The sequence below is a fragment of the Amphiura filiformis genome, chromosome 3 (genome assembly GCF_039555335.1).
Source record: "Amphiura filiformis chromosome 3, Afil_fr2py, whole genome shotgun sequence".
In the NCBI taxonomy this organism is placed as follows: Eukaryota; Metazoa; Echinodermata; class Ophiuroidea; order Amphilepidida; family Amphiuridae; genus Amphiura; species Amphiura filiformis.
The window spans coordinates 81,199,871-81,271,959 of record NC_092630.1 but is presented as its reverse complement, the minus strand read 5'-3'; the positions used below and the strand labels follow the sequence as shown (position 1 = coordinate 81,271,959).

Here is a 72,089-nt window from a genome sequence, read left to right as displayed (position 1 = left end):
CCTCTGCATTGAATCATATCATGCTCATCACTCGCACCTGTAAGTATCTTTGAAAACAGCAGTATCTATGATTCAATCTATGATTGCAGACATACACAGGTTATGAGTGCAACCTGCTTGTAGTGCAGCGCGATATATTCAACAATTGTTTTCACCTATTGCTATGTTAGTTAATCCGATTATTACGTCATTTCGCCGTGAATAGGACACTTCAGAATTTAGAAATAATAATACACAGCCAAAACATATCTCATACCCGGTTCAGGCACGGGTATTTTCAGATAAAAGAAATACAATAATGTGATCATGCTTATATAGACTACTCAGCAGATGGAATATTTAGCCAAATGTTAAATCATTTCCATTTCCTGATAAAATCATATTCTTAGAAATGTTTGTTGGATGCTGAATGCAAGCTGTTGACAAAAAAAGAATATTCTTTCTTTATTTATTAATAGCATCCGACACACATTAACAATAATTTGATTGAATGCAGGAAATAAGCAAGATTTGACTATTTGGCTAAACTGAATTAATATTTCAGATGAATGCCCAATACACTAGTACTACAGTCAATCAAGAATACGAGGTATAAAAGGAAGGTGCATGACCTGATATATTTGGAAAATGGAATTGTTTAAAATTGACATGCATATAACATAAAATGTTGTCCCTTTTCAGCATTTCATGCTAAAAGAACACATTAATGTTTCTTGTAAATGGACTAATTCCATAGGCTGACATTTATACAGCGTGATAATCATGATAATATAGTATACAGTGTTTTTATTCTGTGTGATAAGTTGATATCAAATGAGAGATCCTATTTTTCTCATTAACATATTGAAATTAGGAGTTCCAAATCTGTGTACCAGTATTTCCGAAAATGTCATCAAAAAACTGTCGAATTAGTCACAAATGTGGTATACCACAGTTAAGACCGTTCAACACTTAACAGTTTTTGATGATTTCTTTGCAAATTGATTTGGAACACCTAATTTCAATATGTTAATGAGCAAAATATGAGCTTTCATCTGATACCTATCACCACTAGTATCATGGTTTTACCATTATCATTTACTGAGGGATAAAATCAAAACTTGACCGGCGGTCGACAGCCGGTTCTGAGCGGTCAAGTCCGGTTCCTATTGTTCTAATAATGAAACGCGGTTCAATCACCTGCGGTCGAGTTTTAATTTCATCCCTTACCCCACTACTAGTTGAGGCATTGAAGCCATGTTGTAACATTTCCATAAAAATAGATTAGTATTCCTTTTCAGTAAAATGTTAGCTTTTACTGTCTCCTTTTAATTTTGAGGCGAACAACTAAGGTAAAGCAAAGAATTGGAGTTTACTACCAGCGCCGATGTCGCCAATGCGCATCACTCTGTCGGTCGTGGTACCGCACGGTCCTTTGATGTGTGTATGGCCGTCCCGTACGGCATGTACATACTGTGTTATGAACATTGTGTATGTGTTCAACTAATATTTCCATCGTAATAATTGACAAAACTATAGCAGTTTGTCAACAGAGAACAAGCAGACAACAGAGAACAATCTGCTTGTTCTCTGTTGACAAGGGCCAGCTTTCAGTGAATGGCTCTTTTCAGAGCCATCAGTAGGCAAGGGGTGGCCTACATCTACATGTATCATTCTTAGGTACTTTGTCCTGAAGAAGCCAGAGCTATACTCTTGATGAAAGCTTGACATTTCTAAACTTGTCAGACAGCGAACCCGCTAAAAACCCACTAATTGTTATGAATTCCCATTGTAAAAGCCTATCCCACACTCTGTGTAAATGTTCATGGACTTCATGTCATGGACTTCACATATAGAACCCCCAAGAAATCTTGTTATTTCATTCTAAATGGCATGGCAGGAGGTGATTTATGAATGAAAACAAAACATAAGATTCGTTCCAGGGATTCATTTTGAATAAAGTGAAATAAAAATCTGTCTTTAGCATAGTAGGGGACTCTCTCCATGAGTCTGGCATAGGAATCAGGAAGTCATACAGTATACATTTTATATGGCATCGAATATAAAAGTGTTTTATAACTTTTAAACTTGATTATTAACCACAGTCTTATTCAATCCAACCCACATACTGCTACTGTATAGCTAATCATTGTTTTCAAAACTCCATGCAGGGTATTTTGCACATTATTTAACAATCATTCAGTCCAAGCAAAACAAAACAAACATAATCTAGTTTATTGTATTTTCAGTAAAACAGGTCTCACAATTTTCAGTGTTTTTGCAAAATAGCACTCTTTTTCACAGATGATTATAATGCTACCAAGATTGTGGTAGGGGGTTGGTGGGGAATGGTGAATTTCAGGGGAGCAAAAATCAACAACTTTGCAAAATTGCCAAATGGAAAATTTTGGGTTATACTTAGGCCCCCCCACCGTGTCAAGGCGTCACTGGAAACCATTCTTATAATATTTGAATCCTTTGGTACTTGCTAAACGATCCTAAGTCTTCATCTCTAGATCAAAATCTTCTCTAATTTAAATTGTTTTCCCCTACAAAATATTTCTGAATAACACATTCCTAGTTGCTATATTTCCAGAGGACGATTTAAGGAAGCCCCATCATGCACTGCGAAAGTGTTATCACTAGAGTTTCAACTGCCACTTTACTTTTCAAATATCATTGAACTCTGTGCAAAAGATGTTGTTTTAGAATTGTGCATGTGTCATTATTACTTGGTCGATTTCAGAACAAAAGTGATGTGTGTTTAAAGGATAATTCACACCTTCTGTAGATAACATAAAATGTGAAATCGACCAGCATCTTCACAGCATTTTTTATGTAAATATAACTGTACAAATTCAAATTTAACCATGCACTTCTATAGGCACGTTCAGACCTGAATAATTACTCGAGTTAAATTTTTTACAACCCGTGATAAAATACCACAAATATTTTCGTTAACTCGACTGATTGTCCACACTTACTTTACCGCGACCTTTTAGCTCGACCCGGCGACATAAATTTACCCCGACCATTTTGTACCTGGGTATAATTTCCGGAAGTTGTACTGCCACTTACGTTGACCCGCTGGGCTAATTCGCGCGGATTCTAAAAATAAATCTGAATCCGATTGTAAACAAATGTCGTGCGAGTATTAAAGGAGGATTTTGTGATCCTAGCATCCTCTTTTTATGACATTTTCAGTACATATCCACGAAAAAAGCCTATTCCCAAAATTTCAGTTGATTCCGATTTTGCGTTTGCGAGTTATGCACATTATGTGTATTACACTGCTCCATAGACAATGCGTTGTAATTTCGTTCTGGTGCACCAGAACGAAATTCAAATTTCACGATATCTTTGCAAAGCGAATTAATCTGCAAGAAATATTTTGTACATAAACATTATGTAGCCAGAGGTTTCCAGTGATATAAAAATCTCAACTTTTTTGAGAAAAGTGGGGGAATGAGGCTGTGGATCACGAAATGCCCCTTTAAAATGGATGTAAAATTGCTATTGTTTTTCCTGTTGCTTCATCGGCAATTGGTGTTGCAAATGATACACAGCAAAAGCTTATCGCAATAATTTCTATGACACATTCAGTTCTATCATGGTAAGGCAAAGCATAATGGGATACTCCCTTCAGCTGCTGTGAATCATGATGCTTGAACTGGTTAGGATGCGACGGGAGCAAGAAGGGAGGTCAAATCTGGCTAAAAGGTCATTGTTTACCTGGACTGTTACCTCTGGTGTGATCCACACGTGCATCTACCTCGACTGCTCAGGTCAGGTTAAGGATTTACCTCTGACTTTTTCAGAGGTAAATCGGTCTAGTCAAGCCCGTGACGCAGGATTTTTTTTTGGGGGTGCTGATTTTGAAAAAGTGGACTTTTTTTCCAAGGGGGGGGGCGATTTTGGGAAAAGTGGACTTTTCCCCAAAAATATGGACCTTTTTGGATCAATAAACCATTAAAACCTGATTTTTTTTGCTGCACGCCATAAATGCTTAAATTTTGGGACTTTTGTATACTTTTGCAAATTTGGGGAGGTGCGGTCGCACCTCCCGCACCCCCCCCTGCGTACGGGCCTGGGTCAGGTTAAGGTCGGGATAAACTGCCCCGACTCCTGTTCAGACATGCACAAACTCGACCTTTATCACGAGCTTGCCCCGACTGGGCACTTTACTCGAGGTAAATACCCCTTTTCTCGAGTTAACTACCCTACGTCTGAACATGGCTTAAGCAGTATAGCAAAGCAGTAGTGTCATGTTACTCACACTGCTCGCCTGCTGCACAGTAAACCCAGTGGGGTGGTGGGTAGTACTTAAACCATCCTCTGCTATATTTCTGAACAAAATCATTTCAAATTTGAAACACACACCCACATCCACTTCACATCATGCACAGAGCACATCTGCACTTGTGCACTCATAAATAGAAATACTAGGTAATTTATAAGAGCCTTTGTTTTGGTCTAGTCTGACAGACAGTATTACATAAAAGATATAAAAAGATGCCTCAGTGGATTAAATTGGATATGTCTAAATGACAGGCAAGCTTAGAGGCACAGACAGTCCTTCATTATAGTTTGATTAGTTGTACATTATCATATCTACTGTGAATGTATATATTATCTGCAATCGCAAAAAGTCATGTATGAACCACGCACACAATAATCATTTGGTAATCATAGATGTGGATCATAAAGGATGAGGGATAAATTACCAAACTTATAATATTGAACTTGAGCTGCGGGTTTCAGCTGTAAGGTAATTGTAATGTATAGGAACTTCAGCTTGATCTATGCAGCTATCTAATTTAAATGTAGCTCTGAATTTTGAAAGTACAGCAATTATCATTTTCATTACTGTTATAAAAGACATCTGTATGCTTCATTATTTTTGGCAACAATCTTTTCATGCACTTTATCACCTATCATGGTGGGGATTAAAATCACAGACATGCAGGCAGTGCTTTCTCTATGCAAATTGGGTGTACAAAATGAAACATTTTGTCCCGAATTGATTGATCCAATTTTGGCTCAAAATTTACACAAACTAACTAATTGTACAAAATTGCACATTCTTTTGTGCCAAATCAAATTTTGACTGGGGCTAAATCAGAATATTTGATTTCATGGGATTAAAAATTGGAAAAACCCACCAAAATATATATATATATAGTATAGCTGTGTGTTTTATTGAGATCTATTTTCTAGAATTCTCTTCCTTACAGTGGCTATTAGTAATTGGCAACAGGCCTGTAACCAGAATTGTTTTCAGGGGGGGGGCTGATTTTGAAAAAGTGGACTGGGGGGGGGGAGTGGATTTCGACCAAAAAGGGCTAAAAAGCCATTTGGCGATTGGGGCGTCCACCCCCCTGGTTACGGGCCTGATTGGCAACACAAGTTTTTTTAAATTTTCCCCCTTTGATGACAGGTCATGCTACAGAAGTTGTGCAGCTATCATCAATGGGAGCAGTTCAAATCTGAGAGTTGAATAATGAAAATTACTGTTTAAATTGTCCATTCACCCATGCCATTGGCCAGCAAACTTATGACGGCATGACCAGAGGTCAGTATCGGAAGGCATATCTCAATAAAACATTCCAATCCACCACTTTTAGCAACAAAACCCATCTTCTTATGTCAAAATTTTAAGGTGCTTAAAATGAGTTGAAGAAAATGCATTAAAATGTCTTAATGTGGTGACATCACATAATGTAAAAAGACTAGTTAACTCTGTATACTGTCTTTAACAGTGCCTTCCTTTGTTTTTCAGCATGATAAAGGTTTTCACTTCACACTTGTTATATAAAGGTCTATGACCGAAAATCTGCGTTATAATATTTGTTATGCAAATAAAATTATGTGGTTTGATACCAAATATTTTATTTGGACTTTATAACTGTTTTTAACCATTATACTCATTGTAAGTCTCTTTAACAGAATATATAAGAAAGATGGGAAAAAGACACAGAAATGTCCAAACCCAGTCTATGAGTGGGTTTGACTTGGGACCTCATTCAGTGGGTAATGTAGCTTGCAATATCATACCATCACCTTAGTTCACTGTATAAATACCAGACGTAGTTGAATAGGTTGGCATTACAGAAATACATTGGCACAGCACACATGAATTTGTATTTGCTTGCATGCGTGGCCTTTCGGTGAACCCAGCCCCAGATAACGATTCATTTTGGCAGCCTGGATTCACATTGATTACTTAACCCAATTGGATTCAAGAGGCAGGCAGTCATCCCCACCATGCACTGATGTCTGATGTCTGATATTGTCTTATAAACTGTAACAGACAATGTGTGATTATTGAACTATACGATTGATTGGATTTAAACACTGCATGCATAGGCTGCTAACAATCATTTCACATCTCATTTCTCAATCTTTGTATCATTTACAATACATTAATAGAGATAGTATATTGTCTTAATAGTTACATCGTGTAGTTTTCTTCTTTTTTACATCAGGTGCTGTTGATTGTTTTCTTCACAAATCACTTTTTTTATTCTTTCTTTATTTAAACACTTTTAAAATACTTCTTGTGCCTGAAGTTTGACCAAACTTGACCAAGACAACTCCACAGCACAGATCCTGGAAAGAAATCTTTCCAGGATCTGTGTTCTAACCCAAGCTGTTATAGAATTAGAATGTCCTACAGATAGGAATCAAAGGTGATTTTATGAACATCTTCAAAGTGTTACAAGACTAGCCAAATGAACCACTGGCACAATGGTCATTTTACAAAATTACTCTCCATGGTCATTTATTACAAATTAACTTCTATGTCCTTTAAAATGATCTCAATTAAAAGCTGGCTTAGACATTATACTTTATGTTACTTGTACTTCTCAGCTTTAATGGTCAAACATCAATGGGAATCTTAAGGATGGCATGAGCCACTGACTGATTATTATGCCCCTTGAAGCACATGAGCTCTATAGTTAATTTTTCAATCAAACATTCATGTTGAAAATCTGTAAATCTTATGTTCTGAAATTGACATGATTTTACAGTGGCTATGACAGGCATCATAACTCACAAGCCTCAACACACTTTACAGTTGGACTTCAGAAGAATTTGGAACTGGCTGCAAGATCTTTGTCATTCACTGCACCTGCCCCATTAAATGGAGAAAACGGATAATATTTTGATATTTGCTTCCACCAGCAATTGAACCAGGGTCCTCTTGCACCAGAGTCAAAGACTTTAGAAACTGGGCCATGCTATATTTCTTTTAGGATCGCAAAAATAAAAACACTGAAATTTATTTTCCTCTAAAAATAATCCAACCTTAATCCATGTAATATTTAAATTAGGTCACAGGAAGTTACAGCTCATAATATCCTGCACACATGTATGACTTTGTATGGGATACAATCCACCTGGTAAATTCATTTAGATAACACACTGTTTGGTTTGCTAATGACAAAAGCAACACCTAATTTCCTCTCAAGATCCATACCAACATTGACCATGCTCCATTGGTTCATTGGGGAGTTTGAGGTGACCAAGGCCCTAACTTGACCTTCCTGGACTATAAACATCATTATTCAATAGGCTGCTATTTTTAGTATCATGGTCTCTAATATTAGAATAGATAATTTACTGATTTGTTCATCCTACCTATAAATAATTATCATTCTTGTATGGCAATATTGGGTTTGAAGTAGTCCAAGCACAAGGATCTGTGAATTCCCTTTTCACAATAGCATTCATTGGCTGGAATTGGTTTTGTATCAACAATTGTTATTTAAAAACGAATATTGCAATAGTATAAATATATCACTCATTAAATTTGGACAATTCCATTACATTTGGCAAAATTCAAATTTTGACATTGTGCTATATTTTTAATACCACTGCATGCACATGCTCAGGCATTGCTTCATATCCCTGATTCTATGCAATCCTACAGACCAAAAACAATCCATACAGACTGACAAGGCCTAAATATTTTGCTTGTATGAAACATGTTTCTGTCATTGGTAATGGAAAGAACTTGTCCATACCATCAGACTATAGTACAAAAATATCAACCTGCTGACCAGTTTAAACCAAGGGATATGACAAACTGACACCTTGCTACATCAGATATTGCTATTTATTTATAAATGATAAATCTGTAAAAATGCATACCAGAAATAATCTCACAGGTGTGGCGTGATACACACCAAAAATACTACCCAACCAACAGAATTGGATAAATGTGAATGAATTGTATGGTATATGAAATGATATCAAAACCTTAATATTCTAATATACAGGGTGAGTCAAAAAAAGTGCAATAGAGAAAAGAATCCATTTTTATATAAGAACCGAGTTGAACATTTTAGGTTTTAAAACATTTTATATATGGTATATCCATCAGTGACCTTGTGTTAAAAAATTAAGGAATTAGCATTTACTGTTTTGTTTTTATGACACATTTTATAACGCCACCCAATTTTAATGTTTGTCCAAGAGACATCTAAAATTTGAATGTCAGCCCACTCTGTGTAAGGTAGATTTGGAACAACTGCCATTTTCTTAACCTCATTGGCATTGAAATAAAACAGAGCACCCAAAGTATGATGTATGAAGTATGATGGACTTAAAGTAATGTTAGAAAGTTTGTTTGAACAGAAAAACGAAATTAAAATCACGCAAAAATCAACCTTATTTAAGTTAAAGTCAGTTTCAGATCTGGTGCCTTTACCGTGCACTGTGTGCTCTCATTCAAAGTACATGGTATCTCGTGGACAAATAACGAAATTGGGTATCGCAGCAAAAGGACTCATAAAAATTAAACAGTAGTCGCGATTCACTTCATATTTTCGCAGAAGGTGGCCATTGAGTGTGATATTTATTGAATTTTTCAATATTGGGAAATTTCGACTTAGTTCTTGCATAAATATCGATTCTTTGCTCTATTGCAGTTTTTTTGACTCACCCTGTATAACATTTTCCCATTTCTATTTCACATAACATATAGATGAAGTTATCACATCATAGCAAAAAATTATTGAAACAACTTATTTAAAAAAATTATTTAAACTACTTGTTTAAATGACAACTGTTTAAGCAGTGAACCTGGACAACTGTTGATTAAGTTTTAAACAATGAAGGTTGTTTAAATTTTGTTTAAAATTTTAAGCAACCTTTTAAACAACCTACTTCTAAACAACTGTTGTTTAAAAGTTAAAATATCAAGGGTTGTTTAATGGTGGTTGTTTATGGCTGTTGTTTAAATAACCAGGGCTGTTTAATGGTGGTTGTTTAAAAATGCAGGGTTGTTTAATTAATGATGGTTGTTTCGATATAAACCAGGGTTGTTTAATGGTAGTTGTTTAAAATTCCCAGGGTTGTCCAAATGTAACAGATTTCCTAGCATGACATGGCAGTGAGACCTTCTCTGAGTCAAGTTCGATTCTTACTCCACATCGCAGCGCAATGCGATGCTGCGATGCTGCAAGGTTTTAAAAGCATGTTGGGTCCACATCTCCTTTTATGGTCATTCTGCCGACCTTGATTTTCCAGCAGCCAATCACAAGCGTGCACGGCTGCGATATCGCAGTGCGATGCTATAAAGTTGAACAAAATCCAACTCCATCGCGGACCGAAATTTCCACCGTGTGATGAGAATTTTTACCGCCGACCTCGTCAAAACCTGGCTCAGATTTCAGTTTATATAGCATCGCATCGCACTGCAATGTGGAGTAAGAACCGGACTTCAATCAAGTTCTCCAAACCCCCAACTCCTCAGGATACTACATACGGCATCCGCCATGATGAAAATATCAATTTGCAAAATCTCGAACAAAAGGTTCGCGAATCATTGTGACACATCGACTTCATTGTGACGTCAAGTTTAAACAATGTTGCTTAAAACATATTTAATTACTTTCTAAGCCAAAATTTGCATTTTAAACAGCACAAGTTTAAAACCAAAGCCATTTTGTTGTTTAAAATTTTAAACAACTTCGAGTTAAACAGCGCAGGTTCAAACAGCATTTTGCCATGTAGGCCTATATATTATCCATAATAAATCAAATAACAACCCTAAAAATGTGACCAGATCTGGTCTAATCAGGCTAACGTAGGCAATAATGAAGCTGAGATATAAGCAAAAAGTGATGAGAAAAAAACAAGAGAATACATAAGAAAATTGATATATAAAAGGTTCATAACTTTGCAACCAAGTATTCAACATCAGTAAGGGACGCACCATTAGACTTCAAGGGGGTGGGGAGGAAGTTTTTGAAAAAAAAACTTTCCCTACCAACACTAAAAAAAAACTTTCCTCACCAAACTGTATAAATGCATGAAAATAAAAATTTAAAAAACTTGTCGCCTTTGGCAAGCGAAAAAAAAAAATCTTGCCCGACCCCAACTTCCTCCACCCCCCCTTGAAGTCTAATGGTGCATCCTTAAGTGTATGAGCAAGTTATTAATGGTAGTAATACAATTTCCAAAATTTCTGACTTTAGCCTGAGTGGATCAGATTGGGTCAAAAATAATTGTTATACCAGTTTGGGGACACAATAATTATGTCATGTGAATTGTGAACTTGTTACTTTCTGTAAGTTAACAAACCATATCAAGCTCTGCCCTGTCCAACTGAGACTGGCAAACTGACCATGATTCCATGCTCCAATTTTCATTATATTCAAAAATTAATCCCTGGGAACTTGACCTGAAATTGGGTCACACCATGGTCACACATACTACAGGGCACAGCAGAAAAACGTATCTTCCCATGCAGCCTATGTGCGTAGATCCCGCATGGAACCTGCCATTGAAGACCTACACGAGTTGCCCATATTTTAGAGGCTGCGTACCGCACTGTAACGTGCTCACTTAGTTTTTCTTCACATTATTGATCCTCATATTAAACTGGGTACCATAACGCTTTTCAATGTAAGAGAGCACCATATTAAAGCATTATTAGACCCAAAAAAACAGTCCACGGATACCAGCTAAATATTATAACGGGTTTTTCCAATGTCGGTCTCTTCCGCAGTCAGTTTGATCTGCTCACTGTGGTTTGTGCGGTGTGAGCGGAATCAAGCCAGCAGTAGAAGAGATGGAATTACGAAGCACATGGCATGTGGCCTCGACGCTGGACAGCTAGCAGTGGAAGTTTGGCTGGAATAACCAGAGAAGATGAGAAAGAATCTTCTCTGGAATAACATACGGAATATATATACATGTATCACAGCATATCACAGTAAATGTGAAATGGAAACAGCCAATATAGTAAATCTCAATCAATTTACTAGGATTTTCTTTTAAATTCGTCATCTGTGAAACACAATACTGAGGAAGAATTGCACCAACATGTTTCATTACAAATCGTGTGTATCTTGTTTATCTAAAGTCGATATCACTGCCAGTACACGTACGTACACACACATTAACTACATGAATTATATAATATAAAGCAGGTCACCGTATCAAAATTGCCCCTCATTTATTTCAACATCCTTGCCCTATTAACACATCAAAAACAACTAAATGTCTATGCTGAAATCAACACAGATAATTCATATTACAGTCTATTCAATTCATAAAATTTTGAATCTGTGATCACCAAAACTCAGCGCCCGACTATGGGTGATGATGGTCTTAGGAAGGACGGGGACATAATTGGTACCATGTACCGTGCATAGAACCTACAGCGTTGGTCATTGTGGCGTGCTGAGGTCTGTTCGCCATCGTGGCTACAATGCAACTGAAAGAATTTTCGCAAAGCATGATGGAAGATGTGTTCGTCTGCTGTGACTACAGGGTGTGAGTCTTGTCCAGGCAGGGTTCCCCTATCCCATTACATCACAGCTGGATTGGTCAGATCATACTTCCATGGTCAGATGTTGATATCAGGCCAGATTCCACTCCACTCATTAGTGACCAGGTTGCTGTGTGGTTGCTGGGAAGGTTCTCCTAACTCAATCCATCATGTCCATGGTTAAATTTGGGTTGGTTTTGCCCATAGGGGTCAAGTTCAGGTTGTACTCACATGGTGTGGTCCTCTGTGAAAAATAAGTGATACAAGAGGCGACATTGTTTTTATAAAATGGATAAATATTACTAAATTTGTTAGTGCTTGGCACTGACATCATGAGGTGGTCTCGAAGTCTACGATTGAGTGTAGTGGCATATCTAAGGGTGAGCAAGGGTGGCAGTTGCCCCCCAAAAAATTATGCCCCCCCCCCCCCCCCCGTGAGATACTGACTTCCCTGATATTTAAGATTTTAACCCGTTTTGTATTGTTAGGCCAATTTTGACAATCAAAGTTTATTGAAAGTTGTCTTGACCACTTCCCATCCCTTGAAAAGGTCCTGGTACACCACTGCCTATGCTACAACTTGGGCCTGCTCGTATCCCTAGTTGTACTAAGGCCTTGCACTTGCCCAACTTCCCAAGTTACTTGACTTCTTTTGGCTCCTACTTTTTCTGATTAATCTGATATTTGAAACATATTTCAACATTTTGTACTAATATACTCAGATTTAAGTTAAATTGAAAAACCTGAAAGTGAAAGTGAATGTGCTTTTATAATATGTATAAATATGATAGGCTTACATAATTTCCCACCCAGTCTTCTAATGCATGCATGCATGCATGCATTATTAGTTTAAACATAATTTTCTCTCTCCCTATCTTTGTGGATATTTTGCACTGAAAATACACTTTCTATTTATTTTCATCAGAAAAAGAAACTGATGTCTGCAACATTGTTGATTGCCTGTCAGTTTTAATATCTTTTATTTAGAAGCGATATCTTTGACACTTTCAATTTCTGTTTCACCTATATTTCCACTGCACTGAATGCATATGCAATATAGATGCGATGAATTCAAGAGAAGCAGAATACAATCATTAGGAGACAATGATTTCAACTAAAGTTGTATTTTGCCCAATGTATTTGTTTGATTTGTTCGGGTTTTGACAACCCTGGATAACCCAAGAAAGCCTCTATTGAAGCTTATTTCCATTGGGGTCCATTTGAACACCGGGACGGCTTAGGAACAGTCAGGGGTTAACACCCTACTCTTTTCGAAACTGGCTGCGAGATACATGTACAGGTATGACTCTCTGCACACGGGACCGACGGCTTAACGTCCCCTCCGAAGGGCGGAGTACTTTCATGATTCATTTACCCAATTCTAAATGAACCATGGGGAGAGCGGAAGTCTGAATTTAATCTACAGATGTTGCCAATTAATTTTAGACTTTTTTTTTTCCAAGTCAACATCCCAGCAAATCGCCACCGCCGGGAATCGAACCCGGGACCTCATGCACTAAAGGCAAGTACTCTAACCATTGCGCCACGCTCATTGCACCCAAAATCGTGATCAATATCCTGCTTATTTTAAATGGCTAATTATACCCTGCAAGTGACAAGACTGAAAACAGCCTGCCATTAACTCTATTGGTTGCCCTCCCCCTAATATGCCCCACAGATTTTTTAACCGAAATGTTTTTAAAATCCTTGACATTTCCATATTATGTTATGTAACTTAAGCTTACCACGGTCTACGCATGATTGGTAATTGCCAAAATGACATCGCAAACCCGAAAGTGAATCGGGAAAAAAACTCGTAAGTCATTGACCTAAAGTTCATAGTTCGTCATTTTGGCATGCAGTGATTTTTTTGTGAATTACCATTGTAAAAAGACCTGGAATAAATGTTCCCTCTTTCGAAAATGTCACGCCCCCATGGGTGCTTAATGGAGTAAATACGGTAACAAGGGTAAAATGTCATGCCCCAAGGGTGTTTAATGGAGTAAATAAGGTAATAAGGGTAAAATGTCACAGTTTGGTCAACAAGGTCAATGCTTTCCATACAGGACACTTCTATGCAATTGAATGAAGCTTCCTCTGCACTATTATTTTCTTCCTTTTTGACAAATTTTTATGCACAAAAACTGAAAAATATCTATTGATAATTGAATTGAATTATCCTTCACTTTTAAACTATAGGTATAAATTTTAAAGCTTTCACTGGGGCCCTCAGTGCCTTTAATTATACACTGTTTAGCTGACACAATTTATACAACGGCATCCACAAACGTAAAAACAATTAAACAGTGGATCATTTTCTTTAACCATTATCCTTTATACAAGGCAATGTAGAATCCATGTCTAGCATTTAAATATCAAAGGGTGAACGGGTGTCTGGGACTCGTTGGGATTGAATACACTTGAGTATTCATTGGGTGCCACTCTACTCAACTCCAAACATCTCTTTCCCAACATAAATGTTGCTTCTAGCTACTTTATCCACAATCCCAAATCAAAGTTCAGTAACAAACACAATGCTGTGTAGGCTCTTATTTACCTAACATTCCCCAGGTTTTTCTAGGCATTTCATCATACCCATTTACATACTAACAAAATTGCATGGCACAAAATCTGGCCAGGTCCTTTCAAAGAAAATAACATGAAAATGATTCTAATTTTAGGTAGACAATATTATTGAAATCTACTTAAAATTCCTGATAATGTTGCTTTCAGACTGAACAAAGAGTTGCTAGGAAATGGCCTGTATTTGATGATGTGTGTCCCTTTTCCAAAAAATATTATTACAGACTGCATGTTAGAGCCCAAGCTAGAAAGAGAAAGAGTTCATGTTGACCTTGCTACTGTCAAGTCCATTCTGTTTAAATGTGGTATTTAAGCTGTCTGCCCCAGGTCCCTGGGAGACTTCTACTTGGACCTTTAATGATCTGAGTATGCAACTGTGTGTAAGATTTGGGAATGTGGAAAAACTACTTAGCCAGTTATGTAATACTGATACTTTTATGGGAAATGTCATTTTGTTTGCAAGGGAGTCCCTCCCAAATATGAAAAGTGCAGAGTCATTTCTATGAGTCCTATCCATCTTGGTTCAGAAACATTTATGACCCCTCCCCTTTTGCACACATACACACACATCTCAGGATATATCAGAAAATGTGGTTTTCCAGTAAGAGCTCCCAATAGGCTAGAGAATGGGGAAGATTGGTGAATTTCAACCATGCCAATATTAATAAAGACCCTTGATTTTGACAGTCTGCAGCTCCAAAAGACCCCCTTTAACCAGTATGCTGTCAGCTCACAAAGACCCGCAACCTCATATTTCTGGGGGAGCATGCCCATCAAAAATTTATGATGTGACCCCCCTCCCCTAGGTTTCAAAGAACCTGAAAGAACATCAAGTTGAAGATCATGTGATTTGCATGTATCACCTTGCACTCATTTTACTAATAAAATTACTTCATTCATGAGCATTCATAGCTCTGCTAGCAATCACAAAAGGTCTCTCAACTGTTCAATTGTCTCACATGCCCTTTGGTGTTGTATTCTTTTGACTTCTTGTTTTTGTATTTTCTTTAAACACTAATTGCTGACCACTTCTATTCAACAACAAGGTTGTGTCAATTTTGATCAAAAGTAAACTATCCTAATTCATGGTACACACAAATAAATACAATCCTTGTACTGGACACCAGCTTGTACAAAGTCCATTGCCCGATTATATCATGAAGACAGAAGTTTATTGTCCTAGTCTTGAACCATGGACTGTATGCTTGTACATCAGCTAACATCTAAAAGATAAGACTCATTGTGCAAGGATTGCCTAATGATGACCCAGTTTACCTTTGACCATCTAGCTGGGCATTGTTATCAAGTGATAGTACAATACAACACAAAGTCCACTCCCAAAATAGAAAACTTGGCTTAAAATAAATGACTTGCAATTTATGAAGGAATAAATGGGTCATTAAACATGTTATAAGAGGCTTATTTGATCTGTGGGTTATATCATGCAGGGACTACATGATGTTATGTAGGCCCAGAGAAGATGATTCTCATCTTCTCTGGTAGGCCTATATGCCCAGTGTACATGTGACTAAACATCAACCTGTGAATCTAATCTCATGATCGGCACATGGACAAATAGAATGATGTGTCTATATAGGTGGCATGATTCCTTGAAGGTATAATATGTAAAAATCTTTTTATATCATGTGTAATATACTGGAAAAATGAACTTAATGTCATCAAGAGTTTTAAACAAATTCTGATAGCTTCTATTTTTCCTGATAGCAAAGAATGGCATGTTAGTCCCTTACTAAACTTGAGCCTGATTCATACTTCGATTCAATGATGCAAATTTTTTGCTGCAAAGTATTCGCCAAGGTCTTGATGATGATTTCACTGATTGCTAAGTACCGGTACATCTTGAATTTGCAGTATTAGGGCCTATATTTAAAAGTGTTCCTCCTGTTGAAAAGTGATAAAGTAGTCAGACAATGGAAATTCCCCCCTAAAAAGTTTGTTGAAGTATTTCATTGTTATCAGGCCCGTCGGACTCGGAACCGCTGTGGCCATGGCTTTTACTTTCTACGGGACAAAATGTACCTAAAAGTAGGCATTTGGGCCTAAATTTCTTATTTAGACAACTAAAAATTGTGACAAGCAACCAAAATTTCCTGTTAGTTTATTTTTCTTATTTCAGACTTCCATGTTTGAAACTCATGACTGTTTCCTCACCCACTGAATGACATTGCTAACCAACCACTCACAAGTAGGCCTATAGTATATACAAGTCATGTTTGTCCCTCACATAATTAAATACAAGTCATGTTTGTGCAAGTGGTTTCTAAACAGTAAACAAGTTTTGGTATGCTTGGCATGGACACATGTCAACAGGTTGACACACAAACACAACTCAATGTGAAATAACAAATCATGTTATCCCAGTTTCCAAAGAGCAAAATCAACAAATACACCATCATGCAACCTAGTCTTTGTCAAAGACTACTCGCAATTGAGGGGGATGAGCCACAACATTGAGCAGATTCGTGGCGAGTAGTTAGAACTAGGACCGTTCGCAAACTGCGATGCCTTCGAATAGTGAGTGAAGCGAGCAGCAAGCGTAGCCACTATGGTTTCCAAGAATGTGTTGTTCCCAGTAGTTTCTCTCCCTATGGGTAATATAGGATACACAGTCTGTAGCACAGACTACATGCAACTAGAACATGATAACTTGTTATTTACATCACAATTACAATGTCTATACAGTTCAATTAATAGACCATAAAAAGTTTCATCAAAAAGGCACAGCACTTTTCTGAAAAGTGCAACAAAGTTTATTATCAGACCATTAATTTTGTAGATTTGAGAATTTCAAAGCTCTGAACACTCCACATATTGCTATACAAAATTTACAAATTGAGTACCAATCTATAGTCAGTGGCAGTAAAACAAAATGTCATATTTTGATCATTATCAAATATCCTGGAGACAAAAGGCATTGTGAGCAACTTGCTAGGTCAGACAAAGAAGTTTTTCTGAAAAACAAATTCATTACGGTAATAAAAGTAAAAATAAGGACGAGATTTTACAAAGTCAAATAAGGACAGGATTTTAGACAAGCAATGCTTTATATTATGAGATCACAAGTCAGGATTGACTTTGGTTGGGGTTAACTTATCCAACTTGGGTGGTGTCTGTTTGAAATGCAGGTGAGGTAACCCAATTTGAAAGGCAATTTACATTGTTGCTATGTAATCATCACTAGTGGAATGTCCTAAAACCTTGTTGAGTATATTTGCAAATTTATACCTACTCATCTGTGTGTAAAATGCAAACACACACCTACCCTTTTATGATTGGCCTTAAAATTTGCACATTGCCTTTATTGAACTGCAAGCATAGAGAGAGCTATGCTCAGATACACACCCTAACCGAGTTTGGTGCCACACTGGCACTGGTACAATGATTCCGCAAGCTTTATATATGGCTATTTTTAGCTCCAACAGTTGGTACCTTTGACACAGTTACCCGGACAGTTTGCACTAGAGTGGGACAACAAAGCATTCTCTGAAGCATCAATAATGCTTGTGTGTAGGTATGTGGAGTTCAAATCAAATAAGGAAACAAATAAACTGGGAAGGATGCAGGCTGGTTGAACCATTAATATTACTAAAAAACCTGTTACAAACAAACAAACAAACATATTTTGAAGTATTTCCTTTGCACACTAAATTAATCAGCAAAGATGAAAACAATTTGGTAAAATTTAAATCTGTAGTAAAAACAAAAAACAAAGAAATATGCAGCTAGTGATTATTATGAATATGAGTGTGTAAAACAAAAACATTGCAAATTGGTCTAGTGCTTACTAAGGCCTTTATTTGGCAAGCATTGCCTGCATACTAAGCAATATAATTTAAACATTGTAAATACGACTGACTCGTATGACTTGGGGAAAATGTTGCGATTAATTTTCTCCATTTTGTGGATTAAATAAAGCAAAGCAAAGGAACAGACACTGAAGATGACAATTTCAGTTGTGTAACGAACATGAATAACATACTTTATTCCCATTTGTGTAGTTGCAATTTCATTAATGTACAACATATTTTTAGCTACATTTTCTCATTACTGAATGGAATCAAAGGAAATGACATAATACATTAGAGATTAAACATATGAAATAATTCATTCACATGAGTGTTCCAAGCAATTCTTTCACAAACTAAAAATACATGTGTTTTGTAACAGCAAGAAACAAGAGATTCTGACCGGGCATTTAAATTACTAGCTTGAAATGGACTCAAATGGGAAAGTGAAATTTGCCAAATGATGTACTTTGATCCACTTAGGCCTTTATGATCAGGATCTAATTATGCTTGCGTGTCAGATAGCGAATTCTTGGAAGCGATACAAAATGTACATGAACCCAACAACATAACACAGGAAAAAAGTGTTTACTAAACCCTGGGAATGTTACAATAGGCTGTACTGAATAGACTTTGCTCTTAATGTAATGCTACATGTATAGCACACAGTGGCACACCCAAACATATTGAAAACACCAGCTCCTTGTATCAAAATTACATTTAGTATTTTATAGGCAGTTTTAATATAAAGAACAAGTTCTGTCTTAACTGTGTGTTTGAAAACAAAATAACGACACAATGAAGACAGGGACTTCCCCTTGGCTCAATCACTGAGCCTAGGTTATGCATATGATTGAGGAAGTATCTTTTTTTCCAGGAGTTGGTAACTTGGTATGATAGGTATATACATGTCACAATTCCCCAGAATCAGAATGTTGGCCTAGAACCAGATGGTTGGTAGTCATTTTCACTGTTGTGTTCATACAACATATGGGACTGACTGCTTTCAAAGAAACTTACGCAGTATGCAAGGCAATTGAAGTTATTCAAGTTTGCATCATCCATTCTCATACATTTTGTTCAAAAACTGCATCAAAATTTTACAATGAAACCCACTACCACTCACTAGCATGACTATTTCTGATTCAACACACAAGGTGGCTGCAAGATTTGTACCAACTGATAGGTTACGATAGATTTCATCAATATTTTGGTGACAAGTTCTCAACTTCACATACCAACTTTTTTTTTATAATTTGCAAAATAAATCTACTTGTTCAAATCATTCCAAAACTGATTTGACCGATCAGCTGATTTTACTACTGCCACACCCACTTAACTTAAATCTGGGCCCTGGGAACCAAAACAATTTATTATCCAAATCATTGAAAACTCAGACTATAATAGACATAACATTCCAGAAGATTTGAGCCAAAAAGAATAGAGTGAGAGAAGAAAGGCTGCCCGAACTTAACCAGAGTTCAGCAGTATGCATTCCTTACATTTATCTACCCTGGGAAAACTTTTGTGTGACCATCGACCCAGACAGGTTGAATTGTGAGAAAATCACTGATATCAGCTGATTTTCAAGTTGGGTTTTAGTAAATCCATGCTGACTGGTTTTCCCATAGAATGATCACATGCAACGTGTCAATGTACAGTATAAACCTGCATGGGAGTCACGGTATGATCAGCTTATAATCAAAATATGCTTCATAAGCAGATAACAACAAACAAATTCAAATCAGATTGTTTTACAATTATAGAAAATATTTAAAATTACATAAACTGGTATGTTGAACATTTTGAATGACAGAGCTCTGACACTCTCAAATACCATAGACAGTAGAGAGATTCTCTACGTATGTAAAATATTACTAGGGGAAACTGGGGGAAAGAGTTCTGACTGGGGGCATTTGCAAAAGAGCAATTAAATGTTTGTCATTTTTCAGTACAAATAATTTTGACAAAAATTAAGTTACAGATGTAAACATCAATCTCTTACACAAGACATACCCCATATGCTTAATAGTGTGTTTCATGCAGATTTGTGTTCAGGCTATATAGCTGTGTTTGTATTAGCATTGATGAACCGTAATTATAAACTGGGTCATCCATAAAGAAACGGCATCTGTCTTTGAAAAGGTCTCAGTATTAACCCTAAAGCCCGATCCTGACTCCACTTCGCAGCACGATGTGATGCTTTTAAAACATCGCAGCATCGCACGATGAAATTAAAATGTACATTTTAATTTCATCACACGCTGTTGCGATATTTTTTAAAAGCATGTGGGGTCTGTATCTCCTTTTAAGGTCATTCTACCGACTTTGATTTTCCAGCAGCCAATTAGAAGCATGCACGGCTGCGATATCGCAGTGCGGTGCGAAAAAGTTGAACATTGTTCAACTCCATCGTGGACCGAAATTTCCACCGCGCGATGAGAATTTTCACCACTGAGCTTGTAAAAACTTGTCTCAGATTACAGTTTTAATAGCATCGCATCGCACTGCGATGTGGAGTCAGGACCGGGCTTAACCCAACAGGTAGCTCCAGGTCTCACTAAAACTCACTAAAATCACTGCTCGTGATACATTCCATGTGATGCAATGACACAATCAGCCTAAGTCATATATACCCAGGGAGTCGCTGGCTGGGCCAGCGTAACACCCATCGCTACATGCCGGTGATCTTCTGTTAGGCATGCGAGGGGTCCGAGCTTCAAATCCGATAACAAAAAACTATGGGTACGGTTAGGGTTAGTTAACATATTTTTCCTAGATTTAGGCCTCCTAAACCCTGCCTTAACCCTCGTGCATGCATTCCATGTGATGCGATGATGTAATCAGCTTAAGTCATATATACCCACAGAATCACTGGCCAGGCCAACATACCCCCTGTGGCTACAGGCCAGTGATCTTCTGCGTGGCATGCGTGGGGTCCAAGGTTCGAATCCCGGTACCAAGTGACTTCTTTGTTCATTTTCTCTCGTTTTTCGTTTCTTCTTTCTCTTCCGATAGCAAAAAGAACATGGGTATGGTTAGTATAGGGTTAATTAATGTACTCATCCTGCATCACAACATCATTACTTAGTTATCAACACAGAATTATTATGTTATTTATTGCATTTTATTATTTCAATGATTGGTCTTGATGTTTTTCTTTCTTTTACTTCACAAACACATGCATTATATGAAAATGAGAATTTTTCACTATCAAAATTGTGGTTGAATTTTTTTTAAATGAAGGCACAATTAAATAGGCTTATGTTTAAAAAAAAAAAAGAATTTCACGATTTTCTAGGAAATCACAAGCAGCTTGTCTGCGAAATATGAAAGAGACAAAGGAAAGGACACTTTTCAGTTATCTGCCATCATCATGCTTTGTTGCATACAGACACAATTAATGCAAAATGCACTTTTGCATCTCAGAATATCTACCAATCCAAGGATTCTGCAAATATTTAATATTATTTCATGATAATCTATTTCTTACGCTTTCTTTATACAGGGTTACAACTTTCAGTGTCTAGCACTGCTTTCCAAGAAGGCCCTGATTTACAGGAACAATTACTATTAATACATACAAAACATACAAATTAAATATATAAGATAAAGAAATATCTAATGCATACAATTTTAAAACACAATACAGAAAATTAATAGCTAATACTCTGAAGGTATTAAATTAAAATACAAATAAAATAATCATGCAGTTACCAAAAACATAATTTTGACAAAATGTTTTTGAATTGGTAAATGGTTAAAAGATCAAATTTTAGGTGAACAGTTTGTGGTACTTAATTAAGGTCTACTGTTTTCTAATATAGGCAGCAACTAAATACCATTTATATGTTTATTGCTAAAATTATTACCAATTAGTCAACCTAATATTCATGAATGTGATTATATTCATTCATTTGTATGTCTTGAGTGCTTTGCAGTATTACACTTGTCTTTATGTTGTCCATTAACATGATTCAATTTCAATTACAAAACATGACTGGGGTTAAATGAATATGGGTCAAAATCAGTGTGCGCATATATCATGTTGTTTATTTCCCGCATCTCTATCAGAGTGACGTAAAAAAAACTGAGCTGCATTAATTTCATTAGGCCATAGATCACGATCCATGCCTAATTAGCCTGAGCCTCATCAGTAGTGCTCAAGTATAGCCAGCCTGTCTACTTAGTGCATGTGATATACCGAAACCTGCTGGAGTGGCAATTTAGAAACACAAAATTTGAATGAATTGTCATAATTGTCCTTTTGTCTCATTTTGTATATAACCCTTTATATGTATGCTTCTGATATTGCATAAATTTTAACAGGTTGGAAGCTTTTCAGATCAACCAATACCCCAGTTTTCTCTCGGTTTGTATGGAGGACAAATCTGATTAAACTGTGTTTGATTTTTCTGTCAGCCTTCCAGATGCATTTGTCTAATTATTTCAAGATAATTAAACAACTGAGCAAATTGAAAAGGTTTTCATTACCCACTTTTTTTGAGCAAATTGAGTTATTAAATGGGCAAAAAAGCCCCCCCCCCACCTTGTCACACTATCGTGACCATCATCTGAGAAGAAGATGAAGGTGATGTGGTATCCAAGGTAAAAAGGTGAGCAAATTGAGTTATTAAATGGGCAAAAAAGCCCCCCCCCCACCTTGTCACACTATCGTGACCATCATCTCAGAAGAAGATGAAGGTGAAGTGGTATCAAAGGTAAAAAGGTAAGTTCTATGAATAGTATAATAATCCTCTTTTCCTAGTAGATACTGCTAGTCCTACAACACAACCAGACCATGGAAGAAAGAAAGAAATAAGATTTTATCTCTTTCTTCCATCTCCAGACCATGACATATTGCATAAAAATTTATTGATCAATTCAAGATTGATTGATCAACCCAAACTGAATTAACCCACTTGTCCTGTATCATATAATTTCAAGAGATTGTAGGAGTAAACCTCTTATCATTCTATACAAATCCTGTCTCTTCAGATTAAAGGATCATCCCACACAGTGGATCCTCCCTAGATATCCCTCTTGTGAATATTAATATGATCATCTGTGCATTCAAGAATATTTTGATTGCTGGATTGGAGACAGTTTTATGCTGAACTAGATGAATTGCCCTCTGGAATATATAGATGGTCTATCAAGCAGATTAGGTCATATTGACACTGGGTGACAAATATGAACTTTTCAACCTGTATGAAAAGGACACTTAAAATATAACTTTTCAACCAATATATGAAAAGGACACTAAACTTTTGAGCATCAAGCTATTGGTCATCAAGTTCATCAGGTCTAGGCCCTATACATTTTATGCAAATGCATGTATGGCATTTGTTATGTATTGTATTGTTTTTACGCGGCGCAAGTGCTACGCGCTCCGATGCGCAAATTTTTACCTTTAAATTTGTTTCCATGGCAACCGATGTCTGATAACATAATTATTGAATCCTTTTTTCAAAATTATTTTACCAGGGGAACATTTTGACCAAATATGAATATAAGGCCAAGTAAAATAAAAAACATGTTTCACGTCTGGGTTTGTGGTAAAAAGGAGGAAGAGGGGCTTTTTATTTCAAAATCGGTGTAAATACCCATAATTTGAGCTGTTTTAGCGTATACAATAATGCCTGGAAAAAGGAGGCCTGTTTTTATTTCTTGTTCTGAGAGACACGCCCCTCTAACTATCACAAAACCTTATACAAATGTACAAGTGTTTCTTATATATTAGCAAGGCTATAGAAAGCATCTCTACTTCCTAAAGTTATAACTGAAATTATTTCAAAAAATAAAAATAAAATTGAAGAAACCTCAAAAAAGGAAGCAGGAGGGGATGTGAAACATGTTTATTTTTTTATTTGGTCTAATGTGATTATGTGATTAGTATTTCTTAATGTCACCCATGTATCACCTTTTTAATGTTTGTTTATTGCCTGTGATCAGGCCGCAGGGCGGTGCGGCCGCACCATCCCCCAAAAACAAAGGTGCAAAAGTATATAAAACAGGTTTTTATGCTTTTTTGGTCAAAAAAAGATCCAAATTATGGGAAGAAAGTCCACTTTTCACAAAAACCGCCCCCCCCCCTGAAAAAGGTCCACTTTTTGAAAATCCGCACCCCTAAAAAAAATCCTGCGTACGGGCCTGCTTGTGACATGTCTAAATAATGTAAATGATATCTGTGTTTCTTCTTGAAGGGGACTGCATAAAGAGCATAGTTACAAAAATGGTTAAGTTAGTAAAATAAGCTTACCCCCATTCCTTTTTGCTGAACCATGAAATGGTATCAGCCTATATGAGTGAATGTTACTAGCTTACTTACTAGCTTACTTACTAGCTTACTGACTAACCATTTGGTCTGAAATGGACATATCTCTAAATGCCACGAAGGTATGACCCCATGAGTGGTGTCATATGAAAGAGGAAAACATAAAGAATATAATAAAAATATTTCCAAACGTCAGAGGTCATCCAGGGGTCACAGGGGTCAAAAAGGTCATTTTAACCGAAAATGCTCTGATTGAGCTGAAATTTAAATGCAATGATCCTTATGACATTCTAAACATGTTTAAAACATTTAACAATTTATTTAAGGTCATTAAGGGGTCATAAAGGGGTCAAAGGTCAAGGTTTCCAAAATGCTCCAATTGAGCTGAAATTTAAATGCAATGATCCTTAGGACATTGTAAACATTTAAAAAATATTTTAAAATTCATTTAAGGTCATTAAGGGGCAATAAAGGGGTCAAAGGTCAAGTTTTTCAAAATGCTCCAATTGAGCTGAAATTTATATGCAATGATCCTTAGGACATTGTAAACATTTAAAAAATATTTTAAAATTCATTTAAGGTCATTAAGGGGCAATAAAGGGGTCAAAGGTCAAGTTTTTCAAAATGCTCCAATTGAGCTGAAATTTATATGCAATGATCCTTATGACATTCTAAACATGTTTAAAATATTTTAAAATTCATTTAAGGTCATTAAGGGGCAATAAAGGGGTCAAATGTCAAGTTTTCGAAATGCTTCAATTCAGCTGCAATTTAAATGCAATACTGCCGAAGCCACATGGTTCAGCTATGGTGCGGTTATCGCTCTAGTTATGTCTAAAGTACCATTTTTAATCAGGGTGTCATTTTGTGGTTAAAGTAATTTGACTTCATAACTCCATTCAATTACTTTTTATTCTTTTTTCTTTATTTTGAATGGCATTTCATTCCCTTCATTACATAAAAATGCAATCAAAAGTCAAACAGAGTTCAAATTCAACCATTTTGGTGAACTGAAGGGAACAATAATATCAGAGAGTTCTCATCCTGGCTCGTTGGTTCCATACAAAAGACACCAAATATTGGTATGTCAATTATTACAAGTCAACCTTTCCCACTGTTACTTATTGCCATGTCACCAACACAACAGACACAGAGCCAACAATTTATCTGCAAAAATAATTATTCAAGTTAATTAATTATCAATAATAAGTTTGTACTCATTGTTAGCCCTGTACAAGTACTCCTCATGTTGTGTCTGTAGCCATGTTCAGACGTGGGTACTAGTCGGCGTAAATTTACACCGACATTCCAAAGAATTTACTTAATTTCACACGCACGCGTTCACACGCTTACTCCGACTACTTTACCACGGGCTTGCAGACAAATTTAACACGACCTTCGCAGGGGACCATTGAATACTCGGAGTAACTTCTGGAAGTAAAGTCGCAGTGCTGCATACATGTCGTTGCTTTCAGTGGCGGATCCAGGATTTTTGGAAAGGGGGGGCACAAACTTATAATAATCGAAAGCGCGACGCAGGGGGGTGTCTGACCCCCCTGAGAAGTGAGAAACTTTTACAAAATACAGACTTAATTGAAGCCATTTGGTGGACCATTTTGTCACTATTATTCAGGGGGTGTCTGAGGGGGGATGTTCCCCCCTCAGAAGTGCGAAACTTTTGCACAATGAAAACCTAATTGAAGCCATTTGGTGGACCATTTTGGCACTATTATTGTCTAGAATTTTAATTTGAAAAAGCAGAAATTTGTGAAATGACGGTCCAATTGAAGTCATTTGTCATTTTCACTATTATTGTGTAAATTATTGCTTTAACATAACTCTTGGTTTGGGTGTCCAAAGCAGAAGCGAAAGGGTTTACTTCCTTATGCATACTCAAGGGGGGTGTCTGAGGGGGATGTTGTAAAAGCGTATACATAACTCAACAACAAATCAAGCACGTTTTCAATTCAAAGTATAGGCCCTATAATTTGTAGAATGAACTTTTGCAAAACATCAAAGTGTTTATTTTCAATAATATAGGGCCTATTGATTTAAATAATGAAAATCGAAGCAAGCAGAAGCGAAAAGGGTAACTTCTTTATGCATATACGCAGGGGGTGTCTGAGGGAGGTTGTGTCCCCCTCAAAAGGAAGAATTGTGTATTTTGTAATTTTTCAATTTGAAAAAGCCGAATATTTGTGCCCAATTGAAGTTATTCATCGACACATTTTCACTACTAAATGTGTAAATTATTGCTTTAAACATAAAGGGTCTGGTGTCCAAAGCAGAAGTGAAAATGGCAACTTCTTTAATATGCATATGCACAGGGTGTCTGAGAAGTTAGAAAATGTGTGAAAATGAAGGTCCAATTGAAGCCACTCGTAGACCATTATTCACTACTATTACCATGATTACTGTAGGCCTAATTATTAGGTTATATTATTGCTTAAACATGTTAAAACATAAAGTGTAATGGATGTCCAAAACAGAAAGCTTAAAAACGCTACCAGTTTATTTCCCTCAGAAGGTGGAAAATTTTGCAAAATGAAGGTCCCATTTAAGTCATTTGGTGCATATTTTTACACTATTATCATTGCTTTAACTCAATTTGCAAAATTTTAAATATTACACTTTATTGGACTTAGGCCTACTAAAGCATGCACGGATTGATGTTGAAGTCAGCATTGAGTCGTCTTAATATACAGCTGGATGTGATATGTTGGTGACAAAATGTGACAGGCCCTGCGTATCGGCGGGCCCGCAGTAATTCACAGGGTTTTGGGCAAAGGACCCGCCTTCAAGCAATGCCTAAAATAATCACAGATAACATGGATAAGAAGGCTTGGGCCTACTCAATTACGTGCAAATATTGTTTTTCTCTTGTTCTCCATTTCTCTTCTTTTCTTCTCTCATTTTCGCAGCTTTTCGCCCCTTTTCTTCTCTCCTTTCCTCATTGCCAGTGTGCCCTTCCATCTGCCCCGCGACTGGTCCAAAGCAGAAGCCTAAGTGGGCACTTCTTTATCCGTCTGCGGAGGGAGGCCTCGAGGGTGTCTGAGGGAAGAGGCATCCCCTCAGTATTTGGAAAAAATTGAAAATAAAGGCCGAATTAAAGCCATTTTATGGACCATGAAAGGGGACGGCACGGTCCGGGGTGTGCCCCTGCATAGATCCGCCACGGCATGGGAGGCCGTTTATCATGAACAAATTGAGATTTATATCTTCCATAAAACATGTAAAAATGTAAAGCCAAACAAAGGGTTTTTTTCCAACAAAATTGTAAAAAAAAATAAAAAATAGGACCCTCGAAAAGGGGGGGGCACGGGCCCAGTGTGCCCATGCCTGGATCCGCGCCTGGTTGCTTTCAACAAGTGGCACGAGTTCCAATATGATTGAGTATCATCGAAACGCCCAAACGAAATTTGTTCATTTATTGATCAAAACAAATTGCTGCATGCTGACAGTGTTTTACTTTTTATTTGTCAGCCGCAATTTGTTCTTCTGCTTTTAAACACTCTTTTTCGACATTTTTATACTACTAATTTCTCCACGCCTACCCCTTGCATCACTACTGTTTGCCCATCAACATGATCAACAGCGCGGAGCTCAGTGGTAAATAGAATGATGAAAAAGTATGAAATGGTGCATTGATGAACATCGCATCGAGCACTATTTGCATCTTGCTTAATGGTGATCTTTCCCAAAAGCAAACAAAACGTCACCAGCTCATTGTGAAAGTTCCCCTTACTCCGACTGGTCGTGTTATACTTGTTCACACTGGCAACTACTCCGACCAACCAGGTCGTGTTTATGCGTTACTCCTGACAAAAGTCAGGAGTAAATCGGTCGTGGGAAGGTCGGAGGAGCTTATCACGACTAGCGTTCACACTGGCACTACTCCGACATTTCCCACGACCTTCCGCCGACCAGCGCTTACCACGACCATCCTCCGACCTTCCGCCGGGTGTAAACCCATGCGTCTGAACACGGCTTGTGTCATTTTACTCTAAATTGAAGAATTTGACTGGAAAATTAATTATTTAAATTTAAGAATTCCCACTGTTTCCCACCCTCTTGTCATCAGCTATTAATGAGACACAAGGTATGGGTATGAGGGTGAGTGCTTCACCATATCAAGACACATCAAGTCATCCCATCAAACAGGGAGAACCCTTCCCTATAAGACCAGTTAACATCAGTACAGGAGATGAAGATTCTCAAACATATATTGGGATACTCAAATGTATCAAGTTTAGAAATAAATTGGGATGGTATGGTTTATTAAGTTATTTCGTGAATCCCATATTGCTGAAATAAAAAATACCCTTAAAAGGGAAGAATCCCCATATCTTATGTTGTTGAAAGGTTTGGTTATCAGAATTTGTTACTGCACATAGCTTTTATAGAATATACATTGTAGACACTTAGACCCAGCCAGTATTTATACCCGATTATGATACATGAATGATGAGAGCATCCACACGGTCAGTACCTGGTCATTGTGTCATAATAAATTCACGCTATGGTAATTATGAAGCCCACTGAGTAAACATAAATACAAGACAAAATGCGTACACACATGTAATTTTCATCAGCAATTACGACACGATGATGCTAGAAACCGGCCCAATGATGGAAATGTTCATAATTTGTGAATGATGACAAGATTGTAGTATGCCGACGACATTGAGAGGACACGTGGTACTAATATCATAATACGATTATGACACAATCATAATCGACGGGAATAAACACACTCGTGTGGACCGGGTCTTAGTTTTTTGTGTACTGTACATGTACACAATTTATTCATCAAACTGCTGAGAACATGAGAATGAAAATGTGCTCTGAGATGGAACTATGTATAAACATTAATTTAATCAGGTTTACATAATTATATGGAAATAATTTCTTTCAGGTGAGTTTAGCAACTTGATTGCTGGCTTATTATTCCCATCACAGAACAAATTACCAGCATTCTAGGTACTTCCAATTAGTGGAACAAGTTTTTAAGAAAATACTACAAGATTCTGCTGTAAAAAACGTAGGAGAAAATGGCTACAAGGAAAGGTGAAAATCCTGTTGGTCTGGAATAAAGGAACACAGGCAGAAGTCATTGACTCACAAGTTTTAACTTGCTGTTGGTTATTTACAGGTATCCCCATGGCATCCTCCCTTGTGCTGAACACAATACACCACAAAGCTATGGGTATGTTCAAGTCATGATATGGGAAAACAAAGAGCTATTAATCACAGACCACATTCATATCACATGACTACAGAAACATATGAAAATGAAAAGAAACAAAGGCTAAGGAAGAGATGTAATATGTTTGTGGTTTATGTTTATTGCATGCAAGACTCGGCTCATAAAACAATGTTGTGTTATTGTCATTGCTGTAGGTTTAATTTAAATCATAGGAGTCTAATACTGGGACATTGTTTGTTGCCATTCCTGGGATAACTTGTCTCATCATTTCACACCCACCCCAGTGATCCTTCCTCCAGACCCAACTTTTTGTATAATCATAGATTTTAAATACAGCACAGGTTTAAATGTCAGGAAAAGTATTTTCATCTTTGTGCAACCATTCACAATTATTACTACAAAAACATAATTTGGAGACAAATAGATGGATTTGCATAATTATTGGACAAAACATTTGTTCACCAATATTCCAGTGACATACTTTGAAAACACCACAGCAAACACAAACAAATAAAAAACCTATGATTAAATGCTACATGTGTTGAGTTTTTCCTGTAAAAAAAAGAGAACAAAACAAAGCTAAATACACCATATCAACTAAATTGCTGAAAGAAGTGATGAACTGCTTTTGTTTTTCATTGTTATTTGCATGATATAATTAATGGAACTGCCAGTGCAATATAAAAGGAGTTCTTGGCATAATGTAGCCTGATAATAAATGGACAAGAATATGAAATGTAGACATGAAAATTAATGAACTCTATTCTACTGCAAATACATTATGTAACATATAAACATTACTTTTATACACAACTCCATGAGGTAAATAAACATTGAGTGCAGATATCCACATTATACCTGCAACAATGCAAAACTATAGAACCTTTGTTTGAAACTATATTTGGCTGATTTAGTTGCTTCAACACAAATAAATAAACAGCTGCTGTATTTTTCAAGAAATCCAGCAGTTTGCTGAGTACCACTTCAACTGAGATACACTGTAGTACTATGAAGCAAATAACAGACAGAGAAGAACAAAAACATACCACAACAAAGCAATCAAACTAAATATTTGCAACAAAAAAACAACAACTATCAGTCACATACAAATTCACACAAAACAAAATATACTGATTTCAATTTCAATTTCATTAATGTGAGAAGAATGAGTCTTTGTCCATCTTTGCATGCATGTCCAAGCATGGGCTTGAAGCGAATGGTTATGCATCTTAATAAACAAAGTGTCCAGCTTGCTTGTTATATCTGAACGAGTTAGAGTTTGGTTTAGGACTACAGGTTTAGACCTGCTATCTACTGTAGATGACTGATGCTTTGTCCAACCTTATGTATCAAATCAGGATAGGCTCAAGACAAAGCTTACTGGAGAAGTACAAAGATGTGGATTTCCTTATCTTAAGGAGCATGAATTTTTTCAGCAAATGATGGATTAGTCCATTTGCTGTGTGAATTTTGTGGGAAAACACACAATATATAAAAGGGCCACAAAGAAGTGACCAATTCAAATTACTTTGCTTACTCTACAGGTCCGGTTTTCACAGGCCTAATTATTAACATAAATAATAATAAATTTGTGTACAGCAAAATTAAGGTTTTCAAACCAATGGTTTGGATGGCAACCTGTCAATCAGATTAAATCAATTATCTTGGCACATGATAATGGGTTGGTACACATGTCTCCTCATTATCCTCCTTTTGTTTCTATTGTTGGGATGATGTGATTATATATTAGGACAATCTTACATCAAGTGAATCACAATAAGCAATTAGATCAGCTTCACACAGCTTATGCCTCTTATTTTTTTAATTTAGGACCGAAGATACAGTTTATGTTATTTTTTACTCTACATGTTGGCTTCTTTTTTTATGAGAAAGTCTTCTTTTATTTTATCTTTTTTGTGTGTGTTTCATTCGCGAGTCACATTTATTGCTTTTTGCTTGCTTATTTTGGTTTTAATTTGTATTTTTATCATATCAGGATTTGTTCATATTCTTTTCTTGTTTTTCTCATTCACTGTTTAGTGCAACTTGCATTTGTGCTAATAGTAATATTAGTAAATAACATAATTTGCATTATTCTATACGGTATCTATCCTATAGGGCCTACTGTAATGATTCGCCAAATGGCTCACATGGGCTCCTTTGCCTAGAGTAAATTTCATGTACAAATAAAGAGCTTCCCCCTCTGAAAATTTTACTGGTTGGATTTTTATGGGAGGGAAATTTTAATTAATTAGCGTTTTAAGTTCTATGTTGAGGGAGCCATCATTAAGCGAATCTTGACAGTATTGTATCATGTCCTTCTTGTTTCATAAAAAAAAAATGTTGGTATTTATACAGCGCCTTTCACATGTGAACATGTACTTGAATCCATTCTAATGGTTTTACAATCCCTGGATTGAATCCATTCTAATGGTTTTACAATCCTGGATTGAATCCATTCAATATTATTAGCATTGTTCAAGAGGCAATGGTCACATGCAAGGTGGTATCCACATTGTCATAACTTCATTAACATGACAATCATGTCATGCAGTGGCACATGTCACATGAATTGTCATCTCAAGTATTTCTGTCTCTTGATATTCACTGAAGTACTTGAGTTCGGAATCCAGCATAACAACAATACCATAACAACATTAACCTAAAAATAAATCAATTTCCATAATAATCAGATTTGCTCAAAACCCACTTGAATTCAATGACCAATTGAAAATAAATAAAAATCTGAAGTAGACCAGTTTCTTGCATAACAACAATACTAGATAACATTATTTTACGCCAGCCTAAAAATTAATAAATTTCCATATTTAATCAGATATGCTTTTTTAGTTCAATGACTGTTTGGTCCTAAGTTGCCATGACTAAGCTTCTTTGGTATGGACATACTTTAGGGCAAATGCAAAATGAAAGTTTTTCTAAACTTTTATTTGGATTGTTCAAGTGGAATTCCTACATCCCCTACTGAGATAAAGAGTGTTCCTTGAACTTCCTTGCAGCAAAATGAAAGAATTCAAAATATACTGGTATAACAAGTACTTGGAATGCAAAGCATTGCCTGTAAATCTATGGTGACAATTCTAAGAAGAAATGCAGACATTTTGGTAATTTTGATTAAAGGCTACTCTTATTATTTACCTCTTTGTGATGGTAGTAAGTTAAACCTTTTTAGTCCTTCCTTTTCCCTGCACACCACAAAAATAAGCCATTATGCAACTATATCTACATCAGAAGTGGACTTATTTAGTTATAAGGGAGTAAATTATGTTGTTTGCAGTTTAAATTTGAGCACAATTTCTTTGTTCCTCCAAGCACAGGACTATGCAAACATGACACAAACTTGCCATTTTTCCAATTGGACAAAAACCTAAGGATAAAGATAGACCAGGGAAGATCGCCAACACGTGGTGGACAGACAGCACAGTCCTCTCACACACAGCATGGACACCTGGGACTATAGGCTATTTTTACAGACATCTATGTTTCTATTGTCTGAGATATGAACAATAAATTAGTCTGAAACCAAAACTATTTCAATTATGGAGTCAACAAAAAGCATTTTTTAAATTTCAAACAACGCCCTGACAAAACATTCCTATCTTTTTATAGCACCTATTCAGACAGTCAATAAATATGTAATTGTAAACCTACAATGTATAATAAGATGAAAACTGACTTCTTCCAATGGAATTCTCCTCTTTTTTAGCGACCTCGGGTCAATGGCCGCCCCTCCAATTCCCAAGAATAGAGTCTGGTGGCCAGACATACATCAGCCTTATCATGTGAGGTGAGCATGCACTCTCTAGGCTCTGTCCATCAACCATTCAAACAAAGATTATAAACAGTCTGTATCCAACCAGCCCAAATACAAAGGGCATAATACATCCTTCACACAATTCAAAAAATCCATAACAGAATAGGGATTGACTGCAGGCTATTGACAGGAAAATAAAATTAAACCTCTACCTATTGGCCAGGTATGCCAGTTATTCAAGGTGTACAAAAGATGTAACAAAGAGATCAAAAGATGAAGTATTTGTTTGACATTCCATGTCTTATTGGGTGGTGACTGACTGACTTATATCATTCCCAGGGCAGCCTATTTGGGTCATCCTCTCTGCTTACATCATCACTGACCATGAGAACAAAGACTATTGTCCCTGGCTAGTTTATGCAAAAGCTGTAGGCCTTCATAGGATGAAATTGAAAACATAATCGGGATGAGAACCACTCCCATCTGAAAACTGATATGATTTGAATTCATGGAAGGAAAGGGCACAGTTAGATTTAAAGAAATAGAAGGGCTGTAAATTACCTATATCACTCATCAATAATCACAAATCATCCTAGTTTCCTTGCATAATGGGGGGGGAGACAGGAAAAGAAAGACCTCCATGGGCAAGAATTCTATAGGAATAATCCCCACAAAAAGAAAAACTGTTGTGACACTTCTGTTGAATGTGAAGACTCTCCCAGCTCCACTTATTGAATGTAGCGAATGAAAAGTTTGAAATGTGCTGCATAATTATCCCGGATAATTATTTTGCCTAAGTCATTTGTAATTTTGAGAACAAAGAACAAAATGTGGTTCAAGCATGCATCAGTTATGTAAATCACCCTAATATTTTGGATTATTCCCTTTAATTTGTATCATTATCATTTGTTCTTGTGCAAAGATTGGTGAATAAATATGTTTAAATGCATGCTTGAATCATATTTTGTACTTTGTTCTCAAAATTACAAAAAATGACTCAGGCAATTAGCGTAGCAGGCTGATGATATGCATTTTCATTAACTTTTTGCAGCAAGATCCTCCAACTTCTGCATGCCCTATAATGCTAGCTTCACAAAATCCAATGTAAGCCTATATTTTTGAAACAATGATCAAAAACAGAACACAATAATTTTCTTATTGTTTGTTGTGTTTGTTGAGTTATATTTCATGCCTATCTCAAATCAAGAAGATATCACTTTTAAACAGCTAATTGCATGAGAACTCTTCATATTTTATTCCAACATTGCCTGATGAGGAGAAAAGCAGAATTAAAAATGGCAGAAATCACACAAATGAAATATATGTTAGTTTTGATTTACCCATCAATCTGAGCCCAACAAGCATGAGCTCAGTGGTTACACCATGCAGCTCCTGGTTACACCTGAGCTGTTTTTGCCTAACTTTACCACTAACTTGGACAATAGAAGTTGATTGATCTCTACCATGTCTACAGAGTTCAATCTTTCTCTGTGACATGGCTGGCATTTATTGATGAGAAGGCAAAGTACAAAGTCAAATTCCACACCACACTTCCAAAGGATGCATTTCTTTCTTTGTACTTTGAGTTTGCAATGCACTGTATTAAACTCTTGATATTACAATATTTGCTTAATTAATTTTAGAACTCAAATATTATGAGTAAGAATTATGTGTCACTGAACCTTAGTTAATGTACTTGACCTAACAGGTAGATAGTGTGTTCAAAGGGAAGATACAGGTGCCAGGTAAAGTACAAAGACCATTCTATTGGGTCACAGAAAGAGCAACAACCAACATTTTGTCCTTTTTGTACCTGTTGCTTTTAAAAAAGGTTGATTATGTAATTGTTCATGATCATTGGGACCTGGTAGCTCAATATGTATGTCTTATCTCTCTCCACCAGTTCCAAGCCCGCCCAACCGCCCGTCCACCTGCCTACATATTTTCCATTTGCAACATAATGATGTGTTATTCATTGTCTGCTGATGTTCTGCCCAAAAGTAATGATTACTCTTGTTCTTCCAAATATGAAAAAAGCTGCAGCAAAGTTGTTGTTGTATTATTTTGTTGGAAGGACAAAAGAGTTGTCTTCAATACTAGATGCATTGTTCAGTAAACAAAACTTAATTGTATATTTTTGTACCATATTGCATTTTTTTAGTTTTTTACATGTGTGAAATTGTATTTTTGTCATATTTCATAGAATATCATTTTGCAGAATAATTACTAAATTGTTTGACTATATATTTAAATGAATTTATCTCTTTGAGAATTGATCATATGCTGGATAAACTAAAATGTGAGACAAAGAAAATTGTGGTGTGGGAAGCGCATACAATAAACTGTTCCTGATACCACTATCAAAGTGGTAAATCCGTGTACACAAGGAGATCAGTATACATTTAACATTTTGCATCGCAACTTCTTGTGGGATCTTATCATCAGGCTAGGTTTACAAAATGGTTTATGGTAAGCTTATAGTCAATCCATCCTTGAATGTGATGCTATGATATGATGATAATAAAAGGCTTATTTAATTGTAAGGCAATGGTTGCATAAATTCCATGAAGAATGTTAACATGCTTGCATCACAAAGTCAGCTAAAGTCTGTGATGCCCACGCAACAACATTCCACAATTTAATGTTTCTTATCTAGCCCACAAGTATTTGAAAACTTTCAACAAGAGGTCATCAAGTCAGATACAAGTTAATTGCAATGCAGTCTACATGTTTCAAATATTTTTCAGCAATAATTATTTGACATAGGCCCAATACATCCCACAACCCTCAACCAAGAGTAACAATTCATCATATCTGTGACATCACTAGGGTGTATATGGTCAATATTTTTTCAAGCACTGCTTGAAACACATTCATATAAAGTAGAAAATGGGATGCAATCAATCGACGACATGGTCAACATGGTTGAACTCGGGGGTGGGGGGATGTTAATAGTGTACCGTGGCCGCAAAAAAGGTACATTTTGCCTCCCCTTCATCAAAGCCCGAAAAGGTTAAAAAATAAAAGGAATTTAAGCGCTAGCCCCTACTTTTACCCGGAGCCAAGCCCCCCCAACAAAATATGTGCATGGATGTGCTAAGCATACTTTTCTGGATGCTGACTTTCTCTATGTACCCATTTTTGCTGTTTTTGCAAACAATCTGTATACCAGTTATTCACAAAAGGTACATGTGCCAAAATTTCTTTTGCCCAAATGCACCCAATTGGGTGCATTGGTCTCCACTAAAAAACAACCCATCGATATAACAAAATTGCTGAAAAAGCACATCCCTGTACACCTTCAACCAGGAAGATCCCCCAGGTTGGACTTCAACAAAATTAATATTAATGAATTAATCAAGCAATCAAAACAGTGGATCATACTCCTTAATTGTTATTTACATTTTTTGTCTCATTCACCTCTCATTGCTTTATTTACAAATCAGTGCTGGCTGGTCAGTGAACGAACGCTGTTTATAGAGATCTATGCAAGATAGATTAACAAGTCCATTGTTTAGGAACAATCATATGCCAGAAATAAATAAACAAGTAAAGTAGTAAACAATTAGTGATAAAGGTGACTTTTGATTCAAATTGTATGGATTTTATGCTGTCCTGGATATCAATATAAGTGAAGGACATCGTCTACCACGTACACATTTCCTACAAAATGTCCAGAAAGGAAATGAACCAAGTTGGTATAAACACGTAGAGAATGTTCAAGAAATCATCATTTTGTGTATTGACAATAATGATAATGCTACTTATACAAAATACCAAGAACATCTTAAGAAATTGTTTTGTTACCATGGTAACATAACATTGCTAAGTAGCGAGCATTTATAAATCAACATAAGCATCATGCAGAAAAAAACTTGTTTGTATATTTATCTTGAGTAAATAGTGAGGTGGATTTGTTTTGTAATTTTTTGTGTTTTTTTTTTAACCTGATATTCATTGATCATTGGATGACACTGATTTGACACGCTATTCCGATGTTTGATTAATCACTGGTCAAAATTAGTCAAATTTCAGTCCTAAATGTCCCTTCTAAAACTTGAATTTACAACTGAGTCCTTTAACAGTAGATCTATGGAGCCAGTTCTAACGTACCAATCAGGCCCGCACACAGAATTTTTTTTGGGTGCAGATTTTGAGGTGGACCTAGACCTTCTACCCAAAATCTGAACCTTTTTTGACCAAATACCTGATTTTTTTGTTTGCAATGCTCACAAATTGGGATTTTGTGGGACTTTTTTATACTTTTGCAAATTTGGGGTATGGCTGCACCCCCTGCAATTTTAATGAAGGAAAATCCAAAACTTACTTACTAGCCAACTTCTATATCTGTGTAAATTAACTATCCTGCATGAAAGTTGACTGGGGAGTGGGGCAACTTACCCCACTATCAGCTGATGTTGCTGTGTGACTTATATATATATATAGCTGATGACCAGGGACCACGTGAAATAATTATGCATCATCATTATCATCATCATCCAGTTGTGAAGGTAAGTTTGTTCAATCTGATGACATCACTGCATCATGGGATCCCAGCCGGGCAGCACATCCTTATGACGTATGTGGATGTACGGTTCAAAGCAGCATGTCAAGCCTCAGTCATGCAGGTTAAGGACCTTTTCTGCATCCTTTTAAAATCCTTGTCTAGTGCTTGGTACTTCACATCAGGTCTAGCAAAAGAAAAAATGTGTTCAATATTATTATAATGAAAGAAACTGATTATGAGCGCAGTCAGGGGCATAGCCAGAATATTTTTTGGACTTGAGAAGGGTTCTCCAAGATCATTAGATTTTGGTGCGGCAGTGTCACCCATCATGCAGGATGCAGGGGAAAATGAAGGCCCAATTGATATTATTTTCAACTATACACTATAGTGAACCAGATTTTGATGAGGCCCCACATTTAAGCATGAACATACTCAATTTCATGCAATTTTACCCTTCCTTTTTCCAAGTTCGCTTTGTCTCCGTTTTTTATTTTCTCCCTTTCTCTTCAGTCTTTTCTGTCTGTCCTTTTTCCTCTTTTTCTCCCTTTCTTTTTGTTTGCCCTGAAGGGTAAGGGAGCCAGCAGTACCCTGAAGAAAAAAAACTTCCAAGTATTCAATAATAGTTTGAATTACCAAATCCTATGTAAAGTACTAAAAATAGGAAGGTGCAGACATACTCTTTCTGTCATCTTATTTGCATTACTGACATATGAATTTGGACTGAAATCAATCTTATGACAAATGTGCAGAATGATCATGATGATACACCGTGATGATGCATGCCAAAAATGATGCTATATCAAGAGTTGAATTGTAGTGTGACATTCCATGAAATGTTGAAATTAGACCAATGCTTCATGTTCTCTTTGGATGGGGAGGAAGATGCAAATACCAATCAAATGAATGCAGCTATAAAATGTGATATTTGACAGCCATTTAGCCCACTTTTTGTTAAAGCTTGGGAGAAAATGTTTGTGATTATGCATGAGAAATGTACAAATATTTTCATTTTTAATCAAGTTATTTTGAGAAATGCTTGCAGTAAAACATGAAATCTTTGTTTGTTTTAATGGTAACCGAAGATAAATATTCTCAATTCTCACTTTCTACAGTTTCAGAAGCAAGATGAAACTGTGATGATATGGTGAAGTTCATTGGCTCACAAATCATCACAACATTATATCATGTTGTTCTTATCTCCCCAAGAGAAATCACAGGAATGCAATACTCACAAAATACAAATCAGTCATGTCATTAGAACTGATGTTTGAAGATGATTCAAACTCATGCTCTTGTTATAGGAGATAAGGGAATGGTCATGTAAATGCACCTGTGTCTATATGATCATAAAAGATGGTTGGCAAATGGCTCAAAGTGACCCTCCTCTGGTATTCTTCAGGTACAGAACTGTGGATGTTTGCACTGTGTACACCTGCGTAACAATTTCAACAATCATTTTAAATTTGCTAATTTTTGGAGACATTTCAGGACACAACAATTTTGGTTTAATGATTACTTCAAACAGTTGAATCTTAACTGCACTTCCACAATATACATGGGTATGCCCCATATCATGGCCCAAAGTGTTTCTGTACCTATAACAAGCTCAGCTCTGACAAACCCATAGACTAATACAGACTATATTTCCAATAGTCAAAGTTCCTGTACTTTGTTTGCTGTGAATTCTTGCATAATCATGAGGGCCAATTGTTCGATCGTGCCATGTCTAACAATCACGCAAGTGTTGCGTGCCTTCACGTATACGCGATAGAGCGTTGCGTGTCTTTGCATTTACGCAAAAAAACGTAAAAATATGTGGTATGTGTGTCAGTTTTGTCTGTTGCATGGAACGATCAGCCCTCATTATTGGGTGATGCCAAGACATTTTCTGCACTTGAAAATATCCCAAGAAACTATCTCATCCTCAAAATATTCGTCTGTGCTGAGGATACAATTGATAGGTCAGATCTGACTGTAAATGTCTGAGAGTCCCTACACTGGAATGTCAGAAGCCAGCTACACACTTAAAACTACGGGGTCAAAAAATGACCCAAAGGGGGTCATTTTTGACCCCAGCATAGTTATCAACTAAACACCATACCACTAACGGGGTCATTTTGACCCCATTGGTCGGGGTCATTGCAATGACTACGTATTTGGGTCAAATAGTAACCCCATTGGGGTCAAAATATTACCACATTTCGGGGTCAAATGAAATGACCCCTTCAAAGGGGTTGCCTTATTGGGTTACTTAATGACCTCATTTCGGTGTCAAATGAAATGACCCATTTGAAAGGGTTGTTTTATAGGGTTACTCAATAACCACATTTAGGGGTTGTTTGGATTTTTTAGTAGGCCTATGGTCATGCTGGTCCCACCAGGACATAAGTGTGTTTCTGCACAGAGAAAGCATTACATAAACAGCAAACTGCAAAATGCATCTGTGTATCACACTCACACACAGTCAGTCATCGCCTATGACAGTTCACGTATTATAAGCTTACATGATATAAGCTTAACAACTGCAGCCAAGACACCAGCCACGACAGCATGAAATTGGAATGAATCTGCGTGCATAGACAAGGGTCTATGCATCCTTGCAGTCTCACTTTTCAACTAACTTGTCATATTCCATCATGCAGACAAGCACACACGACAATCCGCTGAGCTGCACAATCAGAACAAATATGGCGCTGATGTGACCATGTGAGCCGATGCACACCGTGTGTGCAAATAGTTCGAAATGCAAGTCATTATAAAGTTGACAAATTGGGTAACCGGTCAAAAAATGAGTTTTATTTATTAATCAACAAACATTAATTGCAGCTCATGTTTAAACTCATTTATGAATTGAGATTTTCAAAGCGGAAGATTGAAACTGATATCAATGCGCGACGGTATCGGCAAAATGACCACTAAGTTTTTGACCACGTTCGTCGTGGCTAAAATGACCTCGTGAATGTGGTCAAATTAAAACAGTACAACCCCTTGAAGGGTCAAAACAACCCCAAACGTGGTCAATTCAAAATGACCACGGAAAATATAACCCCGTAGTTTTTAGTGTGTAGAGGGTGCTCACTTTATCAGATGATTTGACAGATAGGTCAAATCTTTAAACATCACAAAGTCCCTAGACTGGAATGTTGGAAGCCAGCTAGAGAGTGCTCGCTTTATCAGATGATTTGATAGATAGGTCGATCTTTAAACATCTCAGAGACCCTAGACTGGAATGTTGGAAGCCAGCTAGAGGGTGCTCACTTTATCAGATGATTTGACAGATATAGTCGATCTTTAAACATCTTAGAGTCCCTAGACTGGAATGTTGGAAGCCAGCTAGAGGGTGCTCACTTTATCAGATGATTCATTGCAGAACATTGAATATCAAGCATTGTCCATTTGATGCCACGGGGAAAGTACTCCTCTATAAATGGCCTACACCTGACCCATCCAGACAGTCAACTATTATTAATAAGTTATAAATAATATCCCCCTCTTCCTTCCTTCCTACATATTGTGAACCAAGTCTCTCTCAACAAAACCCAAACAATTCCAGTAAAACCCTTGCAGTCATAGACCTGTTCCAGTACATCTCCCTTTGGAAATGCAGGAATAAACATAGACCTTAGTTACTAAGTTTGGATTGGTAGCTCCCTCATGACCAGGCAAGAATCCAATTTCTTTGCGTTTGTCTCAAGAGTCATATTTCAAATCGAAGACTAGTACTACCTTTATCACACAACCAAACTTGGGTTCACTACAAGTTCGGCATTCAAGGAATGAAATGCTGGCCTCTTTTTGGCGTCATAAGGACATCGGGTCATCTCTTTCCTATCTTCACATTTCTCTCAAGTTCAAGAATTTATCATTTGCAAATCATTTGTTTTATGATAATTTATGGTTTTACATAATTAAAAAAACCAAAAAAACATGAGCTCACATGATTTATGAAAACATAAACATGTATGCATGTTGCATGCACATATTTCCAAGATCTTGGCATACACATTTATCTGGGCAAGTTGACTTCTATTCCAGTTTGCAATTTTAATTTAATAAGTTGATGCAATAAGTACATGAAGAAACATTTTTATGTAAACGGTGTAAAATGTATATGACATCTTATCTTATGACATCAAAATTACCACCGCACTCATTTTCACAATTCAACGCCCTATTTGATCACTTTCTTTTTTCGTATTTGACCATTTCAGAGCCAATGACCACTACTGTGAATTAATTATAAATGAGAAAAACTAGATCAGTGCTCTATTTAATCTGGTCTCATTTTCTAGCCATTGCAACTGATATCCACAAGACAGGAAAGGAGATTCGCTCTCTGTCGATACTACTACCCAAACATGGCCGTGGGGTGCATATTATAAGAATTATAAAACAGGTCATCTGGCGGTGATGTACTAACCCCGCTGAGCTTCGTCGTCCATCCAATAGAGTAGTTTTTGTTGGTAAATAATAACGCTTCTGGGGGACTATATAGCGAGTTATGAGTCAGACCATAAATGATAAGGTTTCTGGTCATGTTAATCTCACGAAGCAAGAAGAAAGCAGAGAGTCAATCTTGCCAAGATTCCATACGCGTGGGTTGCATGATGATTGCTTCAAATGTTGACGTCTTGTTTTGGTTTTGACCATACCTCTGAATCATATTTCTTGGATTTGTGTCTCATTCCTCCCCCTACTTGATTCTATGCCATAGTTACTGGCATGCAATGGGTGTTTATGACTTTCAACAACTTATTTTTGGAGCATAATGTAACCCATGGATCCTATTTTGGGTCATTTTGTAATATCCTGTATTAAGATGAATTCAATTTGGGTTCATACTCATTGATCCTATAGCGTATCCGGTTCTTAATAAAAGTTATTTTGAAATACAAAACAAAATCAAATGACCCAATTCAAATGATTTAAAATCCTCACGTTTTTCTATATTTTACTTGCAAAGGGCGAGACACTGTAGCCCTCAGCAAGCCAAATATTCTTGTTTCTCCAGTTGGCATGGTAATACATAAACTTGAGCATGGTCCAATACTTAACTACAATGGTCACTCAAAGTAATTTAACATTGAGGGAGTATTTAGGTAAATCAAATAACATAAAAAGTGGAAAAATAAAAAAGACAAAAATTATTTTCTAGTGGAGGAATTTTACTTGAATTGTGATGGCAATTTTACTAGCAAGCAAAAAAGTAGTATTACAATAATGGTGAAAATGTATGTAAATGGGTTGAGGTACAAGGCCGTGAAGGCTGCTTGATCACATAAGTATCGGTATTAAGCTATCTCTGAAATCGCTCATTCGATCAGGCTGAGTTCACATAGTATACTCCTACGTGAACTCAGCTTGATCGAATGAGCGTATTTCGTATAGCGAATACCGTATACTTCTATGTGATCGCAGCCTTACGGCTCATGGTGTTCTGTTCAACTGTAAACTTTTCAGTAATGCAGTAATTCTTCCAGCTTGTGTTATCTTCATTGGACCTTTTGTTTTTCAGCTTTACTTTATCAAATTAAAGTTTTTTAGACAAGGGTGGTAGTCCAATCCTAAAGTCTATGACTAAAAGTACGAGTCAAACAAAGAACTATAAAAAAGATATAAATTAGTAACCACAGACTTGGAGTCCTTTCATAGGAAGTGTAGCCATTGCCGTTTCAAATCTAGAAAGTTTGTTGTACAATACAATGACCTTTGTTTAATATCCGTCATGAGACCGCGGATCAAGGCCCTAAAACAATAACAAAGACTAGGAGCCAATTGGCTAATTAACAATCAGATATCGTGTCTGTACCATCATCCTATGATTGTTGCATGTTAATCTCCTGTACGATGCCAAAATGTCAATCACAGCATTAGAAAGCGTTTTTACTGCCAGATAATTCTGTCATATGGGGGAAAGTAGGTTGGCATGGTAAGCAAAATACAAGGTTGTTGTCAGCGTTACTATGGTAACTGAGATGTAAAGCCAAAAATATTCATCAAATCATATTAATAATTAATTTTAAAATTGGTAAAACTAGTATATAGCACAAAGGATGTGTTAATCAAAATAAAGTTTCTTTTTAACTTAATGTGGTAATAGTACTAATACTCTATATTTACCCTTTTTTACTACTATATTTCATTGATTTGAAAAACTGTTCAATTAAAATTTATATAAATTTGATGTCAAATGAATAAAAACAATAACAAATGTGTCATGGTATTTATTTTATAACATTAGCCAGGCAAAGGGATCATTAAGCACCTGACAAAAACTTGACCAGAATTACATATACCAACCAATAGTCGGAGATTTCACTTTCTTTTTCGCTAAATCGTATCCAGAGATGAAACATTGTTCAAAATAAACGGAATTACCGCCTTGCATAAATATGATGATTTCATTTTTAATCCCTGGTTAATTATTCATTCATTTAATAACACTTGGTTGCATCACAGAATGCTAACTATGCCATGACCTGAATCTCAAGTGCCCAATGTCCTTTTGCCCTAATACACAACCAATTTTCAATGCTTAATTAATTTGGACACCAAACATACTTGCATTCCCATGGTCTGTTTTAATTAATTCATACATAAATATATGTTGCACACCATTGCTTTAGGTCAAAATGAACAAATATCTGAAATTTTTTCATTTAGAAAGTAGGATAATATTTGCAAAAATATCCAGGGGAGTATTATTTCTTGGCAGATTACAAAAGAAGCCCTGGAGGACAGGTCAGTTGGAATACTGGGTCAGCACAGCCACATGCACTTTTCTACATGTACACTCCTGATCAGCTGATCAACTGCTATTACAAAACAGTTCTTGGCAGAACTGGTCCTGATCAGATCCAGCACCATGAAGATGGACTTTGCCCATTTTGATGTAATTTTTACGTAACATTCTATCTCATACATGAACATAATGATGACCCAGAATGAATAAGCAAGTTTGTTTAGGACTTCTAAGCTTTTTAATCTGTGACATATGGGCTGTTAATTTTGCAATAGATTACAGTTATCACAGGATGATACAACATTGCTATTTACATATCAATAAGATTAATAGCTATGCAAATTGTGCTTAATTAAATAACACCTAGGATCATCTCTGCAAATAATCAATGCTATGAATAATGCCGGACATTTTTAACTGCCTTTGAAAGTAAAACATTAACTAGGTGCCTATTTTGCTTTTCAAAGAATATCCAACAAAATGTTACCATGGTTTATAGTACCTTTGAGTTTGTCTGTTTCTCTTGTAAGTACTCTTAAATGACTTCCAAAATCATTATGGTGAATTTTGATTTTACAATGAAAATGACACACCTTGGTAACCCTCTGCTTTGAATTAAACTAGATGTAGATGTACCTACTCCTTCCTGCATGGGCATCAATACTGGGGGACAGGGGGGGGACATGTCCCCTCCACCTTTTGGCAAAATTACCCATTTTTTGTTCTTTTCAGCCACTTTTTAACCATTTTGGCTGGTTGTCCCCACATTTCAAGCCGGATTGGCGCTAATGCCTTCCTGGCATAATCATCCCAATTTGCTTGAGTAACTGACAAATGAAAAAATGAACATTGGAACTACCAAACAATTCAGCATTTTACCATTCCTTTCTTGCATTAATATTATATTTTTCCTCAGTCGGCAGTTGTGACCAAAAATAAAAAAGATGTCAATGTCACATTCTTTGAAAGTTTTCCGCTCAAAAATGAAATCTTTGTTTCCTTATATAGCATAGAATTAAGTTATGAAAAGTATCACTCACAATTATGTACACCCTGCTTGGCATTATTCAGGATAATTTCAATTAATCTAGGAGTCAAGGCATTTCGTTGTTATCTCAAAAATGCGGTCATATGTCCTGAGGGCTAAACGGGACACTACGCTATTATCATGATTATCTGAACTGCGTTACAAAATACCGACACTCTTACTCACATTGCCTTTTATACAATGTGTTGCTTTGTTTATAACCAAAATTGTTTTAGCCTCATTTTCATAACCAAGGTTAATGTAGCCTCAAAACGTGATCTTATCATTTATGACACTCATGTTGGCAACTATTTCAGTAATTGTCACAAGAAAATTATATAAATCACATTTATTTGTTGTGATCTTGAAAATGTGTGTTGATTTCCCAGAGTTGTATTTTTTCTATGATGGCCTGGAATTTATAAGGTGACATTATTAACTGCAAGTTCATGGTAAACAATACAGCCACATACCAATGTGTACATATACAATGTATACATAGATCCCGGACATAGATCATGTTTTTTGACAATCTATGATGTATATGACTTCAGGATATGCACATACCTTCATTCAAGTGTATCAACATTAGTACAATTCAAATCTGTCATTGCTAGTTCATACTAAATGAGCCATAATCCAGCAGAACTGAAAGAGTATCCTGAAAAAGGATCCAAAATAATTGTAGACCAGAATATGGTGAGACTGAGATAAAACAAACAAACAAGTAAATACCAACCAAACAAACAAACAAATAAAAACAATCCAGGCTTTTTTATCGACTCAAACATGGATTTAAATTGGCAACACTATGAAGTTGGATCAGCTGGGCCTCAGCTCTGGAACAAGCTCCCTGTTTTATGTTTGAGAAGCGGAATCAGGAATCTGCGGCTGCTTTTAAGTGGCTTCTGAAGACATACCTTTTTCCTAATGTGTAATTTATTGTTGTTGTTTTCCATATGTATTTTGTCATGTTTGTTTGGGAGCAAAAGTGCTGTGTTATTTGTAGAGCACTATAGAAATGTGCTTTAATAATAATAATAATCTGGGCCATGGCAAATGCAAAAATGATGTGGGCATCAAGATATGGGGCAGCCAAACAGAAACCACATCCCCCACACACACCACAAACAAACCATGTCAACATTGGAATGTTGTTATAAAGAAAAACATAAGAAATTACTAACTGCTATGGATCAAGCAACATGAGAATGAGTCATTTTTTGCTAAGGTTGATTTGAGACATATAGCCAACAGAATTAAAAGTAAGGCATCAGTTGCTTCTTTTATAGAGTAGGTCCTATAATTGTTCTTAGGTTTGCTTCCAAGTTTTGAATTTATATGTTTTACAAACAAAAATATATGTTTCCAATTGCTAAAACTGGTGAAAACACTGATACTTTGAAAATAGGCTAATGAATTATTTTGGCATTTTTGAAATTTGGACACAGGTATTTTGGTTTCCAAAAAGTGACGCGGGCGGGGGACGGTAAACTTTTACTACTTTCACACGCCTTATCTCAGTAAATGAAGATAAAATGTAATGAATCTTTACTTTATTAGTAATTGCTTGCTAACTCACCAAATGATAATCACACAGAGATAGGTGTGCTCTTCAATTGTTTGGCCAATTCTGGGCAAGGATCTATGTTCATGATGTTCAAACCTCAAGATATTTTACTTCTGATATTTTACTTCATATTATGTAGGAAATGTATACATGACAGGCTCCGGAAGATTTTAAATAGGGGGGGGGCAATGGCACCTGGCCAAACTTGGGGGGAGGGGTGCAATGGTACTTGCCGGGGGGGCATAGCCACCAAAATTATTGCCCCAAGCCACTGTATGAATGACCAGCACAAATCCTTGTAGCTTAGATCAACTATTCTTATGATTCATGCCCTTAATGCATACTCTGGCAATGCTCCAAAGTATTCAATGATCAACTGTATGGAGTTCAACATGATATAAAAGGACTTCAATGTCATAGACCTTTTCCTTCTTTTTGTTAAATTTTACCATCAAGGATGTGATTTCAAATGAGAAACATTCCCACGGAAAATGGGTACATTCATGTACATTCAAAACAATAAACCCGGCCCTGTTCAAATAACCCCTGTTCAAATAGCCCCTTTTACATGCCGGTACCAACACAACAGATATTTTTAACAGTATTTAGAAAGTGCTATCTGTTGATTTGCAAACATATTTTAATAACATTTCAATGTTTGGCATTTCCCCCCCCCCCTCCCTACATCCTCTCCAACCCTTTAGTAAAATCACCCATTTATGACATAAATTGCCCATTAATAAGGAAAAATAAGGAACATTTTCCCAATTTTTGGTCTATGGCAGCAGGTCTCATAATATGGAATTCAAGTAATATATCTTTCCTAATAAGGTAATGATAAAAGTAACACAGCCAGTGATCAATAATTAGGTGATTCATGGTGGATTGGATGGAAGTCATTAAGGGACGCACCATTTGATATCAAGGGGGGCTGGGTAGTTGGGGTCGTGACAAAATTTTTTTTTTTAGCACCTCGGTGAAGCAAATTTTTTTTTTTAGCCCCTGGATGAAGCAAATTTTTTTTTTTCAACACCTCGGAGAGGCAAATTTTTTTTTTTTTGCAATCGTTAAGTCCTATAATTTTCAACAATTTGTTTGTCGAGTTGTAAAAATTTGTCCATATCATTTTTACGTTTTGTAGCAACTAAATTTCGAAAGTGCCACAAAAAAAAAAAAATCATTATTTTATGTGTAAAATTTTCTTGAAGTATAATGAACCTCTTTTGGCGCGAAATATTTTGGCATATTAAAGCTAAACTGGTGAAATGTGGAATAAATGCGTGCAAAGCGCGCAAAAATTTGTGGTTTTTAGGTTAATTTTGTCAGAAACACACATACAGGCGTCAACTTTGGGGATGATTGTATGATGGACCACCCCCAGCAAATATTGGGGGATTTATCCTCCTGAGATCTACGCCTATATGCTCTCAATCAGTCATGTGGCACAGATTTCTATGCCAATGGGGTGGAATTTGGTGGAAAACTGTGAAGTAGAGTGAATCAAGTGAATTCACTCACAGAACCGGTTTAATAACTTTTCATAAACAAATGCGCACAAAATACGTACCAGTTTGAAGCTAAAATATGTTCTTGATGAAAAAAGTGGCAAATTCACGCGAAGCGGGAAAAAAATTGGCAATATAAAAGCTATGAGGTTAATTTTTCTTCACTATTCTGTGACAAACTTTTTTTCACCCTTGACATCAAATCTTTTTTTTTCTGGTCCGAGGTGGATCAAATTTTTTTTTTTTTAGTCTGAAGTGGAGCAAATTTTTTTTTTTTGCTCAGATGGCGCGACAAAATTTTTTTTTTCAAAAAACTTCCCTGCCCCCCCCTTGGTATCTAATGGTGCGTCCCTAATTGCTTCAAGTTTAGACAGCCCTTTGGCAATCTTTGCAACCAGAGATTTTGGGTGTGTTCAAGGGCCATACCTAAAACCTGGCCTAGACCATTAAGCTTCATTAAACTAAAGCACCTATGTACTTTTCAGGGTCTGGAATTAAGTTGTTTACAACAACAATTAACAAACCTTGCAACTTTTAACCTCTCTCTTTTATACAAACAGTTTTTGCAATTAGAACTTTATTAATATGGCACCCTCTATTGAAAAAAGATATTACTTTTCAAAAATAAAATATTAGTCTGTTTTCATTTCTTTTGTCTGCAGCAAAATTATTGTTTTTCAAGCTGTGTATGTAACTTAAACAATCTGTTTCCAACTGTGAACTTTCAAAAACAGTTGGCATTGCAGCATTTTGCATTCATTCACCCATGCAAAATATGCTTTTTAAGGTGTGGTCACAGAACGGATCATAGGGGCCTTGACCAATAAGCTTGATTGCACACATATCATCCTGCAGATTAGACATAGTCTTATGGTCACAGAGTTTTATCTTTAAACCATAGACCCTATAAAGATCTAGGGGTCTATGTTTAAAGCTATATAGTATTTCTTTTTCCAACCCAGGATATTGCGATGTCTAGACCTTATGCAACAATGATAACACTGCCTACAGCTGCTGCTAGCAATGCCACCATCATTTATGCAAAGATAATTAGATCTGTTAATTAATGTAGCTGATACAAGCTACTTGAATATCACCTGATGAACCTGCAATTAATATCCTGTAACGTGTCACACAAAGCACATTGCTATCTCTGCCACAGATTCACTAAGCACATGCAGATGAATTGATATAAAACCTAAATTCAGATAGAAAGAAGACAAATCATGACCAATTAAAGATCTCATAAATATGTGGGGGTGTGAGATACATATATAACATGTCAAAATGTAATACAAGCAAACATATTTTGACCTTGATTCCAATTGTTAAATGTTTTTTGTAGTTTATATTATCATGAAAGAAAGAGACTACTTGAGCTTCCATCATGTCCATGATATGCAATGACTTGCATTTTCTGTCATATTTGGTTGATGCTTACTGCAATTAAGTGAAGTTAGTCAATTGGACTGACAAATGACAAATTGATTGATTTTACATCAAAATCAAATTATATGAGACCTTTCTGCGAAGATATACTGACCACACCAATATTAATAATTACACAGTTTTACAAATGTCATTTTCTTTTCCAATTTTGGACTCAAAAGATTTGAAAGGATAGAGCATGTCACTGTCAAATTAATTCATACAGTTTACTTGAAATCATATTTAGAGTCAACATATTAATATGTGTAGTGTCATATTATTAATGTGTGTAGTGTGCCCATTAAATGATGATCTCTATCACACAAGTATAAATCTGGGTATAAATCTATATTCATTCAGCCACACATTTATTCAGTACCACTCCTGCTGCATTCAATGCATACTTTGTCACCAAAAAAACTCCAGGTCACATTCTCAAGGTCCCAAAATAGCAACAACAAAAACTAAAACCAGTCTGACTATTTTGAACTTTTGTCATCCAAAGCCAAGGCTACTAGGCTTAGCATATCCCTGGCTGCTTATTGTATGGCATAGGTCACATGCAATCCAGAAAGCATGCACTTGTCACATGCAATCCTCATAACCATGTATGGGTGTCAACCTTTTTGAGGTCAATATTTTGACATATCTGTGTCACTTTTGTTTGTAAACAAAGAAAAGTCATGTATTTCAGGGTGAGATGGTAGCTTGCTATATTTGAATTAAAATTCTGCAATGCATTTCAACAGCTGGTTCAACATCTCTGCTATTTTCATCCCATAGTGAAACTGGAATATTATATTTTTAGCTTTATACTCTCCATTTAGCCCCAGCTCTATTCACAGATATGTAAACAGACTCATAAAATAGTAATACTTTGTACACAATGCAGTATAGTATCTGTGATTCAGCTAATCATTGAAATCAGATTTTTGCATAAAATATTAAGTCTATAGGCATTCTAACATACCATAGAATGAACATGACCTAAAAGGTTACATCAATGTTGGACAAGTTTGTTTGTAGAGAAGTTTGTTTGTAGAGACAATCTACACACAACTAAATAGGCCTATATCAACACTGCAGTTTTCTTCCCTTTGCCAATATTTTTCATATGAAAAAACACCCAATGACAATTTCAATGACTTGTCTGTCACTTTTGAGCTATTATCAAAATTAAATTGATATATTTTGACTTCTTTGCAATGATCACGATAGTACGTTTAAACCTGTGTGTACATAATGTTAGAGGCAAAACTTGAGTAACCAGATGGTAACATACGCATATCAAAACATTGCAAGGTAGTTGCTACCTAACAAGCCCACTTCCATTTTAGTCCTAAAAATAATTTCAAATTGTATAAAAATATCATTAAATGCAACCACAACTACCCACTTGCAATAATGTTCCACATCACATGCAAGTCATTATTAAGGAATCACATTCTCAGTTACAAACACAGCCAGCCTATTTCCAGTTGTGACGCAATCAAAAACTGACAATGGCAAAAAGAACTGCGTGATCGGAAAGTAGCCCAATTTCATAGCATAACAATCAATGGCCATGACTCTGAACTTTTTGGGCTCCTGCCTGGGAGTTAGCTTTCCTACTGTTTACATGTATAGCTTGTATAGGATTGAACTGCATTTCACCTTGTGCTAGCCAGTCTTGAAAGCAGTCCAAGTTCTTGATGCAATCTGAAATACATGCAAATGCTTTCTCCAAAACATTCAAAATCTTGGAAAAGCACAAGCACTTATTTGAATTGACCTTTTGGAGAAAACCTGTGCTTCTGAAAAACATCTCTTAGTTTTTGTTTGTTTATTTAATGACCTGTTTTTGTTATTCCATAAAGTGCACAATACAAGTACCCAAGCCAATAGCCAAGTACCTGTTGTCATGTGAGGCCTATTGTATGATAATTTATAAACAAAGCAGGAGTATGATACTTTCAACTCAAATGCCTGATAAAAGGACCTATAATTATACCCTAGTGTTTTCCATAAGCATTCAACTTGTATATTTCTAATATTTGGATGGTTCTTTACTGTCAATATTAGCATATTTATATTCCCTATCTCATATTTGATGGCATTATGCCAGTATTAATATCCAAACATCAAACTCATTCCATTTTAGAAATGCAATACTTTACCCTTGGAATTGATGATTACACAAGTACTTTTAGGTATTAAAATACACACTGTCCTTTACAATGCACTTTTCCTAAAGGCACACAATAGGAGCATTTAATAGGCCTATGTTTTTCTCTACCTTGACAAAGCTCATTATTATGCCTTATAAATGCTGCCCTAGTGCCCTTTGCCTATTCCAAGAAACGATTCCAAGAATACTTATATTTCAAAAGCTCCTTGAACTTGTAAGAATGATTACATGTAGTGTTCTCACACACAGTTTTCATGTTATAGGTCACAAATAGTCCTTCTTATTGAACAATTGACACATAGCCAGGAATTATTTAAAAGGAAGTTTATTTGTTGAAAAAGTGGACTTTTGGGGGTGAATTTTTGGCAAATAAACTTTTTGGGACATTGCACAAAATTGGATGAATTCAATGAGAAAAGACCTAAAATTTGTAGGTCTTTTATGGAATTTCTTGTATATCTATAATACGAAAGGTCAGCATTTTCATATGATGGTTGGCTTTTTCCTCTCAGGACTGTTAAATGTCAAAAATGTCAGTTTTTTTAATTGGCCATGAAATTTGTATTAATCACAAATTTAAACAAATCACAATTATTTCATATCAAAAGGACATTCCTCGTTTTTAGAATGCAATTTGGTGTGTCTGATGTGCTCTGAGCTCCCACAAAAATATTATGCAAAGGTGGCTGGGTAAGCGAGCCCTTAACATGTTTATTTACGAATCTTAAGTTCTCGTACCATCTCCCACCATTGATATTTGCAATTAACAAAATTAATGAAAATAATGCATAAATGAATATGAAATTGTCACCATCCCTGATCAAAAAATATGAAATAGGAATAAAGGAAGTCAGAATTTTCATTAGCCTAATGGGTGTGGTCCAGTCAAACCCATTATTTAAATGTTTTTCCTGCCAAGGGCACCTTATGTAGGCGTAAAGGCTACTGCAACACCATTGATTCGAACACTGCAAAATAGTGTGATTTAGATATTAGTTAGTACTCTTTCATATGCACAATGCTTTTAATTTCAAATCTTCTGTTTTCCTCAGTTTGTTTCCCATATAAGATGGCAAACCTGGCTAAAATATTTCTTATGAGTTTGCTGCAAAACAACTTAATTTCGCTAGCAATTTAATTTCGCTAATTTCGCTAGCCCCTTCAACCGCTAAATTAAATTGCCGCTAAATAATTCATTTATAATGGTTTTACATAGCGAGAGGATGCAAATTTGTGAATTTAAATTGCTATAAAAAGATGACTTCTTGCCAATTCGCTAAATTAAGTTGCCGTGAAATTAAAGTGTTTTACAGTATTCACAAGATGGTCACTAACAATAACAAACTAGGTGCACTGTGCATGATGTCCCTGAAAATAATAACAACCAATGAACAGTCTCAAAAGTTTTTGCCTATTCACCACCAACAGAGGGCAGTAGTCTAAAATGATAATTGCCAATTCTTGTACAGATCTACACCTTTTCATAGGGCTATTATAGGCCTATGAGAAATAATAATAAAATCAGATTTGAAAATACATTTTCTAGACTTCAAAACTTTCTCAAATCTCCCACATTATTTTTCTATACGTAAATATTAAATTCTGGTTGAAAGGTTTATGGGAATTTATTTATTTTTCATTTTAGCTCTAGTAATAGCAGTATTATGACATAATTATTTATCTTTGCACAGCTAATCTTGTCATTAGATCTTTCTGTTTTTCTCTGTTTTTCGCTGTCAGGATCTGCCCCCATACATATGTTGACATTGACATTGTTGGCAGGCTTGACCACCCTTATTCAAAAGTGAACTTATCTCAGAAATAAAATTTACATCTAGAGTTTGATTTTTAGCTGCTCTGGATGTTAGAATGCATTTCATAAAAGTGTGGAGGGGTAAGCATCAACAACTTTCATCATGGCATGGGATTTATTTCATGACAAAATTGGTATCAACAAAATTATCATTAATTAGATTAGATTTAAATGTTCAAATTTACACTAGACACCTAAGCACGTAGAGGTCGGAATGCTAGATTACAACTACAAGTCCTGCATTTGGAAGAGCAAAATAATTGTCCTCCCTCAGGCCTTTTACACACCCTAATAATTATGTACTACATAATGTAGTACTCCCTTTAAGAGAAACAGGGAATAAGTTTATGACCATCACTAGCACTCACTATGAATTCACAGTAACATCCTCAAACACATTATTTGTATCTCCAGGCTCCTTTTACTTGCCTTTAAAGTAGCTTTCTATCACCTGAACTCGCTGGCCCCACAAATTAGTCTCTGTGTGATGCATGCCAATGATAGCAATCAAGTGTCAGCATGTACATCGATCTTATATCTAGTTAGTAGTGGCCGCATCTATAGCACATCTAAATTACAGAAGAGTCTACCCCATTAGAATGTTACTACATGCAGCATGTATGGATGGACACCTTGCTAAGTTACTAGTCTTTCCTAATTTGATTTGGCACAGCCCATTGGCTACATAGGATATTCACCTTTTGCAGCACCAATCTGTGTAGCAATTTCACAATGCTAAGCTACCAGCGAAAATCTGCTTAGATATTCAGACAGTTACTGATCTAAAACTAAATCTTTTTTACATATTTTTAACTAAATTTAGAGTTGATTTTGAGATTATAGTGAACATTCTTATAGCCACATTTGCGGAACACACCTAAGCTTTTAGGCAAAGCTGGCCAGCTGAACCCTTTTGGAAAGCTTTTTCCCAGATTTATCAAAAATAAATTGATTTTGATCATGTGGTAAACTAAAGAAACATGTCTGGGAGCTGATATTCTCTTCTTCATTGGCAGAATCTTATACTTTTTGCATAAAAGGTTATATTATACTAGCAGTTGTAATAATTTACACTTTCAGTGATTGTCTCAGATACATTGCAAGCAAGTTGCCACAAAGTTGACATGATGAGCTCAACTGCTATAGTGTTTTTAGCTTAGTGGAGGCAGTGATGTCAATACCTTTTGAGGCAGATGTTTCACACATCAGCGTATGCTTTAAACATGTGCGTTTGCATGCTACGCTTTGAGTGACCACTCATGATTTACAGCTGCACCCATAATGCGCAATGATATTACTGACTAGAGTAAAACCACTACACATGAGTACTGGCTTGTCAGGGACTCGATCTATCAGATAATCAGAGGCGAAATAGAGTGAGCATAATACGTGACTAGCAGCAACTTATATGCTATGACCATGTGTCCTAAACATGAATATCTATTGATGTAACTACCATTTAATGTGTTACGATGCTTTTCGCAAAAATACCATTGCCAATGCGTAACCCATACCAATGACCTGTTAGCATCACCTTAGGCCATCACTGAAAAGGTTTGGAACAGACTGATGTCCTGTAGGCCTATTCACCATGACTGATCACTTGTCTTGCACAGCCAGCCAGGCCGGCCATTCACCCTCAATGCTCCTCCTTCACTGCCCACTATATTTGCATCATGTCCAGACATACATACTGATGAGCTGGCTGGATAGGTAGCGCCCTTTTGTTGCAAAAAGGACTTATCTTGATACTACTTTATTAAATCATACTTCCTTTTTACCATTTTACATGATCAACTTGTTAGCAGGTAACCTTGTTTCCCCACACCTGACGTAAAGGTGGGGCGTCTTTTGGGAGTGAGCAAAAAAGGGACAAATTTAAAGGAAAGATTTGTAATGGTTTCCCCTCTTGCACCTGTTTACAAAGTAGTATAACCGAAAGAATACATAATTATATGTGATCAACTTGTATAAGCAACCTTGTTTCCCTACACCTGACATAACTATCTTGTTGGAATGGGGAATCTAGAAGAGTCCAATTTAAAGGAAAAATTTATGATGCTTTTCCCTCTTCCCCTTTCTACCCATTTACAAAGTAGCATAGCCAAAGAGGGGGGCTGTGACCCCTGGTATCATCATCAGTATACATGATGGAAAGTTTGGATTTTGCATGACGCATGAAAGAATACAAATGAAGATAGAATCCCTCAAAAGTATCACTTTAATGAAATGCTCATATTGAATAAATTGATAGAGAAATTGATCTGCACCAATTTATTAAGTGACAAATCTCTCAAGAGAAAAACATTGAATTATTTTTGCTGACTTAAAATGCTATCATCATGCTCCTCATAACACCTGTTGAAGATTCTCTGTTGGCCCCACTCACTGAGTTACCTGCATAATTCTACAACACTTTACAATGCAATGTGATTACCACCCTGTCACACAGTACAGTGTGCATGGTTACCCTTGTTGTTGTTTATAGCATCAAATCATTAACGTTATATCATGCTCATCAATTTTTCTAATCATGATCGTTGGTTGTCCATGGCATCACATGAACTCAGTGGAATTATCCCTACATCATTGCCCACATAGGTTATTGCACTCATGGCGGATATTATATTAAGGGATACATGATAACCACCTGATTATCCATTCAAACAGCATAACTTCTCTATGCAGACTGGATACAGATGTGATGACATTTTTCATTGATTATCACTTTGCCAACTGGATCATGCTTTTGAGTCCTGAACCTCAATCAAAATGATTGTCGCACATGTACAGCATGTACAAATCTACCGCATGTATTATCATTCCAAAAAGTGCATGATCCAGTTACCAGGGAGTTGTAAGACTTCCCTAGCGAATATGGGGTCAGAGTGTCTAAAAACCTGGGTAAATTAGCCTAAAATTTGAAAGAGAAAATGGTAAAATTACCCATGACCCTCAACAACTACTTTTGTTTTTTCCAATACCATCTATGGTGTTGCACCCTACCAATATCACATACCAACATAAAAACCTTACATCATCAATCATTTCACATCACTCCGCCCTACACACGGCATTGCAGCATTTTCATCATTTTGAATCATTTATTCCTCCTCACCTATATTTTAGTAAAACACAACCACAGTTGTTTATCATAATCATGTTTTTAAACTGCACCATAACCTACTCAAGTTAGCTTGGAATAATATTTCTACCTTTTTTGCATTTATCAACTGCAGAAGCCTGAAAACTTTCAAAAGTGTATTATAAATTGTACAAACTATGACTAAGTTATGGATGACTGTGCCTTCCAACAGTGGTAGCAATTTGATCAATTCCATTTTGACACTGTCATCAAAATGACTTTACAGACATCATGTAGGCAGGCTACATCATCACACAGCTGGTATGGTATGATTCTGCATTCACCTTCACGTTTACTATATTTTACTGATAGATATATAGTTAGTCATCGTAATTATTCATCCTTAGCCATAAGAAAACTAATAGCTCATCATCCAACATCGCTGATGGACTGACTGGATACTTGTCTCGGGTCAATGTACTGTTAGTGTTTCTACTGCTTGCATGGGCTGTTACTAGTATTCGTCAGGATACTGGAGAAACACATTGAGATTAAATAAAGTAGATGTGTCACTTCATACAGAATTGTACAAAAAAAGCTAAACTATGAATTCTAAAATAGTCACTACATGGGTTAGCATATTTATTGGCTTTCTCTGCTGCATATCTCCCGACTCACTCTTACTCTCCCTTCCCCCTCTCTCACCCCCCCCCCCCCACTTATCAACTTAAAATATATTTGATACAGATATCAAACAATGACAATGATGATTGTGACACAGCACAGTTAGTAAGGAAGTGTAAGGCTGTAAAATGTGTATTATTAAATCCATTTAGGTAGATATGGAGCAACTGTGTTAATTTTGCTAGTTAATTTGCTAGCCAGGTGATAGCCACTTTCCAAATCGTTGCTGTTTTGGCAAAACCTAATAACTCCAATAGCTGCTATTTGTTAAATGTGTACACACGTAGTAGCTATTGGAGTCACAAGGTTTTGACAGAACAGGGACAAAATGATGTGGCCTCAAAAAACATCATTCACTATTCTGAAGAGCACTCTGCTATTGTCCAAATGTCAAACTCATTCAACATGTTCAACATGCTCACCTTTTTGAGGTAGCTCTTCCATACATTACTGAATGTCCTCATGGGCCTTAGACTGTCCATATTTTGGTGATTCTTGTTAAGAGAGAGGTCAGAAGAGTGAGTGGCATACTAAATATTATATTGTGAATGCATCAAAATAAAAATGCACTTGTCCTTTACTATGTAGTAACTATCAAATGATAGATGAAAAACAATAATGGTTGTGAAGGATTCACAACAGCGAATGAGCAGTGAATCAATTGAGAATCATAAGATTTGCAAACAAAAAAGAAGAACTAAGTCCACATCCACATTTCTGTAAGGTTTGTGGCTCTAGACATATGGTCCTTAGGCTGTCCATATTTTGGTGATTCTGGTTAAGAGAGAGGACAGAAGTGAGTGGCATACTAGATATTATAATTATGAACGGTATACCGTAGAATTCCGTCTAGAAGCATATATGCCTCTAAAGGAGGGTTTTTTTAACGAAAGATATGAAAGGCCAATACCCTTCTCAAAAACATTGCAATAGATTGGTCTTACAAATATACATGTTTGTACAGCCGCCTTTATCAGTAATATAGTTGTTCAAACTCCAAATAACGTTTTTTGTTGAGAGTGTCTGCCTCTTGTCTCTTGTGTCAAAAAAACCTTGTTTAGAGGCATATATATGCTTGTAGACGGAATTTTATGGTATCAATATAAAAATGAACTTGTCCTTTACTATGTAGTACCTATCAAATGATAGATGAGAACAATTTCCATTTGATCAGTGAAATCCCTTCACATGGTGACATTTTGTAATTTCTGAGATTTGTAGACAAAAAACATGGAAATCTATAAAAAGAACTCTTTTTAGAACTGTTTCCATTTATACCTTTAACATTAAGAATTTTAGAATTTATTATCTTATGAAACAAAAGAGTATAATACAACATTTGGAGCGTTTTCACAGATCATACACATTATTCCAAGCATTTCACAAAACCATCATCCAAGTCAATGCCACAATCTGTTCTATAAACATTAATGTTCGCCATAGAATCACCACTGTCAATCAAATCAAAAAAATTGAAAAGTTGCCAAAATCACATGTGACATTTTTTAATCCTTTTTTCAAATATTGTTATAACATGAAAAACTTTTTCTGTGTCATGCAGAAAAAGCATTCAACATTTGTACTCACAAATCTTAATGTTGTGTTTAACCCTTTGCTAACTGCACCTTGATCAGCAACAATAACATAGCTGATCCAAACTGCCTCAATTGTTTTCTTCCAGTTCCCTGACATACATGGGCACATTTAGAGAAGGGGAATGGTAAATGAAGGGATCATGGCTCTGTCTTTTAGCAAAGATTGGACAAGATTTCTTTTCAGAAACTTACTTAATTTCACCTCCATGCATGTTTGCTGCACTTCACCACCCGGCCCTGACCATGCTGATGTAAATGACAGAGAATGTACAAATCGGACATTTCAAACACTAAATAAAATTGCTTCACTACTACTAGTAAAATATCAAATTTGCAAATAGATTGTACATAAACTTGGAATGTAAATATGATGTAATAAAGGCGCAATAAATTAGATTTTGTGAAAATTGGTGTACATTTATAGCCAACACAGATATCTGGTGATTTGATCAAATTGATGCAATTAAAAGGGACAGAAGTAATATTTGCACTATTTTGCGCCATGCCATTATCCTCATTCTAGGCCCTCCACAATTGATTTTGAGTTTACTGTTTCTCTCCCGTATCCAAAATTGAGAATTGCAAAATATTTAATAATTTGAGTTTTATTTGACACTTTCTCTGTTAAATGACATTTTAATTACATTAATTTGCTATTTTCTTAATTTGATCATCTTTAACTACCATGCTGAACAAACAAAGAACACACCTGCATTATTATCAACAAATAAAATCAACCATAATTGCTATATAATTAAATCCGCAGTGCCAAAATGTACTGTTGACATTGGGCTGTGACCACTAAATTCAAAATAAAGAAAATAATAAGTAATTAAAAGCTACCTGTCTTTTTTTTACAATCTCCAACAGTAAACTCAGGATCATTTATGAAGGGCTATCAGGTGCAGCAATTAAATGGGATACCAGCAATATTTTACATTATTATTCAATATTTTAACTACTTCATTCTTGCCATTACCTTCATTATCAGATGCAGCAATCCAAATGGACATAAGTAATAATTGATATTTCATCCATGCCATTCCTAAATGAATCCCTGCAAGGGGGTTGAGTTTGGATTGGGTAGGGATATAGGTGTGGCTGAGATTCCAAAAACATACCCCAAACTAAATTTGATGAAAAAGAGATTCATTACGATGGTTGGTCAGTATGTAATGAAAGTTGACATTTGATCCTATATATTGAAGAAAAAAAATTCAACACCTGAACAACACCAGTTTTCAGAAAATTGCACCTGAGAACCCAAGTTATATCAAAAAGCCTTAAAATGTCAATAAAATGTACCACATCCCATACCCACCATTCCACTGAGAACACCCTGGGTCATGAATATTCACAAGGAAATTAATCGTCCTTTTGTATATGCAATAAAATTATACAGATACAATAGAAATACACAGCAGATGGGAATTTTATAAAAGCTACAAAATCAAAATTGGCTGTCAGCTTGTCAAAACAGGAAATGCACTTTGTTGGTATAATGGAGTAAAGAGACATCTCTAGAGATAAAAGGATAGTGATTGCCAGTAAGACATTAAATTTAACACAAATCTCTCTATTTAGTTCTGCAGATATTTATAATTTTAAACTGTGATGATCTACTCTTGAAATGAAGGACTAGAATGAATAAATTGATGATGAAAATGTAAACAGACAGATGCAAATTAAATAAATAAATAAATATATAAATAAAATAAAATCATAGAGACAATTAAGAAATATAATATGACTGAAATTATACGCATATGTTTTCATTAGAAATTTACATTTCACACTATTTTGATACTGATTTGGCATTTCATATGAGATCTATGTAATATTATCATGAGAGAATCAGATTTTTTGCTATCTTCAGTAGACAAAACTTTTTTTATTTCTATAAAAATGGGGGTAATGTAGCTCTTTTTTCTCAAGCCAGATTTTGCACCACGCATGCAAAAACTCACTAGACAGACCTGTATTTTAACCACAATCCTAAATTTTTTCCAGAACATTAGTTATTATAAAGAGGTATAGAAGATTATGCACTACTTTGACTAGCAGCATTTTGTTCCCTCTGTCTGCAATCTGACAGAAATCTTGACACCCCCATGGATCATTTCTATGCCATTACTTCTTCCCAAGTTAAACATCTCCTGTCGCGAGTCAAGTATGTGTGGGTGGGTTAAACACACAAATCTCATCGCTAGAGGTACAAGTCATTCCTATTGAAGTAAAAGGGGTGATGAACCATGGTGGGATGGTTGAACGACAACGCAAGTGTCCTGCATTATTTAACAAGGAGGTTTTGCATAGAGACATGCATATATCATAGATGAAGCATTGTGATATAGGTCAACTAGTCTTTCTGTTCTACCTGCCACAGGATCTATCTTGCTACACACATTTTATCAGACTTAATATTGAGCACCTATTTGGGGACTCACTTGCACAATGATCATATAATTGTTGCCTACAATTGAGTAAACAAACAAGTGAGCCAAAGCTAGACATATTTGATTTCTACTCATTGAATACATTTGGATTTTTAGCTGAAATCTACCAAGATGAAGATTTCAGTCTTTCTACCTGTTTCTATTGGAGTCATGACCAAAATGATGCTGTCTAGTACGATTCAGCATGGACAGAATTTTGACTTTCTATAAATTTGTACACCCCCAGCTCTGCTTGACAACCACATAAATGAGGGGGCTAATGACTGGTACAATTACCAGTGGGGGCATCCACCTCCTCGGTCTTGAATATTTCATAAGGACCCTTCATCACTCCCACATCAGAATCACCATATAGTTACTAATATGATAAGCTTTTTTAAAACCTCACATCTAATTATCAAATGGCTTTTTAATACAATTGAAGATTAGTGCAGCATGCACATGTCATTACAGTATTAAGTTGCCTAACAGACAAAGATGTGACAAAAATCTATTCAATTTGGTTTTTTTTCTAAAAAGTGAGAGATTAATAGTCAATATTAATTACAATACAATACATCAAGGTGTATAACATACATGATAACAACTACAAGTGCCTTCAAGGTTATTGAATTGAGTGAGGTGTATTGGGTGCATTTAACCCACACAATAGAGCCTTACCATATACTGCTGTATCTCCACCCACCTCTATACTCTGATCTAATCGGAATAGGAGGAATCATTTAATTCTAGAAAATACAGAATATTCTGTTGCCTTGGTATACCATTGCATATCAGGTTTTAATGTTTTTGAGGTCCACATTATTTAAAATTGATTCAAGAATTATATTGCCATCTTCAGTAGACAGTAGTCTGTGATTTTACTGGACCACTCTGTATTGCTATCTTCAGTAGACAATAGACTGGGATTTTTTCTGGACCACTCTGTATTGCTATCTTCAGTAGACAGTAATCTGGGATTTTTACTGGACCACTCTGTATTGCTATATTCAGTAGACAGTAGTCTGTGATTTTACTGGACCACTGTATTGCTATCTTCAGTAGACAGTAGTCTGTGATTTTACTGGACCACTCTGTATTGCTATCTTCAGTAGAGAGTAGTCTGGGATTTTACTGGACCACTCTATATTGCTATCTTCAGTAGACAGTAGTCTGGGATATTACTGGACCACTCTGTATTGCTATCTTCAGTAGACAGTAGCCTGGGATTTTTACTGGACCACTCTATATTGCTATCTTCCGTAGACAGTAGTCTGGGATTTTACTGGACCACTCTGTATTACTATCTTCATTAGACAGTAGTCTGGGATTTCACTGGACCACTCTGTATTGCTATCTTCAATAGACAATAGACTGGGATTTTACTGGACCACTCTGTATTACTATCTTCAGTAGACAGTAGTCTGGGATTTTACTGGACCACTCTGTATTACTATCTTCAGTAGACAGTAGTCTGGGATTTCACTGGACCACTCTGTAATGCTATCTTCAGTAGACAGTAGTCTGGGACTTTTACTGGACCACTCTGTATTGCTATCTTCAGTAGACAGTAGTCTGGGATTTTACTGGACCACTCTGTATTGCTATCTTCAGTAGACAGTAGCCTGGGATTTTACTGGACCACTCTGTATTGCTATCTTCCGTAGACAGTAGTCTGGGATTTTACTGGACCACTCTGTATTGCTATCTTCAGTAGACAGTAATCTGGGATATTACTGGACCACTCTGTATTGCTATCTTCAGTAGACAGTAATCTGGGATATTACTGGACCACTCTGTATTGCTATCTTCCGTAGACAGTAGTCTGGGACTTTTACTGGACCACTCTGTATTGCTATCTTCAGTAGACAATAGACTGGGATTTTACTGGACCACTCTGTATTGCTATCTTCAGTAGACAGTAGCCTGGGATTTTTACTGGACCACTCTGTATTGCTATCTTCCGTAGACAGTAGTCTGGGATTTTACTGGACCACTCTGTATTGCTATCTTCAGTAGACAGTAGCCTGGGATTTTTACTGGACCACTCTTTCTATTGCTATCTTCAGTAGAGAGTAGTCTGGGATTTTACTGGACCACTCTGTATTGCTATCTTCAGTAGACAGTAGCCTGGGATTTTTACTGGACCACTCTTTCTATTGCTATCTTCAGTAGAGAGTAGTCTGGGATTTTTACTGGACCACTCTATATTGCTATCTTCAGTAGACAGTAGCCTGGGATTTTTACTGGACCACTCTGTATTGCAATCTTCAGTAGACAGTAGTCTGGGATTTTACTGGACCACTCTTTCTATTGCTATCTTCAGTAGACAGTAGTCTGGGATATTACTGGACCACTCTTTCTATTGCTATCTTCAGTAGATAGACGTCTGATAGTAGGGTTGAAGAATTATAACTATCCTTCCATAAGGTTAAAAATCCTTATTCTAATCATATGTAATACTATTCTCAACACCAAAGGACTTCAATCCTTATCCTAATCCATTCACCAATCCTAATGATATAACCCTAACACCAAAAGCTAACCCTAAATTCTAAAACTCTTGCATTCTTAAGTCTTGCCAAAAGAAGCTACTCATAAATCCTAAGTAAACAATTATACTTTTAGGTTTATGAAAATGACTTTTTGTCCAATCTCAACAACCACTTTATTGAAATGCCTTGATAGTTTTTTCCTTTCCATTACTGACACTGGATCATCACCAAGTGTAAAAGGACTTTCCATGTCGTCACACTCTCACACACAGCACAGTAATACTTTTTACTTAAGTACTTAACTTTTCTACCACTTGTTTATCTTGTACTTGCCATTTTCTATGATCACATCAGTGTTTCAATCCAATTTGTTTTAGGGTATAAAGTCATCTTTCCATCTTCAAATCAGTCTGTCTGTCTTCCTCATTGAAAACAGAAAAACACACAGAGAAAATGCATTAAGGTATTGTCGTGTTTAGTCTGTGATAATACTTGATGGATTTTCAAGCATGTGTTCATCTTAACCATACTGCCTATTGAGTTTGAAGAAAGAACAAATATTTCTTTAATGGACAAAATTGCCCATTTCATGGGATCCAAAGAAGTAGTTAGTGTGTTTCTTTAAACAACACAGAAAGACTCCTTGGATGAAGTATGTGGTTGAATTAGGTATCATTTTTTCTATAAAGTCAGCTGCAGAAGCAAAATGATTTTCTTGACATAGCTTGCGAGTATTCAGACATGACTGCCACAGGCAGACCCATTAAAATAATAATATATCCTAGAAATTGATGTTAGAAACCATCTTCAACCAGCTTACACTACCTAATACTGAAGAGAATCTTAAAATCCTTTTAACTCAACACCTTCTTTCTTCCAAGTATTTGAACGAATTTAAGATGTCCCTAAAACACAGCTAATTAGCCTCATTTTGATAGGGTTTCACAAGAGGTGTGCGATTACAGAAACATGTGTGTTGTCAGATGTACCATACATAGATACTAGCCTATATCACAGTACTATGGTATCAAATTTGATGTTCAAGTCTGGTGTTAGACCGAGATATTGAGATGGTGTAAACGATATCGTATCATCATTAGGATCAGTCTGACTTCCATACTATAGGGTGCTTAAAATAAATATAACACTCAAAGCTTCAACAATACAATTCAAGTCTTGTTTAAAATTTGGTCAACACAAGAATGATACATCAAAATTGTAGGCTTAAATACCTAGTCAACTGGAAGACATTGTTACAATCTCTTATTGTGAAAACTCACTGTTGTGTTTGTTTAATCGGAGCAACTTTGGAACACAAAATGGTGACTTTCTTCTAAAACTTCCAAGAATTATTACTTTTTTAGCTTCAAAAGGCAATTAATTTGATCAGTTTGCAATTCTCTTTAAACCCATTATAAATATTGTAAACACCCCATATTGTGTGAAACCCTCAAGACCTCAACAAGCAACACCCTCTGAACAAATTATGTGCCAATTTGCTTCATCCAACATTCTATTCCTGGTACACAGTTTGTCTCTCACATCACTAACTACTGAACACGAAGCACTACATTTTTAATGATCCACTTTGGCTGCAACTTAACTAGTAGTTGATTTCTAGCGTTACAGACATTTCTCGCCAACACATTTCCACCTTTATTTGTGCATTGTCAAACATATCAGGCTACAACTAGACCGTGATCACACTTGAGACAATGCGTCCTCTCCATCCACACATGCATCATCCACTAGATGTAGCTCTTTAGCCATACCTGAGTAGTCTACTAACCAATTTCTGAATTACTAAATGTGTTAAAGTTTCATATTTTCACTGTCATGTTTTAATGTATTCAGGTGAGTCAACATGCCTAGTTCATTAGATAGCTCTAATCACTAATTTTAAGAATGTATTTGGAAACCCTAAGCAATTTTATTAGGAAAGCTTAGTTGTGCTTGAATACCAGCCAAGTATTATCCATCACCATGCTCCAAATATTCTCCGATTAATCAAAAATATGGTTATCCTTTTAGATGTAGGAAATAGTTCTAAGGAATGTTCTCACAGTTTACCTGGCTGGTTGGACAAACTATGTTAACTGTTTCATAGAAATGACACCGGTAGGTAGACAAGTAGCTAGCCAATTACAGGTGAAGCATAGTCTAGACACATAATCTGCATGCCAAGATATGTGCAACAATCAATCACAAAGTCGGCCATTCTCAAATCTAGGTTTATTGTAATACAAGGACATTGTACTGAGATATAATTTGTTGCATTCTCACCAAAATTGAGTTATTAATTCCCATGTTTAAAGTTATTTAGCAGAACAAAGCCAACTATAACTAACCTGCTTTATCTGACTATATAGCTTTATGGCTTTCTTCCCTGACAAATTACTAATATTGAGTTGATCACATAATTTAGGCAGTGGTCTGGAATACTAAGTCAGACAGATGATGATGTAAGCTTAGCCTACTTATAGGTCGCCTGGTCTGGCCTAGCCTAGCCTAGTCTTACACTGGAGATGTCACTTGAAACATCTTAGGGCCTATTAGCCCAGATTGTGCCTTGCTATAGGACACTCATTTGATCAGGCTTGGTCTAGATTGTAAGAAATCTTACAATTGATGGCATTTTCATAGTATTTATGAAAGTTTGAGTTTGTTACAATTAAAGGTACACACAGGTATTTTTCTGCTACAAACTTCATTACTCTATTTGACCATTATTAGTAAAATAAGAGTTCCAAGCATTCAGATTTCAACACAAAAACTGTGTTTCCAGCCTATCATTGTAAGGGTAATTTATAAAACTGAAATGCACTTAGTGGTTGCAATGCCAAAATGTGCCTTACACAAGAATAAATATAATCTGGACTTTAAATGTACATACCATCTGATGAAACTTGGGAACACCCCATGCATAGAATAAGAGTGTTTTGAAAAATGTTGCTTCTCCAATATTGTATCATGCATACCGCATTATATTTAATTTGAATAATATCTCTTTTCATTCTGCTTGTGGTTTGTCAGCTTTTGTCTGTATTTCTTTAATATTCAACACTCTATTCCAAACTTGGCACAGTTTCTATGGAACAAAATTGCTTTAACAAAATTCAAAAGAATTGAAATTGCTAAAAGTTTTATCACAAGAGAGGAATAGTTCATCTATTACATGCTAAAACCTTGAAAAATGGAATAAGTACCTGCCTGCCCAAACCATTGATTACAAACAATCTGAGAATGCAATGACCACACAAGATTCAAACATACAACACACCATAACTTAGGAAGCTGCTGCATGCTGATGAAGTCTAGCTCAGTAAACACTCACCTTTGTCCTTGGAATCTAAAACTGAGAATCATTTTTTCAGGTTAAGTGTTGAGTTTTGCATAAATATCAGCCAGTCTGGTGCAAAGAAAAGTAAGGATATACAGAACAGTCTATTGCAGAAGTAGGTTAGTGCCATGCCCCTACAGAGGCCCGGATACAAACTAAGGAAAAACATAACCTTTAAAAAAGCCTGTTGGAAAACATGAGCTGACTGTTTCACCTCAAATCAGACTTGACAAGGATTTGAGTACCAGGAGACTGACTGAGTATCATTTATATCACGCCTCTCTCCCTCACTGCAAACATGCATTTTGTGCTAAAACACAAGGAAAACACAGAGTGCTTTCACTCCTTTCACATGTTAAGTTAAGTTGTATCAGTCATGTATACGACTATACCAGAAATGTATTGTGAAAACAAAGTTGCTTAAGATGGACTACAAATGAGCTATTTCAAGTGGTTTGTGCAAAAAGGGCGGGAAAACACATGCAGAAGTTTCAATGCGTTGCACAGCTGATAAAAAGCACAACAATTCAAAACATGTTTATTGAAATACAAGAGTACAAGAACAACTCACTAAAAACCTGGAAATAACATCAAGCAATATAATATCATGTTGTTTGCTTTCCCAAAGAGCACCTCATCTGCCTCACTCCACCCAGGTATACCTGGGAAGCTGACAGATGATATGCCGACTGTATCTGCTGTGCAAATTATGTGAGATAACTTGCATGGCAAGAAATCAATAGCTAGCCAAGTATCTTTTGCTTCAACACCCACATCGCAGTACATTAAACCGCCAGTTCAACACCTATCCAATTGAGTAAACTTGTCAACTTATTTCACAGAAGTGTTAAAGATGAGTTAGCTGATACCAACCATGTGATGTTGGCAGGTAGGCATTGATATGTATCCAGATGTCTAGCAGACATTTAGTCAGCAATAGCTTCTGTCACTACTTGCTTGTCTTCCAGTGTATGCACCTGCCAAACAAGCCTTTTGATAAGGTGATTCATTATGCAAATTCAATGATACAAGTTTGTTTCCTTATGACTTGTCAAAATAATGTCATACCCACAGAATTACAAAATGATGCACCACTTTCTAAATAAGCCTGCATTGCGTGCAAATGTAAAAAATCAACATGGCCAGTGTAGAATATGTGTGATTAACAAATTGTTGTTGCTGAGAATCCTCTTAATTTTATTTACATACAAGCTGAAGTTGAAACATTTCAATTCAAACAGCTCATGGAATCTTGCAATGGAACACCTGAACTTCAGAAACAAATGAATGTCTACAACAAGTGAATGGTAGCCATGGTAACACCTTTCATGACTTACTGCATTCAAGCAAAGGGGACATGAGGCATTTTCTGGAAAGTAGAAGATGGCCTGAGTATGTTTAAACAGATTAACCCTAACCGTACCAAACATCAAAAAACCTCAATTCAGAAAGCGTAGGCACAAGCAGGCAGTGGCGTAGCTAGAGGGGGGGCAAGGGGGGCAATTGCCCCCCCAATATGCCATTCCGTCGGTTCAGACGGGACCGTCGGTTCATTTTGAGTGGTCTACTAAGTGCCGGCCCGGAGGGCCGGTCGGCAAATCATGCATCTGCATCGTCGGTCATGTGAACTTAGGTCCGACTAAAAGTGTCAGTAATATGAAAATTTGATTCAACATTACTTATTTGTATGGTATTTAGGCACACCGGCGCACTGTGTAACCTACGTAAATTATTTCAAACTTTCAAACACTATATTAAATAGCAACCTTTCTCTTTTAACATGTTAAAACATTATTTCCTTACCTTCTCTAGTGATTTTCACGCAATTTTAAAGGAACAAAATACTATAATATAAAGGTAAAAACATGCATGAAAAATGGCCCTCCACAACGCTAAAACCTCAGAGCTTCCGGGGGCTTCGCCCCCTGGACCCCACCAGGGGCCCTATGGCCGGCCCCTGGACCCCACCCATTGCTCGCTCCTCTCGCTTCGCTCGCTACGCTCGAATTGTCAATATTAATTGTCGGTTTGTGTCAAAAACTTGCCCCCCCAATATCAAATTCCTGGCTACGCCACTGCAAGCAGGTATCTCACGTGATACCATTGCATCATCATGCGAACAGTCATATGGCGACGGAAAGCTTGGCGAGCAAGGCCAGTGCATGCAGGCGTGGCACCCGAAGGGTCGGGGTTTCGCACCCGAGAGAAAAAAGTTTTTCTCTTCTTCTTCTTTCTTTCCTCCTTCTTTCCTTCCCCCTCGCCAAAAAGCAACTGGGACGTTAGGGTTAATAGAGTAGGGCAAAGTACACTGACCATTGACCAATCTGCCTTTAGTTTGAAGCAAATCAGATATATCGTTTGAATAATACATTTATCTGTATTTTCTTTCTATCATATTGTTTTTATCAATAATCAATGTAATTAATGAGCTAATATGAAAACCTTTGTGAATTTTTGCCCATATTTTGCTAAAAGTGTGCATAATTATGAGCTTATTTGCATAAATGCTAATAATTCAAATTAGGACAGCTAGCTTATAAATTATGCATAAATTATCTGGAAGTCATCAGGAACACTTTGCCCAAATTTGAAACCAATATTCTGTTAAATAAAAATGTTACAAACATTTAAACATTGTTTTTTAGCAAATTATTGGCAAAAATTTCATATCAATGATCACTTTTAAGTCATTTGAGCTCATTAACTATTATTGATAAAAACAATATAATACAAAGAAATTAAAAATGTTTATTATGACAATCAACTTCAAATATATGGCATATTAATGAGTGTTCTTTGCCCTACTCAATTAATCTAACATGCATAGAGCATCCAAATTGCCTCAAATTCCACCTTTTAAGAAGCGGAATCAAAGTCCTTTAAAAGGTCTTTGATTCAAGATTAAATCAAACATTGAACCCTTGCATAAAAACTTTTACACAATATCTTTTAGTTGTCAGAGTATTAATAGCTGCAATGACATTGACTTTGTCCTATAGTACACTACACCAAGACCAAGGCCAGCCAATCTTGTAGAAAAGCAATTACTTACTATAGATGGTTCAATACACATGGAACATTCATGGAGTCATCCAATAAACTTGTATGTGCCAATCTGCATGAATTGTTCTTTTACAGAAAGTGGCTATAAATGAATGACTAGGAGAGAAAACTCATTAAAATGTGAATGTCATTTAACATGTTGGAGTGGGATATGAGTCCTTTGCCTGACAGCTAAATGAGTCAATTCATGTAAGGTGGCATTAAGCCATGGGCGATTCCAAGAGGGTTGTGAATGCCCAACTTCTGGGTTTATTTGAGACAAATATAAGTACACCCTGAACAAGTTTCATTTTACCAGCAAAAATACATGGTACAAACAAGGTTTTTAGTAAATAGTTTTGTGGACTCAATTTTATACAAACATTTTTTTTAAACATTTACCTGTAAAAAGTCTAGTAATTATGATCCGGTAACTACCCTTTTCTTGTAATTTCGTGTTTTTTTTACATCCCAAACTAAATGTGCACTACTTACCTTATAATGCAATATTTTTTGCCTTTCTTAAAATTGTTTATTTTGGGGGTACTAATACTATGTATAGTTTATTCCTTAAGAAGCTCCTCAGTCTGTAACAGCAGGGAAGTGTCATTGTATTGAGTATCATACTATGATAAAAGGTACCAAATTCAAATTTTTCATGGCAAGATTTTTCTTCTCTACGGATTGGACATTTTACTTTGTAGTAAGAAATAACATAGCACAAAACATTCCCTTTTTCTTCTAAAAGAAAACTTTGAATGTTGTTGTAAAATATATTTTGCAAATGTTTAAAAAAATCTTTTGTCAGTTCTTATATAACATTATGTTACTATGTTTTGTGGCAATTTTAAAAAAGGTTTGGAAACCTTTGCTATCCTTTTGAAAATGTTAGGCAGCTGTATTGATTTTATTTCACTATCTTTGAACATTTCAAGGTTTGTATGCTCTTTGTTTCACAACCCCTACCTGGGGAAGAGAAAGAGATCTTGAAATGATTTAAGTGAATGAAATCTTAATCCAAAAATAAATTTCTCTTTTATCTTTTTTTAATTCTTAGTGAATAAGTTTATTTCTATTTATTTGTTTGTCTCTCCACCCTATACAAAAAACATGCTGCCTATGTGACTGGATTGTATTCTGTGATAGTACATAACATGTTTATAACAAGTATATAATGTCTTGAATCCTATCTATTATTTATTTCTGTCTGTAATTGTTTGCTCATTTCTTTGATTTAACTACAGGCTCA

At 36.1% G+C, this 72,089-nt stretch overlaps 1 long non-coding RNA gene across 1 annotated transcript; it reads right to left on the bottom strand.

The window, feature by feature from the left end:
* Positions 1-11,754: 11,754 nt before the first annotated feature.
* Positions 11,755-68,555, bottom strand: LOC140147781 (uncharacterized). Its single transcript, XR_011858407.1, has 3 exons — positions 68,370-68,555; positions 37,807-38,096; positions 11,755-12,005 (listed from the first exon to the last, which is right to left on the bottom strand). It is a non-coding gene; the product is annotated as an uncharacterized lncRNA (long non-coding RNA).
* Positions 68,556-72,089: the final 3,534 nt, after the last annotated feature.